We start from the raw sequence: 72089 nt of genomic DNA, 5'->3' as shown, positions 1-72089 counted from the left end.
CCCGTGTGAAGTAGCGGGGAACGTTTTTCAGACAGAGCAGAACGCCAGCTGTTGCGAGAACCGCAGCCGCTGTTTTCCCGGTGCAATATTGAGTTTTCAGCTTCTGGCAACAAATGGCGACAAAGCGATCAAAGGTGAAAGTGACGGTGAACCAGACAGAACAGTCTGTAGCTGAATACCTCAGTACAAGGTTAACACGGCACACAGGGGTGAAGGACAGGAAACTCCAAAAAAAGTAATGGTATCGGATCCAATACAAAATGACCTCGATGATCAGGGTGAGTAGATCGGCCGCTGCCATGGCCACCAGGTAGCGAGTGGTGCAGGTGGAGAGGCCGCACTTTCCCCGGGACAGGATCACAATCGCCACTAAATTCACTGTGGAAAGAGAAGGGGGCGGACACTGGGCATTACTGAACACGGTCTCCGGGGCTGAACACCGGCTCTACTTTTAGCTGAAGATCAGGAGTGTTGGAGTCGGTGCGCGGCTGCAGGTTTAACACCGGCTCCGACTGTGCCCGACCTGCCTGCTTCAGGGGAGAGGAGATAAGGCGACGGGCGGGGTAAAGGGCGGGAAGGGAACGAGCAGCCGCCCGCTACAATAGGGGGAATGGTCCTGTCTACAGTTAACCCCGCTCACAGTCTCTGATGGGGCCGGATTCACAGACTTAACCGTGACCGGCCGCGTTTAACCAGGGCTCTGGGAATTCGGAATCTGATGGGGACGAGGAGGGTTCCAGAGGGAAGGCAGGGACAACTTAGGATCCGGCAGCAGAACGGCTCCGTTAATGGATTCATTCCTCAGTTCGGTAACAACACACGCCGGTAGATCCGCGGCCACTGGTTCAGGAGATCGATCCAGTTATTGACCAACAGGCGGTGGAATCCGACTGTGACAGACTCCGCAGTGAGAGGTGTCCACAGGAGCGGGTGTTCGCTCTGATCAATAACTCAGACACAGTGAACTACACAATGTAAACCCCTCCCAGTCACACCGTCCCGGAGAGCTGCCTGTCCCGAGCACTGGGACAACTCTGGGCAAGGTCCCACTGAAGGCAAGAACAACATTCTAGTGGGTCCCGGCAGTGGGAGAAAGAGAGGGTTAGTTTCGGCTGTCTGAAAATGAGAAAAATCACAGCGTTAATTCAAAGATAGTTCATTTAGAGGATTGATATTATCTACACATTCTTACACAACGATCATCAGTTGGGAATGTTGTAACACGATCAGAACAGGTCAACTACGGTTATCGGACGGAGATATTAAACTTGAATTCTTCTGCTCATTTACCAGGGACTCCAACGGCAGCAATGATCACGTACAAGATTTTCTGCACGTCAAAATATTCCCAAACCTTTTCCCACATTTTCTCTGCCCAACGACGTGAGCTACCGATAATCTCGTGGAATGAAATGTTGGGGCGGAACATTCCCGGAGATTTTATACCATTTTCCGTCTCCACCAGGACAGCGAAGTTTCAACAGATTTTTAAAAATAGAGATTTTGAAATGATTCGCAAACAGATGACATCAGCCAAGTGAAATCCCTGCTGAGACAGGTCGTGATTTATTCAGGGAATTGATTGAGAAACTACAAAGACTGGGAATTGTGGCGATACTGAGGGATAGAAATTGGGAGAGGCATTGTTCCAGCAAAGGGGATATTGTTTCAAACTCCACCAGGTCCAACTCTCCGCCTCATGTTGTTTGTCTGATTTCCTTCAATCCGCTTCACTCACTAAGGCAATCCCAAATTCCAGGGACCCTCTTAGGGCTTCTGGTGCCCAGTTTGAAGGTGGACTGGGTGACATTTGTCCACAGGTTGAGGAATTAGATCAACAGATCACCACGCACTAAAGTGGCCGCTCCACTCTGTTTCACCACTCAATATGATCGCGGCTTAACTGAATGCAACCTCACCCCCACACTCCCGGCGAGGCCGGTAACCATTCACTCCTTGCTCGCCTGCAGTGGGTCTGATTTTGCGCCGGGACAATAACATTCTCTGCCTTCGTCACCTCTGAGCAGGAACGACCCAAAGACTCACGACACTCAGAGAACAGAAATATTGTGGCTTCAGAATTGTCCGAAACCCAAATAACACAGCGAATGATCCGGCACATCTCACTCCTCCCTTTCTCTCTCCATCCATTCTTACTGCTGTCCTCTCTTTGAACTGTGACCCTCTCTCCTGCCCTCTCTATTCTCTCTCTCTGCACCTCTGTCTCTGTGAACCTTTCACCCCTTACCCCTCCCTCCCCTCTCACACTTAACGCATCTCTCCCTCAGTTTCTCCCTTTCTATCTCACCCTTCCCTCTCCCCTTTTGCCAACCCACTCGCTCTGAACTCCCCTCTCTCTTCATCTTCCCACTTTGATAGTTCACTCTCCCTCCAACTCCTCCCCTTTCGTCTTCTCAGCTATCTCCCCCTATCTGTCTCCCTCTCTCTCTCTTTTCCCCAACTCTCCTCCTGCTCGCCCTCACTTCTCTCTCCAACGCCATGCTTGGGAAGTGCGGTTAGAACGGTTAGCCGCCGTGGGATGTAACAGCTGTCCCTGCGCCTCTTCCCTGGGGAGGGGAGAGATTGTTTCCTACACCAGTCTCTGTGACCCCCTCCCCTCCGGCCCCTATACCCCCTCTCCCTGTCTCTGTAACTCCCCTCGTCCTCTCCAAAGCCTCCACATCCTTCCTGTAATGGGGGCGACCAGAACTACACGCAATACTCCAACTGCACCCTGACCAAAGTCCTGGAGAGATGCATCTTGACATCCCGGCTCTTGAACTCGTTGCCCCGGCAGATGAAGGCAAGCGGACCACACGCCCTCTTCACCGCTCTGTCTACTGGTGTTGCCAATTTACGGGGAGTTCTGGAGTTTATCAGGAACAGCTTCTTCCTCTCCACAATCAGACTGCTGCACGGAGATAGTATTTAGTGTCATAGAGTGATGCGGCGTGGAAACAGGCCCTACCTCCCCCCCAATTTGCCCACGCCTACCAACATGCCCCATCTACACTAGACCCACCTGCCTGCGTTTGGCCCAAATTCCTCCAAACCTGTCCTATCCATGTACCTGTCCAAGTATCTCTTAAATGTTGTGATAGTCCCTGCCTCAACTTCCTTCTCCGGCAGTTCGTTCCATACACCCACCACCCTCTGTGTGGTAAAGTTGCCCCTCGGGTTCCTATTAAATCTATCCCCCTCAGCAGCAGCAGCAGCAGCAGCAGCAGCAGCAATCAGCAGCAGCAACAGCAGCAGTAGCAGTAGCAGTAGTAGCAGCCTAGGAAGTATTGTGTGAAGATAGTAAGGAGTAAGACCTGTGTGATCTCCCGGACAAGTTTCGATCGCCTAGCTTGGGGTCGGAGAGGAATTTCCTGGATTTTTTCCCCCAAATTGGCCTGGTTTTTTTTATCCGGTTTTTCGCCTCTCCCAGGAGATCACTCAGTTCTTTTGGGTGGGCGGTTGGAGCGGGTGGAGTAGCGGCCGGGCGGTAGGTTTAGTAACCGAGCACGGGGCTTTGTTTGGGGAGTATGAGTGCCAGGGCAGTTTATTGTTCTGGGTGTCGGATGTGGGGAATCTGGGAGTCTGATAGTATTCCAGACATCCACATCTGCGCCAGGTGCGATGAGATGGGGCTCCTAAGGGACCGTATTAGGAACCTGGAGCGGTAGATTGATGACCTCCGTCTGATCAGGGAGAGTGAGGAGGTTATAGAGAGGAGTTATAAAGAGGTGGTCACTCCAAGACCACGGGAGGTAGACAAGTGGGTCACGGTTAGGGGGGGGGGGGGCAAGGAGCAGAGGCAGGGACGAGAGAGTACCCCAGTGGATGTACCCCTTGGTAATAAATACTCCTGTTTAGGTGTTGTTGGGGAGTATAGCCTACCTGGGGGCAGCGACGGCTCCCGGGCCTCTGGCACGGAGTCCGGCCCTGTTGCTCAGAAGGGTAGGGAAAGGAAGAGGAGAGCGATAGTAATAGGGAGGGGGTCAGATAGGCGATTCTGTGGACGCAGTCGGGAGACCCGGATGGTGGTTTGCCTCCCTGGTGCCGGTGTCCGGGATGTGTCTGAGCGTGTCCAGGATATCCTGAAAGGGGAGGGACAGGAGCCAGAGGTCGTGGTACATATAGGTACCAACAATATATGTAGGATAATGGAAGAGGTCCTGAAAGGAGAATTTAGGGGGCTAGGAAGAGAGATAAAAAAGGACTAGGTAGAGGATTGAAGTGTAGGACATCTAAGGTTGTAATCTGTGGATTACTCCCTGTGCCACGAGCTAGTGAATATAGAAATAGGAGGATAGAGCCGTTTAATGTGTGGCTCAGGATTTGGAGCAGGGGGGAGGGATTCGTTTTTCTGGATAATTGGGCCTGTTTCTGGGAAAGGTGGGAACTGTATAGGCCGGACGGTCTCCACCTTAACCAGAGGGGGACCAATATCTTGGCGGGGAGGTTTGCTAGCACTGTTGGGGTGGGTTTAAACTAATTTGGCAGGGGGTTGGGATACAGCATGGAGCTAGTATAGGGGGTGAGGAGAAGGAAAATATAGAGGAAATAATGGTCAGATTGGGAGGCAGAACAAGAATGCCCTAGCACAATGGGGTAGGGCAAGTCTGAACGGCATTTATTTTAATGCAAGGTGTAGTGGAAGCAAGGGGGATGAATTGAAGGTGTTACTGAAAACATGGGAGTACGACATTGTTGCCATAACGGCAACATGGTTGAAGGGAGGGCAGGACTGGCAGCTCAATATTCCAGGGTATAGAATCTTCAGGAGAGACGGAGAGCAGGGAAAAGGGGGAGGGGGTGTTGCAGTATTAATCAAATAATCTATTTCTGCTGTAAGAAGGGATGACATATTAGCGGGTTCCTCAAATGAGGCTATTTGGGTGGAATTGAGAAATATAAAAGGGGCATGCACCTTACTGGGTGTATACTACAGACCCCCAAACAGTCAGAGGGAAATAGAAGAACATATTTGCAAATCTCGGGGGGTGTGTGAAAACAACATGGTAGTAATAGTAGGGGATTTCAACTTCCCGAATATTGATTGGGATAGACAAAGTGTCAAGGGCCCAGAGGGTGTAGAGTTCCTAAGGGTCACCCAGGAGGGATTTTTGAGCCAATATGTTGAAAGTCCAACAAGGTAGGGGGCGGTATTGGACTTAATCTTGGGAAATGAGGCTGGAAAGGTGGCTGAGGTGTCAGTGGAAGAGCATTTTGGTGACAGTGATCACAATTCAGTGATATTTAAGGTGGTAATGGAAAAGGAAAAAGAGGGACCAGAGGAAAGAGGAAAATTTCTAAATTGGGGCAAGGCCGATTTTAATCTGATAAGGCAGAAGTTGGCCCTGGTGGACTGGGATCAGCTTCTCGTGGGGAGGACCGCATCAGAACAGTGGGAGTCATTCAAATGAATAATTGAAAAAGTACAGAGGAAGCATGTTCCCCAAAGTTTAAGGGTGGGACAAACAAGTGCAAAGACGTACAGGTATGTAGGTTAATTGACTGGGTAAATGTAAAAATTGTCCCAAGTGGGTGTAGGATAGTGTTAATGTGCGGGGATCGCTGGTCGGCGCGGACTTGGTGGGCCGAAAAGGCCTGTTTCCGCGCAGTATATATATGATATGATATGATATGATATGAACCTTGGATGTCGAACGATATAGTAGGATTGATTCGAAAAAAAGGGGGGCTTTTGGAAGGCATAAAGAACTTAAGGCACAGACATCATTAGAGGAATACAGAAGGTGTAGGGCGGTTCTTAAAAAAGAAATTAGGAGAGCAAAAACGGGCCATGAGATAGCACTAGCGGGCAAAATAAAAGAAAATCCCAAAGTGTTCTATAAGTATATCAAGTGTAAGAGGATAACGAGGGAAAGAGTGGGGCCCATCAGGGACTATAGTGGAAAGCTGTGTGTGGAGCCAGAGGATGTAGGAGATGTTTTAAATGCTTTTTTTTGCATCTGTTTTTACGAGGGAGGAAGGCGATGCGGACTTAGAAATGGAGCAGGAGGGTTGTGATGTTCTTGAGCATATTGCTATTGACAGGGAGGCGGTGCTGGAGGCTCTGGCAGGCTTAAAAGTGGATAAGTCTCCGGGCCCTGACGAGATGTATCCCAGGATGCTGAGAGAAGAAAGGGAGGAGATTGCGGGGGCTCTGGCACAAATTTTCAGAGCCTCTCTTGCAACAGGGGATGTACCGGAGGACTGGAGGATAGCTAATGTGGTGCCATTATTTTAAAAAGGGCAGTAGGGATAAACCAGGGAACTACAGGCCGGTGAGTCTGACATCGGTGGTGGGGAAGCTGCTAGAAAAATTCTGAGGGACAGAATCAGTCTTCATTTGGAGGATCGAGGGTTAATTAAGGATAGTCAACATGGCTTTGTTAAGGGAAGGTCGTGTCTGACTAACTTGATTGAATTTTTTGAAGGAGTGACCAAGGAGGTAGATGGGGGTAGTGCAGTGGATGTGGTATACATGGATTTCTGTAAGGCTTTTGACAAGGTCCCACACAGGAGATTAGTCAAGAAGGTAAGAGCCCATGGGATCCAGGGCACCTTGGCAAAATGGATAACAAACTGGCTTAGTGACAGAAGGCAGAGGGTGATGGTAGAAGGGTGCTTCTGTGATTGGAGGCCGGTGTCCAATGGGGTGCCGCAGGGATCGGTGTTCGGTCCCTTACTGTTTGTAATCTACATAAATGATCCGGATGTCAACGTACAGGGCATGATCAGCAAGTTTGCAGCTGACGCAAAGGTAGGGGGTGTGGTGAATAGCGAGGAAGGATCTGCAAGCTGCAGGAAGATATAGATGAGATGGTCAGATGGGCGGAGCAGTGGCAGATGGAATTTAATCCTGAAAAGTGCGAGGTGATGCACTTTGGCAGAAATAACTTGGAGAGGGAGTACATCATGAATGGAAGGACCCTAGGGAAGACAGGGGTACAGAGGGACCTTGGCGTACAGGTACACAAGTGCTTGAAGGCAGCAGGACAGGTGGACAGGGTGGTTAAAAAGGCATATGGGTTACTGGCCTTCATTAGCCGGGGCATCGAATATAAAAGTAGGGGTGTAATGATGGAATTGTACAGAACACTGGTGAGGCCACAGCTGGAGTATTGTGTACAGTTCTGGTCACCACATTATAGAAAGGATGTGATAGCTTTGGAGAGGGTGCAGAGGAGATTCACTTCTTCCCACCCTGCCTCCTGTAAAGACTCTATCCCCAACTCCCAATTCCTCTGCCTACGCCGCATCTGCGCCCAGGATGTGGTTTTCCATATCAGGGCATCGGAGATGTCCTCATTCTTTAGGAAACGGGGTTTACCCTCTTCTGTTATAGACGAGGCTCTCACTAGGGTCTCCTCGATGTCCCGCAGCTCCGCTATTCCTCCCCCTCCCCCTTTCGCAACAAGGACAAAGCTCCCCCTTGCCCTCACCTTCCACCCCATTCAGCCGTCGCATACAACATATAATCTTCCAAAAATGTCGCCACCTCCAACGTGATCCCACTACTGGCCACATCTTCTCATCTCCACCCCTTTCTGCTTTCCACAGAGACCATTCCCTCCGCAACTCCATGGTCAACTCGTCCCTTCCTACCCAAAAGACCCCCATCCAAGGTACCTTCCCCTGCAACCGCAGGAGATGCAACACCCGTCACTTTATCCCCCACCCCCCTCGACTCCATCCAAGGACCCAAACAGCCTTTTCAGGTGGGACATAGGTTCACCTGCATCTCCTGCAACCTCATCTACTGTATCCGATGTCCCAGGTGTCAACGTCTGTCTGTACAACAACGAGACCAAGAGTAGGCTCGACGAACGTTTCGCTGAACACCTCCGCTCAGTCCTCCTTAACCTACCTGATCTCCCGGTTGCTCAGCACTTTAACTCACCCCCCCCCCCCCCCCATTCCCAATCTGAACTTTCTGTCCTTGGCAGCGTCTGTTGTCAGAGTGAGGCCCAGCGAAAATTCGAGGAACAGCACCTCATATTTCGCTTGAGCAGTTTACACACCAGCGGTATGAACATTGACTTCTCTAACTTCAAATAGCCCCTGCTTACCCTCTCTCTCCACCCTCTCCCGCTTCCAGTCTTACTGTCTCCGACTGCATTCTATCTCTGTTCAACCCACTCCCCTGACATCAGTCTGACGAAGAGACTCGACCCGAAACGTCACCCCTTTCTTTCCCTCCAGAAATGCTGCCTGTCCCGTTGAGTTACTCCAGCATTTTGTGTCTACCTTCGATTTAAACCAGCATCTGCAGTTCTTTCCTACACAAAGTACAAGGCACGTCAGGACTTTCGGCCCATAATGTCTGTGCCGTACATGATACGACCAACCTTACCTACCTGCACATAATGCATATCTCTTCATTGCCTGGAAATCTGAACTTGTCTTAAATGTCACTATTGTATCTGCCTCCAACACCAATGGAGTGATTGGTAAGATTTTAGGGTCCATTATACAGGATGAGGTGACAGAGTACTTGTAAGTTCGCCATGAAGTAGGCAGAAGTTTGCATGGCTTTGTCAAGGGGAGGTCGTGCTTGATAAATTTGCTGGAATTGTTTGAAGAGGTAAATAGCAAGACAGCCAAAGGAGAGTCAGTAGATGTTGTTTACTTTGATTTTCAGAAAGCCTTTGAGAAGGTGTCACACGTTGGCTGCTTAGGAAGATGAGAGCCCACGGTATCAAAGGGCAGATACCAGCATGGATAGCAGTTTGGCTGGACGGCAGAAGGGAAAGTGTGGCAATAAAGGGGGCTTTTTTCTAGTTGGCTAGCAGTGAATAGTGGAGATCTGCAAGGGTCAGTGCTGGGTCCGCGACACTTCACGTTTTATATTAATGATTTGGACGAGGGGATTGAAGGCTTTGTGGCAAAGTTTGCGGATGATACGAAAATAGGTGGAATGGCAGGTAGTGTAGAGAAAGCAGGGACTGCAGAAGGACTCGGACATGTTGGGGGAGTTGGCAGAGAAATGACAGATCGAATATAGTGTGACAAAGTGCAGAGTAATACATTTTGCTAGGAGGAATAATGGCATAGACTACTTTCTAAATGGGGACATAATCCATTAATCGGAATGCAAAGGGACTTGGGAGAGCTAGTTCAGGATTCCCAAAAAATTATCTGCAAGTTGAATCGGTAGTAAATAAAGCAAAATCAATGCTGATATTATTTCAAGAGGGCTTGTATACAAAAGCTGGGATTATAATGTTGAGGCGCTGGGAAGGGCGCATTTGGAATATCGTGAGCAATTCTGGGCACCATATCGGAGGAAGTGTGTGCTGGCTCTGGAGAGGGTCCAGAGGAGGTTTACAAGAATGATCCCATGAATGAATAGGTTAACCTATCATGAGCGTTTGTTGACACTGGGCTTGTACTCGCTGGAGTTTAGAAGAATGAGGGTGGACCTCATTGAAACATATAGATATGTGACTGGCTTGCATCGAGTGGTTGTGGAGAGAATGTTTCCACAAGTGGGAGAGTCTAGCACTAGAGGGCATAATTACTTCATAATTAAAGGACATTCCGGTATGAAGAAGACGTGGAGAAAGTTATTCAGTCAGAGGGTGGTGAATCTGTTGAATTCTTTGCCAGAGGATGCTGTGTAGGCCACGACAGTGGATATTTTAAGGCGGAGATAGATAGATTCTTGATATGTACAGGTGTCAGAAGTTATGGCGAGAAGGCAGGAGAATGGGGTTAGGAGGGAAAGAGATCAGCCACGATTGAATGGCGGAGGAGACTTGATTGGCCGAATGGCCTAATTCTACTCCTTTTCCTTTTGACCTAATGACCACCTGCGGCATTGCGTTCAAGGCACTTACTGCCCTTTGTGTAAACAGCTTTCCCCGCACAACTCGCTTAAACTTCATCCCTTTCACCTTAAGGGGGTGGCATCTAATATTTGATATTTCTATCTTGGGAGGACTGTTCAGACTTTTTACCCTATCTGTGCCTCTCATAATTTGATATCGATCTATCAGGTTACTGCCCGATCTCCGGTGTTCCAGCTAAATCAGTCCAACGTCTGGTTGTTCATATGCGCCAGGTGATGTTCTTGTAAACGTATTGAGCAACTTTTCCGAAACGCCCATATCCTTCCTGTGCTAGAACGACCATAACAGCACAAAAAAACTGCAAAGCCGGCCGAAGAAAAGTTCTCCAAATATGAATATTGACTTCCTGAGTCATTAGCAATGCCTCGATCAAATATGGCAATCATTCCACTTGACTTATTTAGAACTCGAAGCGTGCTGCCACGATCTGTGAGTTACGCACTGGAAACTTAATATCCAACTTCAGCAACGCTGATGCTCCGATGTACTGTTATTGTACATACATTGAGGGCAGCTGTATCTCGATGTTGCAGTGTGCATCCACGGGAGGGCGGTGCAACCGTATAAGAAAATAACTGCAGATGCTGGTACAAATCGATTCATTCACAAAATGCTGGAGTAACTCAGCGGTTCAGACAGCATCTCGGGAGAGAAGGAATGGGTGACGTTTCGGGTCGAGACCCTTCTTCGACCCGAAACGTCACCCATTCCTTCTCTCCCGAGATACTGCCTGACCTGCTGAGTTACACCAGCATTTTGTGAATGAAGCGGTGTAACAGTATATTGCTACTGTACATCTTGGTGTCCTAGTGCATCAGTCACTGAAGGGAACCATGTAGGTACAGCAGGCAGAGAAGAAAGCCAAGGAATATTGGCCTTCATAACAAGAGGAGTTGAGTATAGGAGCAAAGAGGTCCTTCTGCAGTTGTATAGGGCCGTAGTGAGATCGCACCTGGAGTACTGTGTGCAGTTTCGGTCTCCAAATTTGAGGAAGGATATTCTTGTTATTGAGGGAAAGCAGCGTAGGTTTCCTAGGTTAATTCATGGAATGGCGAGACTGTTGGATGTTGAAAGACTGGAGCGACTAGGCTTGTATACACTGGAATTTAGAAGAATGAGAGTGGATCTTATCGAAACATAAGATTATTAAGGGGTTGGACACGTTAGAGGCAGGAACCATGTTCCCAATGTTGGGGGAGTCCAGAACCAGGGGCCACAGTTTAAGAATAAGGGGTAGGCCATTTAGAACGGAGATGAGGAAAAACGTTTTCAGTCTGAGAGTTGTGAATCTGTGGAATTCTCTGCCTCAGAAGGCAGTGGAGGCCAATTCTCTGAATGCATTCAAGAGAGAGCTAGATAAAGCTCTTAAGGATAGCGGAGTCAGGGGGTATGGGGAGAAGGCAGGAACGGGGGGATGATTGAGAATGATCAGCCATGATCACATGGAATGGTGGTGCTGGTTCGAAGGGCCGAACGGCCTCCTCCTGCACCTATTGTCTATTGTCTACTGAGGTTCGATGTGTATGGATGCTGCAGTGTGCTGCTGATGTTTATCCACGGGAGGGCGCTGTGACAGTATATTCCTACTGTACATCCACTGAGGCGCGCTGTGTGTGGATGTGGCAGTGCTCTGTTAAACATAACACGAAGTGCATAAGTCATAGCAGCATAGTTAGGGTATTGGGTCCATCGAGTCTACTCCGACATTCAATCATTGCTGACCGATCTTTCCCACTCAATCCCATTCTCCTGCCTTCTCCCCTTAACCATCGACACTCTTAGGAATCACCAACCTGTCTACCTTTGCTTTAAAAATACCCAATGACGGTTTACACAGCCATCTGTGGCAGAATTCCAAAGATTTACTACCTTCTGACGAAATAAATTCCTCATCATCTCATTTTAAAAAGTAGGTCCTTTTATTCTGACGCTAGTCAGAGAATGAATGAATGAATGAATGAATGAATGGATGAATGGATGAATGAATGAATGAATGAATGAATGAATGAATGAATGAATGAATGAATGAATGAATGAATGAATGCATCAATGAATACGTTTATTGGCCAAGTATGTACACATACAAGGAATGGGCCGGTCGCAAGTAACACAGGGTGGTGAATCTGTGGAATTCTGGCACAGACGGATGTGGAGGCCGTCATTAGATAATGTAAAAGCAGGGATAGACAGGCTTGTGATTAGTAAGAGTGTCAAAGTTGGGGTTGGGTTTAAGTGGGAAAGATAGGGCAGCCATGATCGAATGGCGGAACAGACTCGGTGAGCAGAGTGACTTACTCAAATGACGTCAGAACTTATGAACTCATTACTGACTCCGGGATGCCACGGAGTCTGTCGACATAGAAAACATAGAAAATAGGTGCAGGAGGATGCCCTTTGGCCCTTCGAGCCTGCACCGCAATACACTGTGATCATGCCTGATCATCCACAATCAGTAACCTGTGCCTGCTTTCTCCCGAAATCCCTTGATTTCGTGAGCCCCCAGAGCTCTATCTAACATTTGTCGCTATTCAAGGATTAGACAATGGACCTGAACGACGACTTCACAACCTTTACAAATTTCATGAGAAAATGTGCGCAGGAATGCGATTCCCGACGCAGTCTAGCTATCTCGTTACCCAGCTAACTTGCTATCAGCCAAGCTAGCTATCTAGCTATGTGGCTATCTAGCTATCTCGATCTGTATCTAACAATATAGTTATATATCTACCTGACTAGCTATCGAGCTAAGGTAGACACAAAATGCTGAAGTAACTCAGCGGGTCAGGCAGCATCTCTGGAGAAAAGGAATGAGTGCCGTTTCGGATCGAGACCCTTCTTCAGACTGATGTCAGGGGATGGGGCCGGACAGAGATAGGATATAGATAGAGACAGGAAAACTGGTGGGAGAACTGGGAAGGAGCAGGGGATCGGGAGGGAAAGCAGGGACTATCTGAAGTTAGAGAAGTCAATGTTTTTACCGCTGGGGTGTAAACTACCCAAGCGAAATATGAGGTGCTGTTCCTCCAAATCGCGCTGGGCCTTCCTCTGTCAATGGAGGAGGCATAGGACAGAAAGTCAGATTGGGAATGGGAGGGGGAGTTGAAGTGCTGAGCCACCGGGAAATCAGGTTGGTTGAGATGGACTGAGCGGAGGTATTCAGCGAAACTATTGCCGAGCCTGCGCTTGGTCTCGCTGATGTAGAGAAGTTAGCACCTGGAACAGCGAATACAGTTGATGAGGTTGGAGGAGGTGCAGGTGAACCTCTGCCTCACCTGGAAAGACTGTTTGTGTCCTTGGATGGAGTCGAGGGGGGAGAAAAAGGGACACCCCCTTCGACCAATACTTGTCCCTTTACCTCTCCCCAGCTAGCCTTCTAACCGTCTCGCCAAATAGCCATCTACCTTTCTAGCGATCTAGCCATCCAGCCATCTAGGCCAATTATCTGTACATATAGCCATTTAGTTAGCGATGTAACTATCTAGCTGTCTCATTTGCTAGGTACCTATCTATCCAGCTAGATCTAGAGATCTCCCTCTCTCACGAAGCCCACAGAGGATGAGCGAGAGAGAGCACACGCCTCAAAGAGCTGACTATCTAGCGAGATAGCTATCTTACTATCTATATATCCAGCGTTCTAGCTATCTAGCAATGCATGTCGATAGCTACCTAGGTACCTCGCTACCGTGCTATCGAGACAGCTTACATGCTGCTGGCTGCCAATCTAGCTCCCGATATATCTGGATTGATAGCTGCAGAGCTGGATATTTCGGTAGCTGCATAGCTAGGTCGCTAACTTGCCTGATGGCTAGAGAGATAGATATCTAGATAACTAGACTGTAAGCCAACGGCTTTGACGGCCAGATAGCGGGTTAGCTATCTAGATAGCTAGATAACCTGACAGACCGTTGCTAGATGGTTAGTGAACTAGGCATCCAGCCAGGCATACCAGTAGATAGCTCACGAGCCAGATAGCAAGAGAGTTTTATAGCGATTTAGCAGCTATCTAGCTGGATCGAACTAGGTCTCTCTCGATCTCCGTTTCACGCGGCCCCCAGAGAGCGAACGAGCGAGAGCGCACTCCACAAACAGCTGCCTACACAACTAGCTAACTATTTTGCTATGCAGCGATCCAGCACTCTCGCCACCCATCTGTCTATCTGTCTATCAAGCTATGTAGAAATGCAGCTATTTAGCTATCTAGAGAACTAACACGCTATCTGACTGTCTTTCCCGCTGGTAATCAATCTATATAACTTGATATCCAGCTTCCTCGCTGTCATGCTAACTAGCTAAACAGCTATCCACATATGTAGGGAGCCCGCTACCTATAAAATTTGACTATTCATCCAGCTGTCTAGCTCTACAGCTAACAGACCAAATAGCTATCTATCTATTTGTGACTCTATCTCCCTATCTAGCTATCCACCTAGCTATATAGCTATTTAGTCCTAGGAATTTACCAAGCGAGCCATCTTATTATCTAGCTAGCTATATATTTAGCTATCTACCTAGTTATCTATCCTGTTGGCCAGCAATCCACCTATCTAGCTATCCGGCTATCTAGCTAGCAGTCTAACGAGCTATCTAGTGATTGAATTATAGAGCTATCTATCCAATTATCTGTGTAGCAATGAATCTAGCTATTTATTTCTTAAACTGGCTATCTAGCTATCTACCCACCTCCTATTGCTACCTAGCTATTTAGCCATTTAGCCATGTAGGTATCTATCTATCAAGCTAGCTGCTAAGCTATCTAGCTATCTAGCCAGCTGGCCATCAAGCCTTCTAGCCATCTACTCATCAAGCCATCTCGCCATCTGACCACCCAGCCATCTGGCTTTATTCAGCTCGCCATCTACCCAGCGAGCCAGCTTCCCAGCTGATCAATTTCCCGTAGCCAGCTAGCCTTCCAACCGTCTAGCCAGAAAGCCATTTAGCCATTTAGCCATCTGGTCATCCAGCCATCTAGATATATAGCCGGCAAGTTATGCAATGCGGGTAGCTATCTGTTTCTATAAGATCCCCTCTCATGCTTCTAAATTCCAGTGAAGACAAGCCCGATCTTTCCTCATATGACAGTTCTGCCATTCCGGAGATTATCCTCCGAAACCTACCTCAAAAGCAAGGATGTCCTTCCACAAATTAGGAGACCAAAGCTGCACACAATACTTCAGTTGTGGTCTCACCAGGGCCCAATACAACTTCAGAAGGGCCTCTTTACTCCTATACTCAAATCCTCTCGTTATGAAGGCCAACATGCCATTAGCATTAGTGCGTTTTTCTGCTCTCTTGACCAGCTGAGTTCCTCCAAGATTCAAGATTCCAGGTTTAGTATCTTTATTCCCTTTTGATACAAAACATTATTCTGGGTCGGTGGAAAATATTTGTTTTATCCTCTTCCATCACCTGCTGACCACTGGCCTTTGCCACAGTCTAAACTCAGTTTAGAGATACAGCGCGGAAAGAAATCATCCTTAGAACCGATCACAAATCTTCTCACTTTTTTTTGGTGCATTCTATTGACAGTACTGGGTTTATACACTCAACTGCTTCAATTAAGGGCGGTCAATTTTTGGGGCATCACATTAAATAGTAATTTTGGGGAAGGGCCATATATTTGGTGATTATGGGAGAGCACCGGTAAATGTTCAAATAGGGGAGGGCACCAGCAAATGGAGATTTGCGGGTGCACCGTTATTGAAGTATGGCGGGTGGATAAACAACAAATATGAAATTAGCGGAGGGAAACTGTAAATGTGGAAATAGGCGAGTGCGCCTGCAAATGGGAAATCAGGAAAGGCAAACCTATTGACGAATTAGTGCAGGGCCCTGCCTGTTTCCTTGAATGTTCCTACTCCTCTCTGCGAGTTTTCTTGTCTCTATCTCTCTGTAGTTTACCGTCTCTATCTGCTGGAGTTCCTGGCTCTATATGGGCTCCTGATGGTCTCCATGAAAGAACTCCCACGGTGTGTGAGAAGAAACATACACCCAGGTAAATAAACAATACAGTGAGCAAACTGGAGCAAGGAACGTTACACAGCATTGACCTGTTGTACTGTGCCCCATCAGTGAATTATATGTGTTTCCACGCCCAGGCTCGCCTCATCCATCCTGTACGGATACATTTCTAGAAATCTGACCACCGAGCTGTGCTTCTGCTCCCTGCCACCAAACAATAATTGAAGCAGGAGGATCCGATTCAGACAGTTGTAAAAAGCTAGACAACGGACACGGATGACATCTTACGCGACTGCTTTAAGTCAGCAGTCACGGATTCTGCAGCTAACCTGAATGAGTGCGCCTCTGCCGTGACTGACTTCATCAACAAGTGAGTGGAAGACTATGTGCCGCCGAAGTCAATCCGAGTGCTCCCCAACCGGAAACTATGGATTTTCATTCACGGGTGAAGGCCAGGTCCGATGCACACAAGTCAAACGATCCCAAGCGGTCCAAGAAGCCACGATGTGGTCTCCGCAAAGCCATCAAGGATGCCAAGAGGAAATACCGGTTCAAACTTGCGTCCCAGTATAATCTCTGGGTCACACGGAGAATGTGGCACGGTCTGATTCAGATAAATGGATGCAAAGAATGTTCAGCCAATATCATTGGTGATAGTGCAAACCCACCTGATGAAGTGAATACTTTGTATTGTGACTTCTGGCTCTTCAGACTCCAGTGTGGCTCTCCCCAGGTTGACAGTTGCAGAGGTTAGAGCGGCCTTCCTGTGGGTAAATCCACGAAAAGCAACAGGCCCAGACGGAGTTCCTGGCCGTGTCCTTAGTAGCTGCGCGGAAAAGATAGCACATGTATCCGTGGATATCTTTATTCTCTCCCTACTCCGTTCTCAGGTACCCATCTGCTTCTTGAAGACCACCATCATTCCCGTAACGAAGAAACGCAAGACCTCAAATTTAAACGACCACCGAACAGTGGCCTTGACATCCACCATCATGAAATATTTTGGGAAGCTTGTAATGGAACGAATTATATCCAGTCTACCCAGGGGCCTTGACATACTGCAGTTCGCCTACCGCCACAACAGGTCCACGGACGATGCCATCGCCCTAGCCCTACATTCATTCCCAGATCACCTGGACCGTAGTAATTGCCGGGATTCTGAAATACAAGTGTGAAGCAAGATAAACGCAGAAGACTCAGATGACACTTGTGGAGTGAGGAAAACGTATCGAATGTTAGAAGTGGGTGACCTAATAAAAGAACTGATAGTCCAAAACAAATGCATACTTCGCACAACTCAAGCGCACTTGAGTTAGAGTGTAAATTACATCGCCATCGCACCTGAACATTGCTACAAAATCAGTTCAAGCCGAACAATAGAAATAGCCGATCATGCTTACTTATTGCTAAAGCAGATTTGGTAGCTATATTCCAAATGTTGTGGCTGTATAAATGCACCATCTTCAACATGCCTCAACTACCGTTACTGAAAGCTCGTTCTTTATACCCATCACCATCTGAGTGTAAAGGTCTTTCCTTCCAGTTCCTTGTAAATCTTGCCTCTCTTAATCCTCTGACATCTGTTATTTGATTCTCCATTCTGGGTAAATGACAGTACATCGACACTATTTATTCCCCTCACGATTTATATACCTTTGTACGATTACCCCCCACCCCCCAGCCTTCTGCCATCCAAGGAATATAGAACTTAACTCCACCTAGAGCTCGGGCCATAAAGATAATTATGAGCGAAGCCCTGCTTTAACTAACAACGGTGATACCACAAATGGCAAAAAGTACATAGACTGGACCGAGAGCCACGTGTCACACGGCAGAGAAACATCCCAGCAACTATCCTTGTCTACGATTTCCAATTAATAAGTCCCATTTACCAGCACATGCTCCGTAGACTATTAAGCTTTGACGTTATCTAATTTAAAGAGCGCGATACGGATCTTCAACTCGGTGCAGAGATTGAAGTCATGATTTGTCCCTCGGAAAAAAAGTGCCCTTCAAAGGACCAACAGTTGATCAGATGGTCTACCCTGTCACCTTCACGATAGTACGTACGTACGGATAGTACGGTCTGTCATCGCTACTCCATGGCGGATATTTTTCTATGGAACAGATGCGCCACCATAACATATAACATATAACATATAACAACTACAGCATGGAAACAGGCCTGTCCGGCCCTACCAGTCCACGCCGACCATTCTCCCTGACCTAGTCTCATCTACCTGCACTCAGACCATAACCCTCCAATCCCCTCCTATCCATATACCTATCCAATTTACTCTTAAATAATAAAATCGAGCCAGCCTCCACCACTTCCACCGGAAGCCCATTCCATACAGCCACAACCCTCTGAGTAAAGAAGTTCCCCCTCATGTTACCCCTAAACCTTTGTCCCTCAATTCTGAAGCTATGTCCCCTTGTTGGAATCTTCCCCACTCTCAAAGGGAAAAGCCTACCCACGTCAACTCTGTCCGTCCCTCTCAAAATTTAAAAAACCTCTATCAAGTCCCCCCTCAACCTTCTACGCTCCAAAGAATAAAGAACTATGTTCTGCATTCTGTATCTTCCCTTTGCTTTACCTATTGTTCTTGAGTTTGAACTGATAACATCTGTATATCGTATTTAATCCGTTTAGATCGCATGTAAAACAACGTTATTCATGCGCCTCGACACACGTGACAATAATGAACGTGAAGCCTAAATCTCAATCCACATTTCAACAAGTGTGGCTTTAAACTAAGTAGTGGGAGGGGGGGGTTGTAAAACTGGGAATATGAAGTTGAAGTTAAAGGAGAAGCGAATAAAAGAGAAATTGCAAAGGACTCTCGAATGAATGGGAAGGGAAGTTCCAGAAGCGATAAGAGAGTAAGGCCAGGGCCAATTGTGACCGGTGTGAGAGGGGAGGTGAATAACGAAATTAAAGTGTTGTATTTAAATGCGCGAAGTATAAAAAATAAAGTGGATGAGCTTGAGGGGTACACAACATATAGAAAAGACAGACAGGTGGGCGGAGGGGGTGGGGTCGCTCTGTTGGTGAGGAATGATATTCACTCCCTTGCAAGGGGTGACAGAGAATCAGGAGATGTAGAATCAGTATGGATAGAAATGAGGAATTGTAAGTGTAAAAAGACCCTAATGGGAGTACTCTACAGGCACCCAAACATTAGCCTCGATATAGGGTGCATGTTGAATCAGGAGCTAAAATTGGCATGTCGCAAATGTTGCGATGGTTATGGGAGATTGCAAAATGCAGGTAGACTGGGAAAAGCAGGTTGGTAATGGACCCCAGGAAAGAGAGTTTGTGGAGTGTCTCCGAAATGGATTATTAGAACAGCTTGTACTGGAGCCTACTAGGGAGAAGGCAATTCTGGATTTAGTGTTGTGTAATGAACCTGATCTGATAAGGGAACTCAAGGTAAAAGAGCCATTAGGAGGCAGTGATCACAATATGATGTTTTACTCTACAAATTGAGAGGGAGAAGGGAAACCAATGGCAGGTATTCCTGGGAATAATGCAGAAGTTGCAGGATCAATTTATCCCAAAGAGGAGGAAAGATTCTAAGGGGAGTAAGAGCTGGCTGACAAGGGAAGTAAAGGACAGCATGCAAATAAAAGAGAAGAAGTACAACAAAGCAAAGACGAGTGGGAAGCCAGAGGATTGGGGCTCTTTTAAAGAGCAACAGAAGATGACTAAGAAGGCAATACGGGGAGAAATGATGATGTACGAGGGGAAACTAGCCAATAATATAAAGGAGGATAGTAAACGCTTTTTTAGGTATGTAAAGAGGAAAGAAATAATCAAGGGAAATGTGGGTCCCTTGAAGACAGGAGCAGGGGAATTTATTATGGGGAACAAGGAAATGGCAGACGAGTTGAACCGGTACTTTGGATCTGTCTTCACTAAGGAAGGTACAAGCAATCTCCCAGATTTTCTAGTGGCAAGAGATCCTAGGGTGACGGAGGAACTGCAGGAAAGCCACATGAGGCAGGAAATTGTGTTGGGTAGACTGATGGGACTGAAGGCTGATAAATCCCCAGGGCCTGATGGTCTGCATCCCAGAGTACTTAAGGGGGTGACGCTAGAAATTGTGGACGCATTGGTGATCATTTTCCAATGTTCTATAGATTCAGGATCAGTTCCTGTGGATTGGAGGGTAGCTAATTTTGTCCCACTTTTTAAGAAAGGAGGGAGAGAGAAAACGGGAAATTATATAGCAGTTAGTCTTACATCAGTGGTGGGGAAGATGCTGGAGTCAATTATAAAGGACGAAATTGCGGAGCATTTGGATAGTAGTAACAGGATCGTTCCGAGACAGGATGGATTTACGAAGGGGAAATCATGCTTGACTAATATTCTGGAATTCTTTGAGGATGTAACTAGAAAATTGACAAGGGAGAGCCGGTGGATGTGGTGTACCTTGACTTTCAGAAAGCCTTCGACAAGGTTCCACATAAGAGATTAGTGGGCAAAATTAGAGCATATTGGAGGGAGGGTACTGACATGGATAGAAAATTGGTTGACAGACAAAAAGCAAAGAGTGGGGATAAATGGGTCCCTTTCAGAATGGCAGGCAGTAACTAGTGGGGTACCGCAAGGCTCGGTGCTGGGACCGCAGCTCTTTACAATATACATTAATGACTTGGATGAAGGGATTAAAAGTACCATTAGCAAATTTGTAGATGATACAAAGCTGGGTGGTAGTGTGAACTGTGCGAAAGATGCTGTGAGGTTGCAAGTTGACTTGGACAGGTTGTGTGAGTGGGCGGATGCATGGCAGATGCAGTTCAATGTGGATAAGTGTGAGGTTATCCACTTTGTTGGTAACAATAGGAAGGCAGAGTATTATCTGAATGGTGTCAAGTTAGGAAAAGGGGACGGAAATGAGATCTGGGTGTCCTAGTGCATCAGTCACTGAAAGAAAGCATGCAGGTACAGAAGACAGTGAAGAAAATCAATGGAATGTTGGCCTTCATAACAAGAGGAGTTGACTATAGGAGCAAAGAAGTCCTTCTGCAGTTGTACTGGGCCCTAGTGAGACCGCACCTGGAGTACTGTGTGCAGTTTTGGTCTCCAAATTTGAGGAAGGATATTCTTGCTATTGACGGCGTGCAGCCGTAGTGGGTTTAGTGGGTTAATTCCAGGAATGGCGGGACTGTCGTATGTTGAAAGACTGGATCGACTAGGCTTGTATACACTGGAATTTAGAAGGATGAGAGGAGATCTTATCGAAACGTATAAGATTATTGAGTGATTGGACACGTTCGAGGTATGAAACATGTTCCCAATGTTGGGGGAGTCCGGAACAATGGCCGACAGTTGAAGAATAAGGGGTAGGCCATTTAGAACTGGGATGAGGAAAATCGTTTCCAGTCAGAGAGTTGTAAATCTGTGGAATTCCCTGCCTCAGATGGCAGTGGAGGCCAATTCTCTGAATGCATTCAAGAGAGAGCTAGATAGAGCTCTTAACGATAGCGGAGTCAGGGGGTATGGGGAGAAGGCAGGAACGGGGTACTGATTGAGAATGGTGAGCCATGATCACATTGAATGGCGGTGTTGGCTCGAAGCGCCGAATGGCCTCCTCCTGCACCTATTGTTTATAGTCTATTGTAACTTAATTGTTTACGCCTTTACAAACCAAGGAGGCTTCATAGTTAATAGAAGCATTGTATCATTAACCCTTTTACCTATGCAGATCGGCAGAGTTTAATACGAATTTTACATCGGGTTCAAAAAAGGATTGGTGTTCCTGAATTATGCAAGGTGGCTTGAGAAAAGATTGTTAATTATTCCAAATACCCGGACAAGTCAGGGTTTGGTGGAAATTATAAAACTACATGCAGAAAGCTATTCTGTGTCATGAACTATATTCTTCATTCTGTATCTTCCCCTCAACCCGATCTATTGCACGTGTCTTTACACAGATTGTTTTTTGTGTGAACTGAGTGAAAAGCATGTAAAACAAAGCTTTGCACTGCACCTCGTTACATGTGATAATAATACACCTACCCTGACTAAATGACCTGAGATAAATAACAACTCTGATCAGAGCGAGAATGGTCGATCTCCGATGCTGACTAAGATTGGACACGAGACACAGGCAGTGTTGATATAAAACAGAAGGTGATGAGTGGCCGTTAACCAGAAATGGATTGTTGGACAATTGCGAGGAGAAGGTGAAGTGTGGGGACGGGAGTAAGAAAACAAAATACACGCTGATACCGGATTGCGGGCCGTAGTAATTCTCCGGCATCTAAAATACAAGAGGAGGTCAGGATATACTCAGATGACAGAAGACATCCGCGGAAAGAAGGAATATATGTTATGTCAGAAGTTAATGATCTCATCAAAACTCCGATATTGACGAACAACATGCAGTGTGGTATCAATTTTCAAACCAAAAGCACGCCAACATCGGTGCTGCTCGTCGGCGCACCTGGACATTGTTGCAGAATCAGTTCCTTCTCAACATTTGTTGCACAACAGCTACCTAATTATTTCTTGCTACTGTCTCATTGGCATCTGTATTTCCAAACGCTCTGGCTGTAGAACACTTCACCACTAACTCCTTCGACTGCTTGTCCCATGTACCCACCACCGTTGGAGTGTAAATTCCTTCCTCAGTTTCTTTTAAATCTTGCCACTCTGACGTGGAGCAATCACATTGAAGCGACACCCTAGAAGGCACACAAACGAAAACAAAAAGACAATTGTTATGTCCCCTGTTACCCTTGTCAAAATACGGTAACAGAATAAAGGGGAGGCCATTTAAAACTGAGGTGAGAAGAAACTTATTCACCCAGAGAGTTGTAAATTTGTGGATTTCTTTGACACAGAAGGCAGTGGCGGTCAATTCACTTTGTTGAATTTGAAAGAGAGTTAGATAGAGCTCTAGGGGCTAGTGGAATCAAGGGATATGGGGAGAAGGCAGGCATAGGTTACTGCTTGTGGATGATGAGCCATGATCACAATGAACAGCGGTGCTGGTTCGAAGGTCCAAATGTCCTCCTCCTGCACCTATTTTCAATGTTTCTACAGGCATATTGTCACATTTCATAGCAGATTGGTTTGGGAATAACTCTGCAAGGACCGCGAGAAATTGTGCAGGGTTGTAAATATATCCCAGTCTATTAGAAACCGCAGACCAATCATAATATCCATCTACATTCCACGCTGCATAACATTACCCAAACACCCAACATAATCCGGCAAATGGGAGCGATGCTTGAAAGCGCGCATCACCAGACTTACGAATAGCTTCATTTCCTCCGTTATTGGGCTTATAAACGGTCCCTCCATAGGCTAGGATATTAATTCAATTCCATCTACCCCATCATGGACATTGAACTTCGTCTGGGGTACAGATGTACAACCATGCGCTGCAGTGCTGATACATGGATTCTTCACGCTGTAACTTCCACTTTGCTCTATCTATTGTCATGTGTCATACACCGCAGGGACAGGTCCTTCCACCCAGCCTGCCAACGCCGATCAATGTAACCCATCTACAACGTCCCAACTGCAGCCGTTGCCGTGAATCACTCTCAACTCTTCCTAGATGTCATTGTCCAAATGTATTTTAAATTATGTTATAGTTTCTATTTCAACTACCTCCTTTTGCAGCTCATTCTATATGTCTGCTACCCGCTGTGCGCATCCATACAGTTACCACGCTCTGAGTGGATCCACATACACAAGTGCCCTTTGTCCTCGAGCTTGAACCGATAGTGTCATTTCATAAGAAATGTAATTTCTTTGGATAGCATGCAGAACAAAGTTGTTTGCTGTACCTCGGTACATGTAACAATATTAAACCTAAGACTGAAGCTAAAACCTAAAGCGCCTGTCACCTTCAGTGTTTACAACAACACGAAACCAGCAGGATATTTCATCGGTCAGACAAGCATTGCTTCATCCGTCGTTCGAGCTGTGCACGTCGGCACAGTAAGTCATATTTTTGCAGGAATTCTTTGATTTCTGTTTTCACAGATCTCGAGTTCTCCAATTGCACTTGTCCAGTTCTATGGAGAACAGAATTAGGCAATGTGACCATATTCAGCATGACATTCTATGTAATGAACCATTTTCTGCATTCTGTATCTTCCTCGCTCCATCTACGGACTTTAACTGATTGTAGTTGATGGCGTATCTAAACCGAGCGGATAGCATGCAAACCCACGATTTTCACTGCACCTCGGAACATGTGATGATAATAGACGTAGTCTAACCTCACCTAACCGAATGATCTGACATAAGTAACAACTATGATCAGAGCTGAACATTCGTACTAAGATGACTATTAAGATTGTCCATGTAACACAAACAGTGTTGATGTACAAGACAAGGTACTGAGTGGGGGTTAACCACAAATGAACTGTTGGACAAATGCGAAGACATGGTGAGGAGTCGGCACAGGAGGAAGATCACAGTAAAACACCTGATACCATATCGCGGACCGTATTAATGACCGTGCATGTGCATTACTGGAGTATAGCCAATAGACAATAGACAATAGGTGCAGGAGGAGGCCATTCGGCTCCTCGAGCCAGAACCGCCATTCAATGTGATCATGGCTGATCATTCTCAATCAGTACCCCCTTCCTGCCTTCTCCCCATACCCCCTGATCCCACTATCCTTCGGAGCTCTATCTAGCTCTCTCTTGAAATCGTCCATAGAATTGGCCTCCACTGCCTTCTGAGGGAAATAATTCCACAGATTTACAACTCTCTGAGTGAAAAACGTTTTCCTCATCTCCATTCCAAATGCCCTACCTCTTATTTTTAAACTGTAGCCCCTAGTTCTGGACTCCCCCAACATTGGGAACATGTTTCCTGCCCCCAGCGTGTCCAATCCCTTAATAATCTTCTATGATCGGGGACATGTCTGTCTAGACTGCGAGAAATTGCAGGGAGTTATAAATGGAGCCCAATCCATCACACAGACCAAACGATCCACCATTGACTCCATCTACACATCACGTTGGCTCGAAAAGAAATCAGCCAACGTAATCAAATTTTTTTTAGGTCTCTTCCTCGGGGCGAGGAAGCGCCAGGTACGGCTCGGCCGCGGGACCTTCCATCGCCCGGTACAGCTCGGCCGCGGGACCTTCCATCGCCCGGTGCGGCTCGGCCGCGGGGCCTTCCATCGCCCGGTGCGGCTCGGCCGCGGGACATTCCATCTCCTTGCGGGCCTGTGCGGGTCGGTCGCCTCGGTAGGGCTCGAGATGTCTGTCCGTGGGAGGGGCATGGGGGAAGAGAGAGGAAGTTTTTTTGCCTCCATCACAGTGAGGGGGAGTTTGGAGTCACTGTGATGGATGTTTGTGTTGGGGTTGTGTGTCTTGTGTTTTTTATTTTTTTGCTCTGTGACTGCTGGCAAATTAATTTCGGTCGGTAAAACGAATGACAATAAAGCTATCCTGTTCTGTTCTGTTCAAAGGGGAGAGAGATACAGAGAGGGAGAGGGCAGAGAGAGGGAAAGAGAAAGTAGAGAGGGCGAGAAAGAGGGGAGCGGGAGAGAGGGGAGAGAGAGGAGGAGGTTGTATAAAATATTAGTTTAGTTTAATTTATTATTGTAAATGTATTCCTAAAAGAGGAGGGGGAGAGAAAGAGGGGAAAGTGAGGGTGAAGGAAGGGGAGGGAGACAGAGTGGATAACAAATATTAGTTTAATTTATTGTTGATACTAAAACTCTCGTTTGTTTGTTTGTTTGTTTGTTCCTGAACTACATCCAAAACGGTACAGGATGCGCGACAATTTTAGGCCCACCTTGCTCACTGTTATCCCTTTGGTGCTAATGGAAGGTTTCATTGAAATTGGTGTTATATTTTTAAAGTAATTCTCATTTTAAAGTTTAAATCTATCTACTAGGGATGGAGAGGGAAGGGACGGCGGGAGGGGAGGAGGGGGTGAGAGGGGGAGGTGAGGGGGAGGGGAGAGGGAAAGGGAAGGGGAGAGGATTGGGGTTGAGGTGAGAGGAAGGGGAAGGAGAGGGTGCTGCACCAATGCAGGAGAGGTTTGGGCCCAACGGTTCCACTTGTTTGTTACTTATTGGAGTGGGAGAGAGAGTATCAAATATTAGTTTACTTTATTCTTGTAAAATAATTATAATAAATTGGAGGGGGGAGAGGGAGAGGGGGAGGGTGGAGAAAGGGGAGAGAACAAAAAGGCCGTATCCTCCCCGTATCTACGAAACATCAGCACCCCCTCCCTCCTCCCCCCTTTTTTATCCAGAGTCCACGTGATGGTCAACATCAACACTGGATTGGTGGTGGTGTTTCGGAACAGAGCGAGGGAGGGGGAGAGAGGGGAGGGAGAGGTTTGAGAGAAGGGAAGACAGAGGGGAGAGAGAGAGAGAGAGATAGGGGGAGGAAGAGAGGGGTGAATGGAAGAGAGAGAGATGGGAGAGAGAAAGGGGAGAGAGAAAGGGGAGCGAGTGTATGAGAAACATAGGGGGAGAGGGTGGATCAAATATTAATTTGATTTATTATTGTAAGTGTGTCAAAAAGTGGGGGGCGAGAAAGAGTGGGGAAAGAAAGAGGGGAGAGAGAGAGAGGTCAGAGATGGGGAGTGAGATGAGAATGAAAGAGGGGGTAGAGGGGGGGACGGGGGGAGAGAGTTGAGGGGGAGAGACCTGGGGTAGAAAGAGGTGCGAGGGAGAGAGGAGGGGAGACAGGGGATAAGGAGGCAGAGAGAAGGGGAGAGTACAGAGAGAGAGATGGAGAAAGGGCAGAGAGAGGGGGGAGTGAGAGGGGGCTGATAGTGAAGGGGGAGAGAGACTGGGGAGAGAAAGATGAAGGAGAGAAGGGGGAGAGAGGTGGGAGAGAGAGTGGGGGCAAGAGACTGGGAGGGAGAGAGATAGGAGAGGGAGAGAGGGCAGAGATAGAGAGAGGGGAGAGAGAGGGAGACCGAGGGGTGGCTGGGAGTGAGAGGACGGGCCGAGGGGAGGGGGGAATAGTGAAGGGACGGTCTGATGGGGAGGGGGGCTAGTAGTAAAGGGATGGGCCGAGGGGGAGGGAGGGTTAGTAGTGAAGGGATGGGCCGAGGGGGAGGGAGGGTTAGTAGTAAAGGGATGGGCCGAGGGGGAGGGGGGCTAGTAGTAAAGGGATGGGCCGAGGGGGAGGGAGGGTTAGTAGTGAAGGGATGGGCCGAGGGGGAGGGAGGGTTAGTAGTAAAGGGATGGGCCGAGGGGGAGGGGGGCTAGTAGTAAAGGGATGGGCCGAGGGGGAGGGAGGGTTAGTAGTAAAGGGATGGGCCGAGGGGGAGGGGGGCTAGTAGTAAAGGGATGGGCGGAGGGGGAGGGAGGGTTAGTAGTGAGGGGACGGGCCGAGGGGGAGGGGTAGTAGTGAGGGGACGGGCCGAGGGGCGGCTGGGATGTGGGAATGGGCCGAGGGGAGGGGGTAGTAGTGAAGGGATGGGCCGAGGGGAGGGGGTAGTAGTGAAGGGACGGGCCAAGGGGGGGGAGATAGTGGTGAGGGGACGGGCCGAGGGGGATAGTAGCGAGGGGACTGGCCGAGGGGGATAGTAGCGAGGGGACTGGTCGGGGGGGGCTAGTAGCGAGGGGACTGGCCGAGAGGGCGGGCCGGGGCGCGGCTGGGAGTGAGGGGACCAGTAGCGGGTGGGGGCTAGTAGCGAGGGGACGGGCCGGGGGGCCGGGAGTGAGGGGACGGGGAGCGGGGCTAGTAGTGAGGGGACGGGCCGGGCGGCCGGGGCGCGGCTGGTAGTGAGGGGAGGGGGGCTAGTAGTGAGGGGACGGGCCGAGAGGTTGGGAGTGAGGATGCGCGGCCGCACCGGGCGCACTGGGCCCCGTTGCCCCGGAGACGCGGCGGAGTCTTCAACAAACTTTATTGTTCCCCCGCACCCGCGCGGCGACCGTGTGGACAAGATGGCGGCGAGGAGAGGAGGGGTGAGAGAGGGGGGGGGCAGAGAGAGAGGGGGGGGGCAGAGAGAGAGGGGGGGGCAGAGAGAGAGGGGGGGCAGAGAGAGAGGGGGGGCAGAGAGAGAGGGGGGCAGAGAGAGAGGGGGGGGCAGAGAGAGAGGGGGGCAGAGAGAGAGGGGGGGGCAGAGAGAGGGGGGGGCAGAGAGAGAGGGGGGGCAGAGAGAGAGGGGGGGCAGAGAGAGAGGGGGGGGCAGAGAGAGAGGGGGGGCAGAGAGAGAGCGGGGGGCAGAGAGAGGGGGGGGCAGAGAGAGAGGGGGGGGCAGAGAGAGAGGGAGGGGGAGAGAGAGAGGGGGGGCAGAGAGAGAGGGGGGGGCAGAGAGAGAGGGGGGGGCAGAGAGAGAGGGGGGGGCAGAGAGAGAGCGGGGGGCAGAGGGGGGCAGCGTGGGAGGGGGAGAGAGAGAGGGAGGGAGAGGAGGTGAGAGAGAGAAAGAGAGGGAGAGGGAGAGGGAGAGGGAGAGGGAGAGGAGGTGAGAGAGAGAGGGAGAGGGAGAGGGAGAGGGAGAGGGAGAGGGAGAGGGAGAGGGAGAGGGAGAGGGAGAGGGAGAGGAGGTGAGAGGAGGGAGGGAGAGGAGGTGAGAGAGAGAAAGAGAGGGAGAGGGAGAGGGAGAGGGAGAGGGAGAGGAGGGAGGGAAGGTGAGGCTGAGGCTGAGGGTGAGAGGGGAGATCACATATAGTGGGGGGAGAGGGACGGGAGGGGGGGAGAAGGAAATAGGGAGAGGAAGGGGAGAGGAGGCACACACGCACACACAGAGGAGAGAGAGTGAGGGACTTGGGGGAGGAGAGAGAGTGGGAGCTGGAGAGAGGAGTGAGAGGGAGTGGGAGCAGGGGAGAGGAGAGAGAGCCAGTGGGGAGAGAGAAGGAGCATGGCTGGGAGGAAGGGGGTGAGGGAGTGTGGAGGGAAGGGGAGAAGGAGGGAGAGAGGGTGACGGGAGAAGTTTGGGAGGTTGGTGGAGGAGAAGGGACGGATGGGGGATAGGGGTGGGGGTTGAGAAAGGGGTGGGGATGGGAGAAATGGGAGGGAAAAAGCACGGGGTGGGAGGGAAAGTGCGTTAAGTAGAGAGGGGGTGTGGTGGGGAAGGTGGGGGGGGGGGACGAGGGGTAGGTGGGAGAGATGCAGTGAAGGAGTAGGGAAAGTGGAGGGAGGGCAGGGTGAGGGGGCGGGTGGGATGGATGGAATGGAGGTGGATGGTGAGTGGAGGGATGGGGGGGAGGAGGATGGATGGAGGGGTGGGATGGGTTGTGGCAAGAGATGGATGGAGAAGTGAGACAAGGGATTTGGAGGGCTGGTGGTGGTGAGGAGGGGAGAGAGCAGACACTGGGTGGGGGTGTGGACTGGGGGCTGACGTGACCACGTTCCTTTCAGAAGCGCAGGTGTTATTGGGAGGCCGAGCCCGAGACTAAGGGCGATGCAGGAGGAGGAGGAGGAGGGGGCATGGTGGCGAAGCAGGGGGCCCGGGGAAGGGCTGCTGCTCAAAGACGTCCCGGCACCCAGAACCCCGGTGGTCGCGGCAGGGGGTCGCTGTCGGGGGTGAGTACCGACGCCTCGGGCACTGAGGCAATGGGGGTGGGGGAACAGGGGACGGGAGAGAACCGTGGAGTGGGGGGGGGGTTGGAGGAGTGGTGGAAAACGGGATGAGGGGAGGGGGCGCAGGGGAGGAAACTGGGGGTACAGAGATTGAACTGTAGAGGGAAACACAAGAGAATGCAGGTCAGAAGTGATCGGAGTAGAATTAGGCCATTCGGCCCTTCAAGTCCACCCCGCCATTCAATCGTGGCTGATCTATCTCTCCCTCCTAACTCCATTCCCCTGCCTTCTCCCCATAACCTCTGATACCTCTAAGATGGTATCTTGAGCTAAACGCGAAGTGCTGGAGAAACTCAGCGGCCAGGCAGCATCTGTGGAGGGAATGGACAGACAACGTTTTGGTTCGAGATCCATCTGGAGACCGATGGCATTGTGGTGGTGGTGGGGGGGGGGGTGGGGGGGTGGGGGGGGGGGGGTGGGGGGAAGGAAAACTGGAAAAGAGAGTTGCGACCAAACCTGGCGAGTGATGTGTGGAAGAAAGACACAGAGTGCTGGAGTAACTCAGCGGGTCAGCCAGCATCTCGGGAGAAGAAGGATGGGTGAGGTTTTTGGGTCGGGACCTGTCTTCAGACCTGACCAGAAACGTCATCCATCCTTTTACTCCAGAGATGCTGCCTGACCCGCTGTGTTACTCCAGCACTCTGTGAAACGTCACCTATCCATGTTCTCCACAGATGCTGCCTGACCCACTGAGTTACTCCAACACTCTGTGAAACGTCACCGATCCATGTTCTCCACAGATGCTGCCCGACCCGCTGAGTTACTCCGGCACTCTGTGAAAAGTCACTGATCCATGTTCTCCACAGATGCTGCCCGACCCGCTGAGTTACTCCAGCACTCTGTGAAACGTCATTTATCCATGTTCTCCACAGATGCTGCCTGACCCGCTGAGTTACTCCAGCACTCTGTGCCGACCTTCAGTATATACCAGCGTCTGCAGTTCCTTTTGGCATTATCTCTAAACGTAGCTTAAATAAAATAAACAAAACAAGTGATAGAAACATAGAAAATAGGTGTAGGAGTAGGCCATTCGGCCCTTCGAGCCTGCACCGCCATTCAATATGATCATGTCTGATCATCCAACTCAGTATCCCGTACCTGCCTTCTCTCCATACCCCCTAATCCCTTTAGCCACAAGGGCCACATCTAACTCCCTCTTAAATATAGCCAATGAACTGGCCTCAACTACCTTCTGTGGCAGAGAATTCCACAGATTCACCACTCTCTGTGTGGAAAAAAAAACGTTCTCGTCTCGGTCCTAAAAGACTTCCCCCTCATCCTTAAACTGTGACCCCTTGTTCTGGACTTCCCCAACATCGGGAACAATCTTCCTGCATCTAGCCTGTCCAACCCCTGAAGAATTTTGTAAGTTTCTATAAGATCCCCCCTCAATCTTCTAAATTCCAGCGAGTACAAGCCGTGGGTGGATACAGGTGAGTGGAGTGAGTGACGAATAAGTCTGGAGGTGAAGTGGGAACAAAAGGGCGTCAGATGAGGAGAGAAGGAGGGGGGGGGGGGTCTTTTGTAGGTGCTCCTACCTGCATATTCAGGGAGCAACTGTTATTCCACTTACAGGCCCGTCAAACAAGTGGAGCAAGGTCCTTGGTTATCCAGCTAAAATAGTTTCCTTGCTATTTATAGCTGCTGGATACCTTGAAATGGATAGTCGGCAGTTTAGTCGTGCTGGAGTAACTCAGTGGGCCACGTAGCATCTCCAGAGAAAAGGACTAGGTGACGTTTTGGGTTGAAACACCTCTTCAGACTGAGAGTCAGAGAGAAGGAAACTAGAAGCATGAATAGGTTCAGAACAAATTAGACCCAGCACTGATGACCGGGGGCGCTGTGCTGCCGGAGCTCACCAGAGCATCACTCCGGCACCTCTGTAAAAAAAAACAGCCAAAATAAACAGCGGGGAACTTAACAGTGGGCAGTGGAACTTAACCAGTGCCAGCTCTGGCACCTGAAAAGTTAGCACTGCAACACTGCCGATGACTAAGGAAAGGTGACGCCCACGATGGTCCATTTTTGGATATGGAAAAGCTGATAACGAAGGGGTAATATGGATACAAATAGTGGGACTGGTAGAACGACTAGAATGGGGAGGCAACTTGAAATTAGAGAAATCAAAATCACCATTGGGTTGTAAGCTGCCCGAGCTAAATATGAAGTGCCACTTAAAAGGATTAATTTGTCTCACAGTAAATCGGACAAACAATGTATTGGCATAAAAATATTAATAAAGAATACTTTTGCCAAATAGATTATATAATAAAAGTAACATAGAAACATAGAAAATAGGTGCAGGAGTAGGCCATTCGGCCCTTTGAGCCTGCACCGCCATTCAATATGATCATAGCTGATCATCCAGCGTCCAACTCAGTATCCCGTACCTGCCTTCTCTCCATACCCCCTGATCCCTTTAGCCACAAGGGCCACATCTAACTCCCTCTTAAATATAGCCAATGAACTAAGGTTAATTTTAAATACAAGCAGTACAAATTAGTTTAGGAACGCGCAAAAGGTTTTGCGAACATCTGTTATTTTGTTATATAATTATCATATGTATTGTGATACAGTGAAAAACTGTTTCCGTGCTATCCAAGCAATTCATGCTGTACTAGAGTAAAATCAACCCATACAAGGTAAAGTTCAGGTTAAAAAAAGTGCAAAGTCCACTATAAAGTGTGTTGCAAGTTTGGGACTACTCTTAGTTTATGACTGGACCATTCAGTAGCCTGATAGCAACTGGGAAGAAGCTGTTCCTATATCTGAGTCAAAATAGAAACATAAAATTCATAAAGGATTGGACAGGCTAGATGCAGGGAAAAAAATTCCGATGTTGGGGGAGTCCAGAATCAGACGTCACAGTTTAAGAATAAGGGGTCGGCCATTTAGGACTGAGACGAGGAAAAACCTATTCACCCAGAGAGTTGTGAATCTGTGGAATTTTCTGCCACAGAAGGCAGTAGAGGCCAATTCACTGGATGTTTTCAAGAGAGAGTTCGATTTAGCACTTCGGGCTAAAGGAATCAAGGGATATGGGGAAAAAGCAAGAATGGGTACTGATTTTAGATGATCAGCCATGATCATATTGAATGGCGGTGATGGCTCGAAGGTCCAAATGGCCTACTCCTGCACCTATTTTTCTATGTTTCTAAAATGGAAAGCCGGAGGGGGGGAGGGAGGGGGTGTGGGTGGAAGGGGTCGGGGAGGGGTGGGGCCATTTCTAGCACTATCCCGCCTCTCGGTGAGGGGGGGGGGCGGTAGGTACGGTGGGGAATCCCCGGCCCTTCCGGACATCTCTGTTGACCCCGTGCTCTCTCCCCATAGAAGTTGGACCCCTTCTCCCGACCGACCCCTCTCCCACAGGGACTGCTGCAGAAGTACAAACGAGGACGGGACGTCCCGGCGGTGAGTGGTGTCGGGGGGGGGGTGGTGACGGGGAGGGAGACACAAGGGGGTAGCGGGGGTGGGTCGAGTGTGGGGAGGGGGGCATCAGTGGAGCACGGTGAGGTTTCCTTAGATCCCACTACCCCTTCTCCCCCCTCCCCTTCTCTTCTCCCCCTTCTACCCCCCTCCCCCTTCTACCCCCCTCTCTTCTTTCCCTCCCCCTTAATATACAAGAGACAATAGGTGCAGCAGGAGGCCATTCGGCCCTTCGAGCCAGCACCGCCATTCAGTGTGATCATGGCTGATCATTCTCACTCAGTACCCCGTTCCTGCCTTCTCCCCATATCCCCTGACTCCGCTATCCTTAAGAGCTCTATCTAGCTCTCTCTTGAATGCATTCAGAGAATTGGCCTCCACTGCCTTCTGAGGCAGAGAATTCCACAGATTCACAACTCTCTGACTGAAAAAGTTTTTCCTCATCTCCGTTCTAAATGGCCTACCCCTTATTCTTAATCTGTGGCCCCTTGTTCTGGACTCCCTCAACATTGGGAACATGTTTCCTGCCTCTAACGTGTCCAACCCCTTAATAATCCTGTACGTTTCGATAAGATCCCCTCTCATCCTTCTAAATTCCAGTGTACACAAGCCCAGTCGCTCCAGTCTTTCAACATATGACAGTCCCGCCATTCCGGGAATTAACCTAGTAAACCTACGCTGCATGCCCTCAATAGCAAGAATATCCTTCCTCAAATTTGGAGACCAAAACTGCACACAGTACTCCAGGTGCGGTCTCACTGGGGACCTGTACAACTGCAGAAGGACCTCTTTGCTCCTATACTCAACTCCTCTTGTTATGAAGGCTAACATTCCATTGGCTTTCTCAAGTCAAGTCAAGTCAAGTCAAATTTATTTGTCACATACACATACTCGATGTGCAGTGAAATGAAAGTGGCAATGCCTGCGGGTTGTGCACAAAAGGAATTACAGTTACAGCATATAAATAAAGTTAATAAGTTACTAAACATAGCACAAAAAGTGTCGACAAAAATTTAGTCTCTGGGGTTATCAAAGTTGACAGTCCTGATGGCCTGTGGGAAGAAGCTCCGTCTCATCCTCTCCGTTTTCACAGCGTGACAGCGGAGGCGTTTGCCTGACCGTAGCATCTGGAACAGTCCGTTACTGGGGTGGCAGGGGTCCCTCATGATCTTGCTTGCTCTGGATCTGCACCTCCTGATGTATAGGTCCTTCAGGGGGACGAGTGTAGTTCCCATGGTGCGTTCTGCCGAACGCACTACTCTCTGCAGGGCCATCCTGTCCTGGGCAGAGCTGTTCCCAAACCAGACTGTAATGTTGCCGGACAGGATGCTCTCTACAGCCCCAGAGTAGAAGCAATGAAGGATCCTCAGCGACACTCTGAATTTCCTCAGTTGTCTAAGGTGGTAAAGGCGCTGCTTAGCCTTACCCACCAGTGCGGCAATGTGCGTTGCCCATGTCAGATCCTCTGCGATGCGGACTCCCAAGTATTTGAAACTGCTCACCCTATCCACAATAGACCCATTTATCTCCAGTGGCGTGTACGTCCTTGGATGTTTAGCCCTTCTGAAGTCCACAATCAGCTCCTTTGTTTTAGTGACATTCAAGAGGAGGCTATTGTCCTGACACCAGAGTGCCAGATCAGCCACCTCCTCCCGGTAGGCCTTCTCATCGTTGTTGGAGATCCGGCCCACCACCACAGTGTCATCAGCAAACTTGATGATGGAGTTTGAGCTGAACCTGGCCCTACAGTCATGTGTGTACAGGGAGTACAGTAGGGGGCTAAGGACGCAGCCCTGGGGGGATCCTATGTTCAGGGTGAGGGAGCTAGATGTGTGTTCCCCCATCCTGACCACTTGGGGCCTGGCAGTGAGAAAGTCCAGGACCCAGGCACACAGAGGGGTGCTAAGCCCCAGTTCCAGCAGCTTCTCAACCAGTCTGCTGGGGACTATTGTGTTGAATGCTGAACTAAAGTCAATGAACAGCATCCTCACATAGCCCCCCTGGCTGTCCAGATGAGAGAGAGCGGTGTGTAGAACCTGGGAGACCGCATTATCCGTGGACCTGTTCGGACGGTATGCGAACTGTAGTGGGTCCATGTTGCGAGGAAGGAGGGCGCAGATGTGCTTCTTGACTAGCCTCTCCAAGCATTTCATGACAACCGAGGTGAGGGCCACCGGTCGGTAGTCATTTAAACACGCTGGAGAGGCATTCTTTGGCACCGGTACAATGATGGATCTTTTGAAGCAAGCAGGGACCACGGACTTTGCCAAGGAGAGGTTGAATATTGTGGTGAGCACTGGAGCAAGCTGAGTAGCACAAGACTTTAGTACTCGCCCAGATATACCATCTGGGCCTCCAGCTTTCCTCGTGTTCAAACGCGTCAGAGCCCACCTCACCTCATGCTCGGACACCGAGAATGTGTGCACATCCCCGGCGGTGGATCCCCCTCCAGCCTCGCTAGCCAGCGCCCCTTTAGTGCTGTTTTTAGACGGCGAGCTGGTGGTGTTACCCGTCTCAAACCGTGCGTAAAAAGAGTTCAGGTCATCAGCTAAGGAGGAGCCGGCACTTCCGGTTGAGGGGGTGCTGGACCTGTAGCTAGTTATAGTCCGTAGCCCCTGCCAAAGGCGCCTGGTGTCCTGCTGCTCCATCTGTGACTCCATCTTGTCCCGGTACCTCTTTTTTGCATCCTTCACTGCCCTTCGCAGTCGGTCGGACTCTCCCTTGTAGTCGTCCATGTTGCCGGATGCCAGGCCGGAGTTGTAAGCAGCGGTGCGAGCATTCAAGGCCACGCGAATAGACCTGTCCACCCAGGGTTTTTGGTTAGGGAAGATACTGACCCTTACCGCGGGGATGATGGTATCGGCTATTGTGGCAATGAAGTCCGTAACCGCTTCCGCAAACTCATTTACATCTCTGGAACTTTCTTGGAACATGTTCCAGTCGACTTCGCTCAGTGCATCTTGCAGCATGGCCTCTGAATGGTCAGCCCACCGCTTTACGTCCCTCGTCACTGTCACTTCCCGTACTATCCGTTGTTTGTACTCCGGCAGCAGGAAAATGGCAGCATGGTCAGATTTCCCAAAAGGAGGGAGAGAAACGGCCTTGTAGCCTTTCCTGAATGGCGTGTAGCAGTGGTCCAAAGTTTTTTCCCCCTGGTGACACACGTGATGTGTTGGTAGAAGTTGGGCATGACCTTTTTGAGATTTCCCCTATTGAAGTCTCCAGCCACCAGCACACCCGCATCAGGGTTCTTGTTTTGGTGTTGACACAACACATCGTGTAGGGTGGACAGTGCCACGTCGGTGTCCGAATGCGGTGGGATATAGACGGCTGTGATGATCACCGAGCTGAACTCCCGGGGTAGGTAGAATGGTCGGCATAGGATAGTTAGATGTTCCAGGTCCGGCGAGCAGGAACGAGAAAGCGTCTTAATATTCCCAGGATTACACCAGTTATTATTGGTCAAGAAGCAGACTCCTCCGCCCTTGGATTTCCCGGATTCTTCCGTTCTGTCCGCCCGGAAAGCAGTGAAGGACTCGGATGGGCAGATCACCTGGTCAGGCACCAGCGGGGTCAGCCATGTTTCGGTCAGACAAAGGATGTTACATTTCTTTATGTCCCTCTGGAATCTGATCCTTGCCCTGAGGTCATCCAGCTTGTTCTCCAGGGACTGGACGTTGGCCAGAAGTATGCTGGGCAGAGGTGGACGTAAGGCTTGGGTTCTCAGCCTGTTCCGAATCCCCCCTCGCTTCCCTCGGAGTTTTTTCCGACTTTCCCACTGACCAGCGCTCCCACTGCTGCTGCCGCGGTGCGCTCCTTTGATGATCTCTATCGGTATATCGGTGAGTAGATTTCTGTTTAATAGTGCTCCTGTAGCGCTCGAGTTTAATTTTACGAGCGTTTCCCGGTCGTACATTGGTTAATGCTAAGTGCTAGCACACGCTAGAGCACTTAGGGATAATTTTAAAGTAAACATACCAGTTTAAAACGCACAGTTCCCGCAGAGCTACCACGACGGCGACTGGACTGGACCGCGCCATCGCGTCTTCACTGCCTGCTGTACCTGCATGCTTCCTTTCAGTGACTGATGCACAAGGACACCCAGATCTCGTTATACGTCCCCTTTTCCTAACTTGACACCATTCAGATAATACTCTGCCTTCCTATTCTTACCACCAAAGTGGATAACCTCAGACTTATCACCTTCCCCTCCCCCTTCTCTCCCTCTCCCTTCTCTCCCTCCCCTTCCCCCTCTCTCAAATCCCTCTCAAAGCCCCTTTTCCCTCTCCCCGCTCCCCCTTCCCCCCCTCCCCTTCTGCCCCTCCCCTTCTCCCCCTCTCAAATATCCCTGCCACCCTCAAATCCCTCTTCCCGACCCCCCCTCTAAAATCCCCCTCCCCCTTCTCCCTCTTCCCTATCTCCCCCTCCCCCTTCTCCCCTTTCAAATCTCATATTCCCTGATTTCCCTCCGGCCTGCATCCCTGCACTTCCCTCCCCCCCATTCTCCTCCACCCCTCATTTCCCTTCCGCCCACCTCCACTTCCTTCCCCCTTCCGCACTTCTCTGGCAGACGAGTTAAACCGTTACTTTGGATCTGTCTTCACTGAGGAAGATACACACAATCTCCCAAATGTTCTAGGGGCTGGAGAACCTAGGGTGATGGAGGAACTGAAGGAAATCCACATTAGGCAGGAAATGGTTTTGGGTAGACTGATGGGACTGAAGGCTGATAAATCCCCAGGGCCTGATGGTCTGCATCCCAGAGTACTTAAGGAGGTGGCTCTAGAAATAGTGGAAGCATTGGAGATCATTTTTCAATGTTCTATAGATTCAGGATCAGTTCCTGTGGATTGGAGAATAGCAAATGTTATCCCACTTTTTAAGAAAGGAGGGAGAGAGAAAACGGGTAATTATAGACCAGTTAGTCTGACATCAGTGGTGGGGAAAATGCTGGAGTCAATTATAAAAGACGAAATTGCTGAGCATTTGGATAGCAGTAACGGGATCGTTCCGAGTCAGCATGGATTTACGAAGGGGAAATCATGCTTGACAAATCTACTGGAATTTTTTGAGGATGTAACTAGGAAAATTGACAAGGGAGAGTCAGTGGATGTGGTGTACCTCGACTTTCAGAAAGCCTTCGACAAGGTCCCACATAGGAGATTAGTGGGCAAAATTAGGGCACATGGTATTGGGGGTAGGGTACTGACATGGATAGAAAATTGGTTAACAGACAGAAAGCAAAGAGTGGGGATAAATGGGTCCCTTTCGGAATGGCAGGCAGTGACCAGTGGGGTACCGCAAGGTTCGGTGCTGGGACCCCAGCTATTTACGATATACATTAATGACTTAGACGAAGGGATTAAAAGTACCATTAGCAAATTTGCAGATGATACTAAGTTGGGGGGTAGTGTGAATTGTGAGGAAGATGCAATAAGGCTGCAGGGTGACCTGGACAGGTTGTGTGAGTGGGCGGATACATGGCAGATGCAGTTTAATGTAGATAAGTGTGAGGTTATTCACTTTGGAAGTAAGAATAGAAAGGCAGATTATTATCTGAATGGTGTCAAGTTAGGAGGAGGGGGGGTTCAACGAGATCTGGGTGTCCTAGTGCATCAGTCAATGAAAGGAAGCATGCAGGTACAGCAGGCAGTGAAGAAAGCCAATGGAATGTTGGCCTTCGTAACAAGAGGAGTTGAGTATAGGAGCAAAGAGGTCCTTCTACAGTTGTACCGGGCCCTGGTGAGACCGCACCTGGAGTACTGTGTGCAGTTTTGGTCTCCAAATTTGAGGAAGGATATTCTTGCTATGGAGGGCGTGCAGCGTAGGTTCACTAGATTAATTCCCGGAATGGCGGGACTGTCGTATGTTGAAAGGCTGGAGCGATTGGGCTTGTATACACTGGAATTTAGAAGGATGAGGGGGGATCTTATTGAAACATATAAGATAATTAGGGGATTGGACACATTAGAGGCAGATAACATGTTCCCAATGTTGGGGGAGTCCAGAACAAGGGGCCACAGTTTGAGAATAAGGGGTAGGCCATTTAGAACGGAGATGAGGAAGAACTTTTTCAGTCAGAGGGTGGTGAAGGTGTGGAATTCTCTGCCTCAGAAGGCAGTGGAGGCCAGTTCGTTGGATGCTTTCAAGAGAGAGCTGGATAGAGCTCTTAAGGATAGCGGAGTGAGGGGGTATGGGGAGAAGGCAGGAACGGGGTACTGATTGATAGTGATCAGCCATGATCGCATTGAATGGCGGTGCTGGCTCGAAGGGCTGAATGGCCTACTCCTGCACCTATTGTCTATTGTCTATTGTCCCCCCCCTCTTCCTCTACCCCCCCATCAACATCCTCTGCCCTCACCTCAGCTATTTGTACATCGTCGTCTCCCTGTAACCCACACCACAGACCGATCGTTCAGTGAGTGGATATTTCGCCTGTTAGCGTAGAGTCGTAGAGCTGAACAGCATGGAAACAGGCCCTTCGGCCCAGCTTGTCCGTGCCGACCAACTTCAGTGAAAAGCTTTTGGTGCGTGCTAACTAGGTGGAAAATACATGATTACAATCGAGCACCACACTGCACTTGCAGTGTATATTAGTACATTTACAGTACAGCAGAGGTCGATAGATTCTTGATTAGTACAGGCGTCGGGGGTTACGGGGAGAAGGCAGGAGAATGAGGTTAGGAGGGAGAGATAGATCAGCCGTGATTGAATGGCGGAGTAGACTTGATGGGCCGAATGGCCTAATTCTGCTCCCATCACTTACGATCTCATGAGCACAAGGGAATGACGTTTAGCGCAAGGTAAAGCCAGCCAAGTCCGGGGAGGTGCTGGCATCATGGGCTAGTTTAAATCATTAGGCACAAAGAGGTAAACTCAGAGGGACAGGCAGCATCTCTGGAGAGAAGAAACGGGTGACGTTTCAGTTGAGATTCTTCAGACTGAGAGGGTCTGAAGGCATCACTCAGTCTGAAGAAGGGTCTCGACCCGAAACATCACCCATTCCTTCACTCCAGAGATGCTGCCAGGCCTGCTGAGTTACTCCGGCATTTTGTGTCCATCATCAGTTTAAATCAGCATCTGCAATTCCTTCCTACAATACATATCTAAACCCACACGGGAAAAAAGCACATTTGCAGATTCAGGGACAAAGATATAGAAACATGGAGCTAAATAGGTGCAGGATTATGCAATTCGGCCCTTCAGGTCGAGACCTTTCTTCAGACGATCCCTTATCAATCTTGTATTTATTCACAAAATGCTGGAGTAACTCAGCAGGTCAGGCAGCATCTCAGGAGAGAAGGAATGGGTGACGTTTCGGGTCAGACTGAAGAAGGGTCTCGACCCGAAACGTCACCCATTCCTTCTCTCCTGAGATGCTGCCTGACCTGCTGAGTTACTCCAGCATTTTGTGAATAAATACCTTCGATTTGTACCAGCATCTGCAGTTATTTTCTTACTCTTTCTTACCTTATTAATCTTGCCTTTCCAAATGCACATAAATTCCATCAGATGCATTTCCACAACTGATTGATGTGTAGTTCCTTGGCTTGCCTTTGTCGCCCTTCCTAAATAATCGCCCCACATTAGCTACACTCCAATCATCTCGTACTGCACCATCGGTGAGGAAGATACCAACATTTCTGCCAAGGCCACGTTGCTTTCAATCTTCATGATCATACTGTTTCAGATAACTATTCTGGAATCAATGAAGAAATTTCCTGCTTTACTGACAGGGCCACTAAATCTGGAATCCATTTATATTTCTTAATTCTAACTTTAATCTCCACTCTCTGCTAATATGTGCTTGATAAGTTTTATTCGCCAAGCATACCTCTAATCCTTGTTGTTCTTGGCATTCATTTACCACCATTTTTCTTCTGTGGATGGGCAGGGGAGGAGTTTAGCTGTCTGGATGAGGCGGTGGGGCGCTGCCGTGGAGGGGGGGGGGTGTGGGGGGGGGGGGTAGGGGCCGTGTCGGCTGTAACCGGGCCTGACTGCTGGTTGCTTCCCCCGGCAGAGCGAGCTGGAGGGCCGCAGGGTGAAGAGCCGGCTGCAGCAGGGGGCCAAGCTGAGCAAACACGCACAGAGGCTGGCAGCGCGATCTGACCTGCTACTGCCAGAGGAGGCAGGGTAAGATCACGCACGCACGTACGCACACGCACGCACACACGCACAGAGGCTGGCAGTGCGATCTGTCCTGCTACTGCCAGAGGAGGCAGGGTAAGATCACGTACGCACACGCACGCACACACACACACACGCACAGAGGCTGGCAGTGCGATCTGACCTGCTACTGCCAGAGGAGGCAGGGTAAGATCACGCACTCATGCACACGCGCACACACACGCACAGAGGCTGGCAGCGTGATCTGACCAGCTACTGTACACACACACACACACGAACACACACACACACGAACACACACACACACACACGAACACACACACACACACACAGGCTGGCAGCGCGATCTGACCAGCTACTGTACACACGCACACACGAACACACACACGCACATGCACAGTGGCTGGCAGCGCGATCTGTCCAGCTACTGTACACATGCACGCACACACACGAACACACACACACACACACACACACAGGCTGGCAGCGCGATCTGACCAGCTGCTGTACACACGCACACACGGACACACACACACACACACACACACACACACACACAGGCTGGCAGCGCGATCTGACCTACTGCCAGAGGAGGCAGGGTAAGATCACTCACACTCACGCACGCACACACTCACACTCACCAGCTCACCCCTTCTCTCTGCTCCCCGCCCATCTCCAGGTTCCTGGAAGCGGATGAGGGTGAGGACACGTGTACGATCCTACAGCAGGACATCGCCAGTGTGGTCGACATCACCAGCAGCGCCAAGGTGGGTTGCTATTGAGGGCGTGCAGCGTAGGTTGACTAGGTTAATTCCCGGGATGGTGGGACTGTCATATGTTGAAAGACTGGAGCGACTAGGCTTGTATACACTGGAATTTAGAAGGATGAGAGGAGATCTTATCGAAACGTATAAGATTATTAAGGGGTTGGACACGTTAGAGGCAGGAAACATGTTCCCAATGTTGGGGGAGTCCAGAACAAGGGGCCACAGTTTAAGAATAAGGGGTAGGCCATTTAGAACTGAGATGAGGAAAAACGTTTTCAGTCAGAGAGTTGTGAATCTGTGGAATTCTCTGCCTCAGAAGGCAGTGGAGGCCAATTCTCTGAATGCATTCAAGAGAGAGCTGGATAGAGCTCTTAAGGACAGCGGAGTCAGGGGGTATGGGGAGAAGGCAGGAACGGGGTACTGATTGAGAATGATCAGCCATGATCACATTGAATGGCGGTGCTGGCTCGAAGGGCTGAATGGCCTCCTCCTGCACCTATTGTCTATTGTCTCACACCCTTCCCCGCGTGCGTGTGTGTGTGTGCCTCTCACACCGTGCTCATGTCCTGCCTTTGCCCGCAGTACTTCAACCTGGACCTGACTCAGTTCGGACCGTACAGAATAAACTACACGCGGAACGGAAGGTGAGTGGACGGGGGGGGGGGGGGGGCTGGGTGTTGGGGGAAGGGCGGAGAGTGGGGCCAGCGGTTACTGCCGGGTAATTCCCCAAAGCCTGAATCTCGATAGGCAATAGGTGCAGGAGGAGGCCATTCGGCCCTTCGAGCCAGCACCGCCATTCAATGAGATCATAGAAACATAGAAAATAGGTGCAGGAGTAGGCCATTCGGCCCTTCGAGACGCTACGCACCGCCATTCAATATGATCATGGCTGATCATCCAACTCAGTATCCCGTACCTGCCTTCTCTCCATACCCCCTGATCCCTTTAGCCACAAGGGCCACATCTAACTCCCTCTTAAATATAGCCAATGAAATGGCCTCAACTACCTTCTGTGGCAGAGAATTCCACAGATTCACCGCTCTCTGTGTGAAAAAAAACTTTCTCATCTCGGTCCTAAAAGACTTCCCCCTTATCCTTAAACTGTGACCCTTGTTCTGGACTTCCCCAACATCGGGAACAATCTTCCTGCATCTAGCCTGTCCAACCCCTTAAGAAGTAAGTTTCTATAAGATACCCCCTCAATCTTCTAAATTCCAGTGAGTGCAAGCCGAGTCTATCCAGTCTTTCTTCCTATGAAAGTCCTGCCATCCCAGGGATCAATCTGGTGAACCTTCTCTGGTCATTCTCAATTCTGGCTGTTCATTCTCAATCTCCCGAATAAGGGCGTGCTGGCCCTGGAGAGGGACCGGAGGAGGTTTACGAGAACGATCCCAGGAATACGAGTGGGGGTTAACGTACGATCAGCGTTTGGCGGCACTGGGCCTGTGCCCGCTGGGGTTCGGAAATGGCCTCCTTGGAACTTTACCGAACGGCGGAAGGCCTGGATAGAGTGGATGTGGAGAGGATGTTTCCACTGGTGGGAGAGTCTAGGACCAGAGGGCACAGCCTCAGTTTAAAAGGTTGCACCTTTGGGAAGATGTGGAGGAATTTCTTTAGTCGGAGGGCGGTGAATCTGTGGGATTCTTTGCCACAGACGGCTGTGGAGGCCACAAGTCAGCGGATATCTTTAAGGCAGCGATTCTTGATTAGTGCGGAGTCTCCATATCTCCCTCTCTCTCTCTCTCTCTCTCTCTCTCTCTCTCTCTCTCTCTCTCTCTCTCTCTCTCTCTCTCTCTCTCTCCCCTTCCCTCTCTCCCCAGGCACCTGTTGTTGGCTGGGCGTCGTGGGCATGTGGCGGCGTTAGACTGGCACACAAAACGGCTGCTGTGTGAGATGAACGTCATGGAACGGGTGAATGACATTCGGTATGTTCCCTCCCAACAACCCTCCCTCCCTCCTTCACTCTCCCTCCCTCCCTCACTCTCTCTCCCTCCCTCCCATTTTCCCTCCTATTCTCCCCCCCCCCCCCCTTAGTCCCTGCCAATTGGTCCAAAACGCCGCAGCGAGACTCCTGACGGGTGCCCGTAAAAGGGACCACATCACCCCGATTCTAGCCTCTCTCCACTGGCTCCCTGTACGGTACAGAATCAACTTCAAGCTCCTCCTATTCACATACAAAGCCCTAAACGGGCTTGCCCCCCCCCCCCCCCCCCCCCCTCCTATATCAAAAATCTTCTAACCCACCACTCTATCTCCAGGTCCCTCAGGTCGGCAGACTTGGGGCTACTGACTATCCCGCGGTCTAGGCTTAAGCTCAGGGGTGCCGCGCTTTTGCGGTTGCAGCTCCGAGACTGTGGAACAGCATCCCTCTCCCCATCAGAACTGCCCCCCCCCCCCTCCATCGACTCCTTTAATTCCAGGCTCAAAACCTACTTCTACACCCTAGCGTTTGAGGCCCTCTGAGGGGGCGCTGTGAACTGTTTATGTATGTGCTGTTATGTTTGTGTGCCATTGTATGTTCGTTCTTAGTACCTGAACTGATGCACAGCACTTTGGTCAACGTGGGTTGTTTTCAAATGTGCTATACAAATAAAATTGACGTTACTTGACTTGACTCACCCTCCCTCTCTCACTCCAGCCCTCCCTCCCTCCCCCTCTCCCTTCCATTCCTCCCTCATTCCTTCCCTCCATTCCTCCCATCCATTCCCCCCTCCCTCCGTCCCTATCTGTCGTACTCAGACTATACCACTGTGGTACACTGCATCAGACTGTACTCCGTGGGCAGACTGCCTGGCTGTGCCCCTGCCCTGGGAGCTGGGTGCGTGCGTGCGTGCCTGACCCGCCTCATGTTGTGTGTTGTGTTGTGCTGTGTGGCAGGTGGCTTCACACGGAGACCATGTTTGCTGTGGCACAGAAGAAGTGGCTGTTCATCTACGACAACCAGGGCATCGAGCTGCACTGCCTGAAGACGTTCAACGATGTTCTACGCATGGAGTTTCTCCCCTACCACTTCCTGCTGGCAACCTGCGTGAGTTCCTGCAGCCCTCCATGCCCCTTACCCACCCACACACTCACCCACCCACCCACCCACCCACCCACTCACTCACCCACCCACTCACCCACTCACCCACCCACTCACCCACTCACCCACCCACTCACCCACCCACCCACTCACCCACTCACTCACCCACCCACCCACCTACTCACCCACCCACCCACTCACTCACCCACCCACCCACCCACCCACCTACTCACCCACTCGCCCACTCACCCACCCACTCACCCACACACCCACTCACTCACCCACCCACCCACTCTCACTCACCCACCCACTCACCCACCCTCCCACTCACCCGCCTACTCACCCACCCACCGACCCTCAAACCCACCCACCCACTCGCCCACACACCCGCCCACCCACTCACCCACCCACTCGAGGAAACAGTCCCTTCGGCCCATCAAGTCCGCGCCGACCAACGATCCCCGCACACTGACACCATGCGACACACACTAGGGACAATTTACACAGACACCAAGCCAATTAACCCACAAACCTGCACGCCTTTGGAGTGTGGGAGGGAACCGAAGATCTCGGAGAAAACCCACGCAGGTCACGGGGAGAACGTACAAACTCCGTACAGACAGCGCCCGCGGTCAGGATGGAACCCGGGTCTCCGGCGCTGTGAGGCAGCAACTCTACCGCTGCGCCACCGTGCCGCCCGTGATCGTGTTTAGTTTTTGTCGCCCTCCCACAGTCTGAGCATGGTGCGTTTCCACCAAGCGACAAATATTGATAGAACCATGTGTACAAATGGATGGACTGGAGGTATATAAATAATTTTAAAGGGTCGGCACAGTGGCGCAGCGGTAGAGTTGCTGCCGGTTTCGATCCCGACCGCAAGTGCTGTCTGCGCAGTTTGCACGCTCTCCCCGTGACCCCGTCGGTTTTCCCCGGGTGCTCCGGTTTCCTCCCACACTCCAAAGACGTGCAGGTTTGCCGGTTAAATACTTTGGTAATAATTGTAAAAACATTTGTCCCTAGTGTGTAGGATAGTGTCAGTGGGCTTGAGTTAACATCACCCATTCCTTCTCTGCCTGTCCCGCTAAGTTACTCCAAAATTTTGTGCCTACCTTCAAAAAACAGTAACGTCCCTCCTGGTCATTTAACGTTCTGTGTGTGTGTGTGTGTGTCTTTCTCTCTCCCCCACCCCCATCCCATCCATGTGTGTGTGTTCTGTGCTACCTGCCCATGATCCTCCCCCATCTGTGTGTGTGCGTGCGTCCGTGTGTGTGTATGTGGTGTGTGGGGTGTGTGCGTGCGTGTGTGTGCGCGCGCTGCGCCACATGTCCATGTTCTTCCCCTTCCCCATGTGCTGGTTGTTTGCTCTGTGTGCGTGTCTGCCTGGTGTGTTCTCACATCCGTGTTCCCTGCTTGTGATGCGTGTTCCTCTCCACATCTGAACTCCGTGTTTGTGATCGTCCGTCCGTGTGTGTGCGTGTTTGTGTGTTGTGCCTGTTTGTGTGTGTGTGCGCGTTTGTGTGTTGTGCCTTTTTGTGCCTGTTTGTGTGTATGTGTGTGCGTGTTTGTGTGTATGCGTGTGTGTTTGTGTGTTGTGCCTGTTTGTGTGTATGCGTGTGTGTTTGCGTTTGTGTGTTGTGCCTGTTTGTGTGTGTTTGTGTGTGTGTGTGCGTGTGCGTCTGTCTCTCCCCTGCCCGTTCTCCCTGCCCCCCCCCTTGTCTCCCTGTCTGTGCCCTGTGTCCGTGACCCCCTCTCTGCTCCCCCCACTCCCACGTTCCCTCTGTCCATGCCGCCCCGTGTGTGCTGCGTGTCCCCTGCGTGTGCTCCGTTCCCCATGTGTGTCTCATGTCCATGTGTCTCGCCCGTGTGCTCCATGCTCCCTATGTGCCCCCTCCTGTCCCGCTGCCCTCCCCCCTGTAACCCCCCCCCCCCCCCCGTGTTCCCCCCCCCGTGTAACCCCCCCGTGTACCCCCTCCCCCCCCCCCGTGTACCCCCCCGTGTTGGTGCAGAGTGCGCCGGGGTTCCTGCAGTACTTGGACATCTCGGTGGGCAAGGAGGTGGCTGCCATCTGCACCAAGGCCGGGCGACTGGACGTCATGACCCACAACCCTCACAACGGCATCGTCCACCTGGGGCACCCGCAGGGTAAGGGGGAGGTGGGCACCGGTCACTCCGGAGGGTGGTCAGAGAGGGCACCGTTCACTCTGGACAGTGGGCACCGGTCACTCTGGACAGTGGGCACCGGTCACTCCGTAGGGTGGTCAGAGAGGGCACTGGGTCACTCCGGACGGTGGGCAGAGAGGGCACTGGTCACTATGGACAGCGGTCAGCACGGGCACCGGTCACTCTGAACAGCGACAGCATGGGCCAATGGTTACTGTGGGCACTGGGTCACTCCGGAGTGTTGTCAGCGCGGGCATCGGTCACTCCGTACAGCGGTCAGTGTGGGCACCCTGGACAGTGGTCAGCGTGGGCCTGTGGTTAGTGCAGGCACCAGTCACTCCGGACTGTGGGCACCACTAACACCAGTGTGGGCAACACTCACTCCAGACAGTGGGCACCGGTCACTCCGGCCAGCGGTCAGTGTGGACACCGGTCACTCCAGTCAGTGGGCACTGATCACACCGGCCAGCGGTCAGAGCGGGCACCAGTCACTCCCGACAGTGGTCACTTATCACTCCGGCTAGTGTGGGCACCGGTCACTCCAGCCATGGTCAGTGTGGGCACCGGTCACTCCGGCCGGCGGTCAGTGTGGGCACCGGTCAATGTCACTCCAGCCAGCAGTCAGTGTGGGCACCGGTCACTCCGGCCAGCGGTCAGTGTGGGCACCGGTCAATGTCACTCCAGCCAGCGGTCAGTGTGGGCACTCCACCCCCCCACCCGTAACCTCCACAAGCGTCCGCCCAAATGCCACCCCCACTCTCCTCTCTCCCCTCACTGACCCCCGAATGTCACCCCTCTATTCCCTTCCCCCATTGCCTCTGCCCCACGACTTGTCCCCACTCTCCTCTGTCCACCTCCACAGTGAATGGTCGGCCTCTGGGGAGTTTAGTTTAGTTTAGAGATACAGCGCGGAAACAGGCCCTTTCGGCCCACCGGGTGGGTCCGCGCCGACCAGCGATCCCTGCACACTATCCTATACCCAGTGGGGACAACTTTTACATTTACCAAGCCAATTAACCTACATACCTGCACGTCTTTGGAGTGTGGGAGGAAACTGAAGATCTAGGAGAAAACCCACGCAGGTCACGTGGAGAAGGTACAAATTCTGTACAGACGGCGCCCGTAGTCGGGATGGAACCCGGGTCTCCGGCGCTGCATTCGCTGTAAGGCGGCAACTCTACCTCTGCGCCTCCGTGCCGCCCTTTAATTTTTTTTTAAACGTTATTTTATTTTATTTATTAAATATACAAGAAACAAGGAGTGTTGTAGAGCGTAGGGATCTAGGAGTACAGGTGCATGATTCCTTGAAGGTCGAGTCGCAGATAGATCAGGTGGTCAAAAAGGCTTTTGGCGCATTGGCCATCATCAGTCAGAGTACTGAGTATAGAAATTGGGAGGTCATGTTGCAGTTGTATAAGACGTTGGTGAGACCGCATTTGTGTCCAGTTCGGGGCACCATGTTATAGGAAAGATATTGTCAAGCTTGAAAGGGTTCAGAAAAGATTTACAAGGATTCACAATAAATGGCGGTGCTGGCTCGAAGTGCCGAATGGCCTCCTCCTGCACCTATTTTCTATGTTTCTATGATGTTGCCAGGACCAGAGGGTGTGAGCTATTGGGAGAGGTTGAGTAGGCTGGGTCTCTATTCCATGGAGCGCAGGATACAAACAGAAAATAGGTGCAGGAGGAGGCCACTTGGCCCTTCGAGCCAGCACCAACATTCATTGTGATCATGGCTGATCATCCACAATCATCAACCTGTGCTTGCCTTCTCCCCATATCCCTTGATTCCGCTAGCCCCTAGAGGATGAGTGGTCTTGTAGAGGTGTATAAAATCACGAGAGGAATAGATTGGGTAGATGCACAGAGTCTCTTGCCCAGAGTAGGGGAATCAAGGGCCAGAGGACATAGGTTCAAGGTGAAGGGGAAAAGATTTAATAGGAATCTGAGGGCTAACATTTTTACACATGGGGTGGTGGGTGTATGGAACAAGCTGCCAGAGGAGGTAGTTGAGACAGGGACTATCCCATCGTTTAAGAAACAGTCAGACAGGTACATGGACAGGTCAGGTTTGGAGGGATATGGACCAAGCGCAGGCAGGTGGGACTAGTGTTGCTGGGACATGTTGGCCGGTGTGGGCAAGTTGGGCCGAAGGGCCTGTTTCCACACTGTATCACTCGATGACTCTATGACCCCCTACTCCTCTCCCCCTCCGCTCAGTAACCCCCGACTCTCCCCTTCTCTCTCCCCGTTCCCACTCCCATGTGACCCTAGATTGCCCCCTCCTCTCCGATTCCCCACTCTTTCCCCCCCCCCCCCTGCCCCCCCCCCCCCCCCCCCACACACAGTGTTGCCCCTTCACGGCGTTTAGTTTAGATTAGTTTGGAGATACAGCGCGGAAACAGGCCCTTCGGGCCCACCGGGTCCGCTCCGACCAGCGATCCCTGCACACTATCACTATCCTACACACACTAGGGACAATCTTTACATTTACACCGAGCCAATTAACCTACAAACGCGCACGTCTTTTGAGCGTGGGAGGAAACCGGAGCACCCGGAGAAAACCCACGCAGGTCACAGGGAGAACGTGCGAACTCCGTACAGACAGCGCCCGTCATTGGGATGGAACCCGGGTCTCTGGCTCTACCGCTGCCCCACTGTGCTGAGCATCACCCCCTCACGGTTACCCCCTCTCTCCCCCCTCGTGCCCAGTTACGGTGACGCTGTGGAGTCCCAACGTGAAGGAGCCGCTGGTGAAGATGCTTTGCCACAAAGGGGGGGTCTGGGCCGTCGCTGTGGACAAGAGTGGCTTGTGAGTGGGGGATGGGGAGGAGGGGGGGGGGGCTGGGGAGAGGGGGGAGTGATATGACCTTGGCCGATCATTGAAAATCTGAACCCCGTTCCTGCTTTCTCCCCGTATCCCTTGATTCCTTTCGCCCGAAGAGCTCAATCTAACTCCCTCTTGAAAACATCCAGTGAATCGGCCTCCGCTGCCCTCTGTGGCAGAGAATACCACAGTTTCACAACTCTCTGGGTGAAATGGGGGGAACGGAGGGTGGGGAGGGGGAAAGGGGGGAGGGAGAGTAGAGGGGGAGAGGGTTGGGGAGGGAGGGGGCAAGTGGGAAGGGGAGAGTGCAGAGTGGGGAGGGAGGGAGGGAGGGAGAGGGGAGTGGAGAGAGGGGTGGTGGCCGGGACACAGTGGGGTGGGAGAGGAGTGGGGTTGTGTGGGTGATATAGTTCAGTGGCCCCAATTCCTCCCCTCCCACACCTCCCTCTCTGAATTCCTCACCGACCTCTCTCCCTCACTGACTGGAATTTAGAAGGATGAGAGGGGATCTTATCAAAAAGTATAAGATTATTAAGGGTTTGGACACGTTAGAGGCAGGAAACATGTTCCCAATGTTGGGGGAGTCCAGAACCAGGGGCCACAGTTTAAGAATAAGGGGTCGGCCATTTAGAACGGAGATGAGGAAAAACTTTTTCTGTCAGAGAGTTGTGAATCTGTGGAGTTCTCTGCCTCAGAAGGCTGTGGAGGCCAATTCTCTGAATACATTCAAGAGAGAGCTGGATAGAGCTCTTAAGGATAGCGGAGTCAGGGGGTATGGTAAGAAGGCAGGAACGGGGTACTGATTGAGAATGATCAGCCATGATCACATTGAATGGCAGTGCTGGCTCGAAGGGCCGAATGGCCTCCTCCTGCACCTATTGTCTATTGACCTCCCTCTGTGTGCGTGTGTGTGTGTGTGGGGCAGGTACATGGCCACATCGGGCTTGGATCACAAGCTGAACATCTTTGACGTGCGGACCTACAAGCCCCTGCACTCCTACCTGCTGCCAGCAGGGGCCGCACATCTCACCTTCAGCCAGCGAGACCTGCTGGGGGTCGCCTGTGGGAACACAGTGCATGTAAGCTGCTCCTCACCTCTCTCTCCCACCCTCTCCCTCTTTCACTCTCTCTCATTCCCTCTCTCTCCTCCCTCCCTCTCTCTCCTCCCTCTCTCTCTCTCTCTCTCTCTCTCTCTCTCTCTCTCTCTCTCATCCTCTCTCCTTCTCCCCCTCTCTCTCCTCCCTCTCTCTCCCCTCCCTCTCCCTCTCTCTCGCTCGCTCCCTCTCTCCCTCTCCCTCTTTCACCCTCTCTCTCTCCCTCTCCCTCCTCTCCCCTCCCTCTCTCTCCTACTCCCTCTCTCTCCTCCCTCTCTCCTCCTCTCTCCCTCTCTCCCCCTCTCGCTTGCTCCCTCACTCTCTCCCTCTTCCTCCTTCTCCCTCCTTCCCTCTCCTCCCTCCTCTCGCTCGCTCCCTCTCCACTCTCTCCCCTCTCGCTCACTCCTTCACCCCCTCTCCCTCTCTCTTCTCCTCCCTCTCTCCCTCTCCTCCTCCCTCTCACCCTCTCTCCCTCGCCTTTCACCCTCTCCCTCTCTATCCTCCCTCTCTCCCTCTCTCACCCTCTCTCAACCTCTCTCCCTCACTCTCCCCTCTCTATCTCCCACCCACTCCCTCTCTCACCCTCTCCCTCTCCCCCCCCTCCCTCACTCTCTCCCTCCGGCAGGTTTACAAAGACGTGCGCAGCGCGACGGTGCGGAGCCCGTACCTGACCCACGCTGTGCGTCAGGGCGTGCACGGGCTCCAGTTCTGCCCCTACGAGGATATGCTGGGAGTGGGTCACGGGCTGGGCTTCACCAGCATGCTGGTGCCAGGTGAGTGGGCACAACGGTGGCACAGCGGGTAGAGCCGCTACCTCGCAGCGCCAGGGACCCGGCTTCGATCCCCACTACGGGTGATGTCTGTACGGTGTTTGTACGTTCTCCCCGTGACCTACGTGGGTTTTCTCCGGGTGCTCCGGTTTCCTCCCACACTCCAAAGACGTGCGTGTTTGTAGGTTAATTGCCCAGATTACTCTTGGATGAGTGGTGATCTTACAGAGGTGTATAAAATCACGAGAGGAATAGACCGCACAGAGTCTTTTACCCAGAGTAGGGGAATCGAGGACCAGAGGGCGTAGGGTCAAGGTGAAGGGGAAAGGATTTAATAGGGATCCGAGGGGTAACTATTTCACACAAAGGGTGAGTGTGTGTGGAACAAGCTGCCGGAGGAGGTAGTTGAGGCTGGGACTATCCCAACGTTTAAGAAACAATTAGACAGTTACATGGATAGGGCAGGTTTATATAACCATATAACCATATAACAATTACAGCACGGAAACAGGCCAGTTTGGCCCTTCTAGTCCATGCCAAACACTTTTTCCGACCTAGCCCCATCTACCTGCTCTCAGACCATAACCCTCCAATCCCTTCCCATCCATATACCTATCTAATTTACTCTTAAATAATAAAATCGAGCCTGCCTCCACCACTTCCACCGGAAGCTCATTCCATACAGCCACCACCCTCTGAGTAAAAAAGTTGCCCCTCATGTTACCCCTAAACTTTTGTCCCTTAATTCTGAAGTTATGTCCCCTTGTTTGAATCTTCCCCACTCTCAAAGGGAAAAGCTTACCCACGTCAACTCTGTCCGTCCCTCTTAAAATTTTAAAAACCTCTATCAAGTCCCCCCCTTAACCTTCTGCGCTCCAAAGAATAAAGACCCCACCTGTTCAATCTCTCTCTGTAGCTTAAGTGCTGAAACCCAGGCAACATTCTAGTAAATCTCCTCTGTACTCTCTCTATTTTGTTGAAGTCCTTCCTATAATTTGACGACCAGAACTGCACACCATATTCCAGATTCGGCCTCACCAATGCCTTGTACAATTTTAACATTACGTCCCAACTTCTATATTCGATGCTCTGATTTATAAAGGCAAACATACCAAACGCCTTCTTCACCACCCTATCCACTTGAGATTCCACCTTCAGGGAACAATGCACAGTTATTCCCAGATCCCTCTGTTCCACTGCATTCCTCAATTCCCTACCATTTACCCTGTACGTCCTATTTTGATTTGTCCTACCAAAATGCAGCACATCACACTTATCAGCATTAAACTCCATCTGCCATCTTTCAGCCCACCCTTCCAAAAGGCCCAAGTCTCTCTGTAGACTTTGAAAATCTACTTCATTATTAACTACACCACCTATCTTCGTATCATCTGCATACTTATTAATCCAATTTGCCACACCATCATCCAGATCATTGATGTAAATGACAAACAACAGCGGACCCAACACAGATCCTTGGGGTACTCCACTAGACACTGGCCTCCAACCTGACATACAGTTGTCAACCATTACCCTCTGGTATCTCCCATTCAGCCATTGTTGAATCCATCTTGCAACTTCACTATTAATACCCAACGATTTAACCTTCTTAATCAACCTTCCATGTGGAACTTTGTCAAATGCCTTACTGAAGTCCATATAGACAACATCCACAGCCTTGCCCTCATCAATTTCCCTGGTAACCTCTTCAAAAAATTCAAGAAGATTAGTCAAACATGACCTTCCAGGCGCAAATCCATGTTGACTGTTCCTAATCAGGCCTTGTTTATCCATATGTTTATATATATTGTCCCTAAGTATCTTTTCCATTAATTTTCCCACCACAGACATCAAACTAACAGGTCTATAATTGCTAGGTTTACTTTTAGAACCTTTTTTAAACAAGGGCACAACATGCGCAATGCGCCAATCTTCCGGCACCATCCCCGTTTCTAATGACGTTTGAAATATTTCTGTCATAGCCCCTGCTATTTCTGCACTAACTTCCCTCAGTGTCCTAGGGAATATCCTGTCAGGACCTGGAGACTTATCCACTTTTATATATTTTTAAAGTGTCCGTAACTCCTCTTCTTTGATCCTCATGGTTTCCATCACTACTCTACTTGTTTTGCTTACGTCGCATAATTCAATATCCTTCTCCTTGGTGAATACCGAAGAAAAGAAATTGTTTAATATCACCCCCATTTCTTCCGGCTCAGCACATAGCTGTCCACTCTGACTCTCTAATGGACCAATTTTGTCCCTCGCTATCCTTTTGCTATTGACATATCTGTAGAAACCCTTGGGGTTTACTTTTACATCACTTGCCAAAGCAGCCTCATATCTTTTTTTTGCTTTTCTAATTTCCTTCTTAAGATTCCTTTTACATTCTTTATATTCATCAAGAACCTTATTTACTCCCTGCCGCTCATATTTATTGTATATCTCCCTCTTTTTCCGAACCAAGTGTCCAATTTCCCTACAAAACCATGGCTCTTTCAACTTATTATTCTTTCCTTTCCACCGAACAGGGACATAAAGACTCTGTACTCTCAAAATTTCACCTTTAAATGTCCTCCATTTCTCTATTATATCCTTTTCATAAAACAAAATGTCCCATTTCACTCCTTTTAAATCCTTTCTCATCTCCTCATAGTTAGCCTTTCTCCAATCCAAAATCTCAACCCTTGGTCCAGTTCTGACCTTCTCCATAATTATATTGAAACTAATGGCATTGTGATCACTGGACCCAAAGTGTTCCTCAACACATACCTCCGTCACCTGACCCGTCTCATTTCAATAGACAATAGACAATAGACAATAGGTGCAGGAGTAGGCCATTCAGCCCTTCGAGCCAGCACCGCCATTCAATGCGATCATGGCTGATCACTATCAATCAGTACCCCGTTCCTGCCTTCTCCCCATACCCCCTCACTCCGCTATCCTTAAGAGCTCTATCCAGCTCTCTCTTGAAAGCATCCAACGAACTGGCCTCCACTGCCTTCTGAGGCAGAGAATTCCACACCTTCACCACCCTCTGACTGAAAAAGTTCTTCCTCATCTCCGTTCTAAATGGCCTACCCCTTATTCTCAAACTGTGGCCCCTTGTTCTGGACTCCCCCAACATTGGGAACATGTTATCTGCCTCTAATGTGTCCAATCCCCTAATTATCTTATATGTTTCAATAAGATCCCCCCTCATCCTTCTAAATTCCAGTGTATACAAGCCCAATCGCTCCAGCCTTTCAACATACGACAGTCCCGCCATTCCGGGAATTAATCTAGTGAACCTACGCTGCACGCCCTCCATAGCAAGAACATCCTTCCTCAAATTTGGAGACCAAAACTGCACACAGTACTCCAGGTGCGGTCTCACCAGGGCCCGGTACAACTGTAGAAGGACCTCTTTGCTCCTATACTCAACTCCTCTTGTTACGAAGGCCAACATTCCATTGGCTTTCTTCACTTTCCTAACTGGAGGTCCAACACTGCCCCTTCTCTGGTAGGTACTTCTACGTATTGCTGCAAAAAACTATCCTGCACACATTTTACAAACTCCAAACCATCCAGCCCTTTAACAGAATGTGAGTCCCAATCTATGTGCGGAAAATTGAAATCACCCATAATCACTACTCTGTGCTTACTACTAATATCTGCTATCTCCTTACATATTTGCTCTTCCAATTCTCGTTCCCCATTTGGCGGTCTATAATACACCCCAATAAGTGTTGCTAAGCCTTTCTCATTTCTGAGTTCCACCCAAACAGCCTCCCTAGTCGAGCCTTCAAATCTATCCTGCCAGAGCACTGCTGTGATATCTTCCCTGACAAGCAATGCAACACCTCCACCTCTTGCCCCTCCGATTCTATCACATCTGAAGCAATGAAATCCTGGAATATTTAATTGCCAATCGCAACCATCCTGCAGCCACGTTTCACTGATCGCCACAACATCATACTTCCAGATGTCAATCCAGGCTCTAAGCTCATCCACCTTTCTTACAATGCTCCTAGCATTAAAATATACACATTTAAGGGACCCATCACCTCTTATTCTCAGTTTATTTATTTTCACTTCTTTCTCTCCTACATGTTGGGCCTGAGTGTTTCCCTTCTCTGCCTCCTGCCTCACACCCTGCCTATTAGCTATCTGTATTTGAGTCCCTCCCCCCAACCGTACTAGTTTAAAGTCTCCGCAGTTGCCTTAGGGATATGGACCAAGCGCAGGCAGGTGGAACTAGTGTAGCTGGGACATGTTGGCCGGTATGGGCAAGTTGGGCCGAAGGGCCTGTATCCACACTGTGTCACTGTGTGACTATGACTGTAATTGCCTTTGGTAAAAATGTTAAACTGTCCCTGGTGTGTGTAGGATAGCTGGACACAAAAAGCTGGAGTAACTCAGCGGGACAGGCAGCATCTCTGGAGAGAAGGAATGGGTGACGTTTCGGGTCGAGACCCTCCTTCAGACTCAGGATAGGATAGTGTGCGGGATAGTGCCAGCGTGCGGGGATCGCTGGTCGGAGTGGACTCAGCGTGAGTTAGCAGCTCTACCCGCTGCACCACCGTGCCGCCCATTGTAGTTTAATGGTGTCAATGTACAATGTTGTTTTACAAATTAAACCCGAAAGAAGAAACCGCACAATGGCGGCGCGGCGGTAGAGTTGCTGCCTCGCAGCGCCAGGGACCCGGGTTCCATCCTTACCACGTGCGCTGTCTGTACGGAGTTTGTACCTTCTCCCCATAACCTGCGTGGGTTAGACAATAGACAATATCGGCCATTCGGCCCTTCGAGCCAGCACAGCCATTCAATGTGATCATGGCTGATCATTCTCAATCAGTACCCCGTTCCTGCCTTCTCCCCCATACCCCCCGACTCCGCTATCCTTAAGAGCTCTATCTAGCTCTCTCTTGAATGCATTCAGAGAATTGGCCTCCACTGCCTTCTGAGGCAGAGAATTCCACAGATTTACAACTCTCTGACTGAAAAAGATTTTCCTCATCTCAGTTCTAAATGGCTTACCTCTTATTCTTAAACTGTGGCCCCTGGTTCTGGACTCCCCCAACATTGGGAACATGTTTCCTGCCTCTAACGTGTCCAACCCCTTAATAATCTTATACATTTCAATAAAATCTCCTCTCATCCTTCTAAATTCCAGTGTATACAAGCCTAGTCGCTCCAGTCTTTCAACATATGAAAGTCCTGCCATTCCGGGAATTAACCTAGTAATCCTACGCTGCACGCCCTCAATATCAAGAATATTCTTCCTCAAATTTGGAGAACAAAACTGCACACAGTACTCCAGGTGCGGTCTCACCAGGGCCCTGTACAACTGCAGAAGGACCTCTTTGCTCCTACACTCAACTCCTCTTGTTATGAAGGCCAACATTCCAATGGCTTTCTTCACTGCCTGCTGTACCTGCATGCTTCCTTTCAGTGACTGATGCACTAGGACACCCAGATCTCGTTGTACGTCCCCTGTTCCTAACTTGACACCATTCAGATAATACTCTGCCTTCCTATTCTTACCACCAAAGTGGATAACCTCACACTTATCCACATTAAACTGCATCTGCCATGCATCCGCCCACTCACACAACCTGTCCAAGTACAGGTTTTCTCCGGGAGCTCCGGTTTCCTCTCACACTCCACAGACGGACGTCCATGGGCGGCACGGTGCCAGAGACACGGATTCCCCCCTGACTCTGCCTGCAATCCGTGCGGAGTTTGCACGCTCTCCCTCCCCGTGACCGCCAGGCCCCAGTGCGCACTCCATTTTACGCTCTCGACTTTTGTCAGGCTTTGGAGATGCAGCGCGGAAACTGGCCCTTCCCCACCGCGCCCGTGCCGACCGGCTATCACCCCGCACACTAGTCTAGTTTAGAGATACAGCGCGGAAACTGGCCCTTACCCACCGCGCCCGCGCCGACCGGCGATCACCACGTACACTAGTCTAGTTTAGAGATACAGCGCGGAAACTGGCTGGTCTGGGGAGGGGTGGGGTGGGGTGGGTGCGGTGGGTAGTGTGGTCCGGGGCAGGGGTGTAGGGTGGTCGGGGGAGGGGAGGGGTGTAGGGTGGTCGGGGGAGGGGAGGGGTGTTCGGGGGAGGGGAGGGGTGTAGGGTGGTCGGGGGGGGAGAGGGATAGGTGGTCGGGTGAGGGGAGGATGGGAGGGTCGGGTAGGGTGGTCCGGGGGGAGGGGAGGGGGAGGTATGGTGGTCTGGGGGAGGAGGTAGGGTGGTCGGTGATGGGGAAGGGGTATATGGTGGTCGGGGGAGGGGAGGAGGGCAGGGGGGGGTAGGGTGGTCCGGGGAGGGGGGGAGTGGGGGGTGGGTGGTCAGGGGGAGGGGATGAGAGGAGAGGTTGGGTCCGGTGGTCCGGGGGCGGGGGGATTAGGGTGGTTGGGGGATGGGAGGAGGGGAGGGGGGGGATAGGGTGGCCCGGGGGTGTGGGGGGTACGGTGGTCTGGGGGGGAGGGGTGTAGGATGGTCCGGGGAGGGAGTGACCGGTGCTCTTGTCCACTGCAGGGGTCGGAGAGGCAAACTTTGACGGGCTGGTGTGTAACCCGTACCGCAGTAAGAAGCAGCGGCAGGAATGGGAGGTGAAGGCCCTGTTGGAGAAGGTGGGTGTGAGAGGGGAGGTTGGGGAGAAGGTGGGTGTGAGAGGGGGGGGAGTGGGGGGCGGGGGGGGGGAGGAGGGGAGGAGGGAAGGCATTGGGAGCACAGAGCAGTGCAGGGCAGTCACGGTGGCGCAGCGGTAGAGTTGCTGAGACCCGGGTTCCATCCCGACTACGGGCGCTGTCTGTACGGAGTTTGCACGTTCTCCCCGTGACCTGTGTGCGTTATCTCCGGGTGCTCCATTTTCTTCCCGCACTCCAAAGACGTGCAGGTTTGTCGGTTAATTGTCTCGGTGTAAATGTAAAGATGGTCCCCAGCAAATGCAAAAAGTGTTCCTTCCAGTCTGCTCGCTGGTGGACTCTTCGCAAGTGAAGAGCACAAGATACAAGAGAGGGGTAAGGGGTGGGAGGGGGTGAAATGCTGGGGGTCGCGGAAGGGGGAGTGTAGGGGGGGAGACCATGAATGTGGGGTGTGGGGGGGATTGGTTGGAACAGGGACAGGTGGGGTGGGGGGGTGTGTGGGTGGAAGGGAGGTGAACTGGGGAGGGGTGTGTGTTTGCGTGAGGGTGGGGGGGGTGAAGAAAGGGGTAAACGTTGCAACCGGTGGATGAGGTGCGGGGGGGGAGTATTTCTGTGTGTGGGGGGGGTGTGTGTGTGTGTGTGTAGGGGGGGGTCTGTGTGTGTGGGGTCTCTGTGTGTGTGTGTGTAGGGGGGGTCTGTGTGTGTGTGTAGGGGGGGTCTGTGTGTGTGTATGGGGGGGTGTGTGTGTGGGGTCTCTGTGTGTAGGGTCTGAGTGTGTGTCTGTGTGGGGGTGTCTGTGTGTGGGGAGGGTCTGAGTGTGTGTGGGGGGGGTAGGGGGCTGTGGGTGGGGGGGGTCTGTTTATTTTGGGGGGGAGTCTGTGTGTGTGTGGGGGGAGTTGCCCCCCCCCTGTGGGGGTGAGAGAGGAGTGGGGGGGTTCCCCATGTGAGGGTGGGGGTCTCTCTGCGTGTCGCTGACCCTGCCTGTGTTACAGCTGCAGCCGGAGCTGATCTCACTGGAGCCGGAGCTCCTGGGGCAGATCGACCCCCTCTCCCTGGAACAGAGGCACCGCGACAGGGTGCAGCGCCTGGTGAGTGTAGACCCACCCCCTGAACCCCCGAACCCCCCACTCTCTCCCCTCCCCACGAACCCCGACCCGCTCCGATCCCACCTCCCCGAGCAGAGGCATCGCGACAGGGTGCAGCGCCCGGTGAGTGTTAAGGTCCCCTCCCCCTGAACCCTCTCACTGTACCCCCCCACCCTCTCCCTCTATCTCCCCCCCCCCCACGACCCTCTTCCCCTCCGACCCACTGCCCTGGGCAGAGGCAACGCGACAGGGTGCAGCGCCTGGTGTTAGTCCCACCCCCCCGAAACCCTCTCCCCGTCCCCCTTCCCCCCACCTCTCATGACCCCCCTGCCCCCCCCCCCCCCCCGCAGGGCTACGACCCCACGGACACGAACAAGTTTGAGCCCAGGCGGCGGATGAAGGGCCGACAGCTCCAGCGGGAACCTGGAGCGCAGGAAGAAGCTGGTGGCCAGCGGCAACCGGAGGGTGAGGGGGGGAGAGGGTGAGGGAGGGGGAGGGGAGAGGGAGTGGGGAGGGGAGAGGGTGAGGGGGAGGGAGAGGGGGAGGGGAGAGGGAGTGGGGAGAGGGAGAGGGTGGGTGGGTGGGGGAGAAAGTGAGGGAGGAGGAGGGGGAGGGAGGGAGAGGGGAGTGGGTGAGGGAGGGGGAGTGGGTGAGGGAGGGTGAGGGAGTTGGTGGGCAAAGGGGGAGGTGTGAGGGGAGGGCGGTCACCGTCTCCCCCTCCCCCGGGAGTCTGGGGTTGCCGTCTAACGGGCCGCTCTGCCCACAGGACCGGGTGCGGAGGAGCGTGGAGCAGAAAGTGAAGGCGCAGAAGCAGCAGAAGATGGCGGCTCCCACCCCCTCCCTCCCTCCCTCAGCCCTCACCCGCTTCCACACGTAACCCCGTCCGCAGCTCCCCTCCTCCCCCCCACCCCCTGCCCTGTACCCAGGACCCCCGGTCGCGGTCAGCTGCCCCACACCGGGGGCGGCGCAGCGGGTAGAGCTGCTGCCTCAAAGCGCCAGAGACCCGGGTTCCATCCCGACCTCGGGTGCTGTCTGTACAGAGCTTGTACGTTCTCCCCGTGACCGCGTGGGGTTTCTCCGGGTGCTCCCCCCCCCCCCACACACACCCCAGAGACGTGTGGATTAATCGGCCCTCTGTAAATGTCCCCCCCTATTAGGAGAGGATGAGAGTGTGGGATATCACAGAACGAGTGTGTGAACGGGTGATCGATGGTCGGCGTGGACACGATGGGCCGAAGGGCCTGTTTCCATGTTGTATCTCCAAACCTAAACCAGGGTCGGCGCAGTGGCAAAGACCCAGGTTCAATCCTGACTACGGGTGCTGTCAGTACGGAGTATGTACCTGTGACCCAGTGGGGTTTCTCCGGGTGCTCCGGTTTCCAACCTGCAGGTTTGTAGGTTAATTTGTTTCCGTAAAATTGCAAATTGTCCCAAGTGCGTAGGATAGAATTATTGTACAGGGTGATCGCTGGTCGGCACGGACACGGTGGGCCGAATGGCCTGTTTCTGTGCTGTGTCTCTATAACCAAATACTATAAACGAAAGACACAAGGACACAAACTGCTGGAGTAGCTCAGCGGCTCAGGCACCAACTCCGGAGAACATGGATAACTATGTTCTCCACAGATGCTGCCTGACCCACTGAGTTACTCCACCACTCTGTGAAACGTCACCTATCCATGTTCTCCACAGATGCTGCCTGGCCCACTGAGTTACTCCACCACTCTGTGAAACGTCACCTATCCATGTTCACCACGGATGCTGAGTGACCCGCTGAGTTATCTAGCACTCTGCCAAAAATCACCTATCCATGTTCTCCACAGATGCTGCCTGACCCGCTGAGTTACTCCAACACTCTGTGCTTCTTTTTCCTTTTGTAAACCTTGTGTCTGCTGTTTGAAGAGATCTCTGTACCGTGACGCGGAGACGCGGAGAGAACTCAAACATGGGTTATTTTTTAAAGACTTTATTAAACGTCAAGTTAAAGGTGAAGAGTTACAAACGTGAGCGGAGCCACAGCGGGTGATGTGCGCGCCAGCGGGTCGCAGACTGGAGCCTGCGATGTTGTAATGAGGTGTTGCATTTTGTGACGTGGAACAAGGGCAGGACCCACACGATGAACGGTAGTCCTCTGGGGAGTGTTGTAGAGTAGAGGGATCTAGGAATTCAGGGGCATGGTTCCTTGAAGGCCGAGTCGCAGGTGGATAAGGCGGTCAAAAAGGCTTTTGGCACATTGGCCTTCATCAGTCAGAGTATTGAGGATGGAAGTTGGGAGGTCGTGTTGCAGTTTGGGGATTAAATGGGAGCCGTTCAGCGCCGACCTGTTGTCCACCGGGTTTCTGCCCCACAGCCCCTGAGTCCCGCTCCTGACACCGGTCCCGGGACCCGACCCTTTTACACACCCGGAGCGGAAACGGAACAGATTATCAGCCACTGGTTTACATCCCAAGTCCAGAAGAAAGGATAAAGTTTCTCCGTGAATTTATTCCCAGTGAAGGTGTGGAGATGGGACTTGGTGGCCGCGTCGTAAAATGAAACTGTCCCGGACTTGTAACTGAGATAAACTCCCACCCTCCCGGGGATGGGACGGGCGGGGAGAGGGGATGGAGGGGAGGTGGCTGCAACAAACTGGTCACCCTCCCGCCAGATGCTCCAGACTCCAGTCTCAGGGGTCAGTGTGACCCGTCCCTTCCTCCCCACAGACTCTGCGGCGACTCCCAGACTCCAGCCCCGACACCCCGCCACCTCCACCTCCCAGTAATGTCTCCCCGATGTGAATCCCTCCGATCCCAGCACACACGCACTGCCTGTAAACCTCTTCCCGGTGTCAGGGAGACTCCTCCGGGTCCCGGTCCCTCTCACCCTCTTCCGATCCTCGGACACCTCGAGCTGCGGATGCGCTGTTTCCACATCCAGGGTGACGGAAACTAGGGGGAGAAGCAGAGAGTCCCCGGGGGTCGGGGGGAGACTCGGGCAGCGCGACCCCTGGACCGGGGGAGAGGCCGCTCGGCCTCGGGCACGGGCGGGCGGGCAACAGAGAGATTTCCCGGGGTTACACCCCAGGTACGCCGGGTGGGCAGGAGAAACCTTTCCCAAAGTGGCGTACTTGCACTTGTACAGAGGTGAGAGAAGAAGATGCGGACATCCAGATGAGGAGACGACTTCCGATGGAGGATATGGAGCCGTGTTAGGCGGGTAACATGAAGCGAACTGACGTGGGGAGGAAAGGAGGGGACCGTGTGGGACTGGATGTGCAGGAAGAGGAGTTGCAGTTTAGTTTATTGTCGCATGTACCGAGGTACAGCGACAAGATTTTGTTGAGTGCTAACCAGTCAGTAGAAAGACAATACATGATTACAATCAATATGTTTACAGATACATGATGTAAGAATAATGTTTAGTGCAGGGTAAAGCCAGCAAGGTGCGATCAAGGATCGTCCGAGGTTCACCAACGTGGAAAATAGCATTTCAGCACTGCTCTCTGGTTGTGGTAGGATGATTCAGTTCCCTGATAACAGCTGGGGAGAAACTGACCCTGAATCTGGAGGTGTGCGTTTTTACACTTCTGTACCTCTTGCCTGATGGGAGAGGGGAGAAGAGAGAGTGGCCAGGGTGCGACTAATCCTTGATTATGCTGCTGGCCTTGCCGATGCAGTGGGAGGTATAAATGGAGTCAATGGCAGAAGTTTCGGGATTGCGGGAGAGCAGGGAGGAGAGTCTGGAACGGGAATGATGGACTGCGCTTCCTGCAAATTGGCATCAGGACCGCGCGCAACTCCACCAACATCCAACAGAAGGGACAACACGCTGAACATAACTTAGATGCCAGCATACTACAGGAAACACGCGACTGCTTGGTCTTTGAGCATAATCTGGAAATGGAGAACTTGCTTCCTGAGCTTTTCGGGAACAAGCAAGACCGGTTAGAGAATACAATTTACCGATTTCCTTTCACCAGACATGTTCTGTGGTTGGACTTCCCGCGGCGCGTACAACTCGACGACGGAGTGTTCACTGTATTAACAACGTTCATCCAACAGCCTATATGTTGTTTGTACTGTGGTTGTGTTCAGGGAACTGACATCTCCAGCGGTATGAATATTGACTTCCCAAACTTCAAGTAACCCTTGCTCTCCCTCTCTCTCTCTCATCCTCCCCCATCCTAGTTATCCGACCAGTCTGACAGTCCTGATTAAATTGTGCACTATATACCTCGCTGTCATCTACGCCAAGCTAACAATGATCTATTCTACATTTTCCTTAATCGACAACCTGATCTCTCGTTTTCAAATCTTATCCTTCCATCTATATCGTTTCCCTCTCCCTTGACTCTCAATCTGAAGGAGGGTGTCGACCCGAAACGTCACCCATCTCTTCTCTCCAGAGATGCTGCCTGTCCAACTGAGTCATTCCAGCATTTTTTGTCCATCTTCGGTTCAAACCAGCGTCTGTAGTTCCTTCCCATACAATGAAGAATACATGGCGAATCGGATTTGAAGATAATTCCAAGGCATGTTATATAGACATTAAGTGCAAGAGGGTATCAGTGAAACAGAAATATAGAAACAGAAAATAGGTGCAGGATTAGGCCATTCGGCCTTCCGTGCCAGCCAATTCCAGCCAATCTGACACCATTCAGATAATAATCTCCCACATTGTTCTTGACGCCTAACTGTCAACCTCACATTTATCCACATTATACTGCATCTGCCATTCACCTGCTCCCTCACCCAACCAATCCAAGTCACCCTGCAGCCTCGTAGCTTCCTCCTCGCAGCTCACACTGCCACCCTGCTTTGTGTCATCCGCAAACTTGGATATGTTACATTTAATTCCTTCGTGTAAATCGTTGATATATATTGTAAATAACGGCTCCCAGCACCGAGCCTTGCGGCACCCCACTAGTCACTGCCTGCCATTCTCAAAAGGACCCGTGAAGTGAGGGGGACCCCTGTTGGACAAAGGAAGTAATTCATGCGTGGAACCAGAGGCAGTTGAAGAGCCCAGTCCAGTATTAAATATACACTGTACAAGTAATTAATACTTAAAGAACACTAACGGTCAAAAAAAATCTTTTTACCTCTCTTAATTCCATCGAGCACCTCGCGGAACACTGTGTTCAACAAAAATGGGTGATCGAAATTTCCAACGTCCAGGGCACCGTCTGCTACTGATAGCGTCTTGATATCATCACTTATCCTGCATGAATTAAACACCCGGTTATAAGAAACGCATCAACAATTTCTGGGTTACTTTCCAAAACAGTGCAGAGAGTCTCACCTCCTCTTCTGACGAGTTTCCTCCTGAAATATAAAAACATCAGAAAGATCAATTAATTTACACTGAGCGTCCACATCGTGAGAGCAGGAATATCAGTCAAATTGAAACAATTTTCCGACAGATCCCAGCACTTAATGCTGGCGCAGCGCCCCATCAGTGCAGTATTATGTATTAATTCATGTAAAGGGTATATTTAATACTGGACCGATGGGGCGATTCAACCTCCTCTGGTTCCAGTCGTGAATTACCTCATTTGTCCAACAGGGGTCACCCTCTCTTCACTGTTACCCTCTTGCGTTTAATGTCTGTGTAACATGCCTTGGAATTTTCTTCTATCCTATTCGCCAAAGATCCTGCATTGCCACTTCAAGCGCCCCTGATTCGTCTTGCACCCTGTGGGTCAGCAAGAGGGGACGCATAGCGTCTACCAACCTGTCTCCACAGACATCATGTTGCCAGCTTGTGACTAGATGTTCATGTAAGTCTAAGAGAAGACCTGGCTTGAACAACGTGGAAAATATGACTGGGTCAATGTGATAAGTACAACTTCTTTTCCCGATAAAGAAGCAGCTCGCCCTGCGATCGAATGGGGTGTGCTAATGTGAGTGAGGCAGTAATATGGCCCCAGAACAAATAAACCATTTATTTGGAGACAGAAGGTGCTGCATAGAGTGGAATCATAACCAGACCAGCCAGCTTGTGAGGAGGGAAATGTACACATGACGCTTCTGGACAGGAGGCTCTTTCAATCTTCTGGAATAGATGGGAGAGAGCTGGTAAAGAGATTGGAGAGGAAGGAACTGGGACAATAAATGGCAAGGGATAGGTGAATTTGTGTGAGGAGGGACATATGACAGACTGATGGACATCCCTGCGACTGTTGGCGAAGAGGAGAATTTTTTTAACTGAATTGGAATCTGGTCAGGGAGATAAATGGGGAATGCAATGGAAGGGATGGGGTGGAAATCAACAGGAGATCATGTGCTGGGTTCCCAGTAGGATGGGTTGGCGGATCTGCGGTTGGAAAAGGGGAAGCAACGTGGTGACGGGGATTGGGAATTAAAAGAAATACAAGTGGGGAACAGTTGAAGGAACAGGGAGGCCTGAAGGGGATAAGGTTTACCTGTAACAGGAGAATACAAAGTCAGCATGGATTTACCAAAGGCAAATCATGTCTGACGAATCTTATAGAATTTTTCGAGGATGTAACTAGTAGAGTGGATAAAGGAAAACCAGTCGATGTGTTATATCTGGACTTTCAGAAGGCCTTCGACAATGTCCCACATAGGAGATTGGTGTACAAACTTAAGGCACACGGTATTGAGGGTACAGTGTTGAGGTGGATAGAAAATTGGTTAGCGAACAGGAAGCAAAGAATAGGAATAAACGGGTCCTTTTCGGAATGGCAGGCAGTGACTAGTGGGGTACCGCAAGGCTCAGTGCTGGGACCCCAGTTATTTACAGTGTATATTAATGATTTGGACGAGGGAATTGAATGCAACATCTCTAAGTTTGCGGATGACACGAAGCTGGGTGGCAGTGTTAGCTGCGAGGAGGGTGCTAGGAGGCTGCAGAGTGACTTGGATAGATTAGGCGAGTTGGCAAATGCATGGCAGATGCAATATAATGTGGATAAATGTGAGGTTATCCACTTTGGCGGAAAGAACAGGAAAGCAGAGTATTACCTGAATGGTGACCGATTGGGAGAAGGGGAGATGCAACGTGACCTGGGTGTCGTGGTGCACCAGTCATTGAAAGCAAGCATGCAGGTGCAGCAGGCAGTGAAGAAAGCGAATGGTATGTTGGCATTCATAGCAAGAGGATTTGAGTTTAGGAGCAGGGAGGTTCTGCTGCAGTTGTACAGGTCCTTGGTGAGACCGCACCTGGAGTATTGTGTGCAGTTTTGGTCTCCTAACCTGAGGAAATACGTTCTTGCCTTAGAGGGAGATACAGAGAAGATTCACCAGATTGATCCCTGGGATGGCGGGACTTTCATATGAGGAAAGACTGGATAGACTGGGCTTGTACTCGCTGGAATTTAGAAGACTGAGGGGGGATCTTATAGAAACATATAAAATTCTTAAGGGGTTGGAGAGGCTAGATGCGGGAAGATTGTTCCCGATGTTGGGGGAGTCCAGAACCAGGGGTCACAGCTTAAGGATAAGGGGGAAGTCTTTTAGGACCGAGATGAGAAAACATTTCTTCACACAGAGAGTGGTGAGTATGTGGAATTCTCTGCCACAGAAGGTAGCTGAGGCCAGTTCATTTGCTATATTTAAGAGGGATTTAGATGTGGCCCTTTTTGCTAAAGGGATCAGTGGGTATGGAGAGAAGGCAGGTACAGGCTACTGAGCTGGATGATCAGCCATGATCATATTGAATGGCGGTGCAGGCTCGAAGGGCCGAATGGCCTACTCCTGCACCTATTTTCTATGTTTCTAATACAATGTAGATGTCGATGGGTTGTAGTCTGCTCAAAATATGAGGTGTTCGTCTTCCCTACCGACTGGTTTGTTTCAATCAGCCCTGAATTATTGAGAAACTGTTACCCACTATTTTGTCATTGAATCAAATTGAATTTGTAACCCCTTACTTTCAGGAAAATTAAACTGTCCGTTTGATTCATACGCTCCTGCAGCTTTAAGAGTTTCTTTTGAATATAGTTTATCTCCTCTTGAATCGCTCGTAGATTATTCTCCATTGGATTTAGAACGCTCTCCCCTTCTTCCCGGAGATCCTTGAGAAAGAGCCGCTCTTTCTCGTTGAGAATCTGGCGCAGTTCAGCAAATACCGATGTGATGTAGGTCAACAGGTTATGTGACTGTTCCTGTCAAATGAAAGGTGAAGGTCAATATTATCGAGCCTGGAATCTAAGACAATAGCACAAGATCAGAGAATGGAAACTGGAAACCTTACCCGGACTCCAGAAAGCTTCTCTTTCTGTTGCTGCTCCATTTCCTCCATCGCTGATTTATTTTTTGTGAGAATCTCCAAGGAAGTTATAATCTGCTCCTGGGATTGAGATTCAGATTCAGACAGTGAAAGAATTAGACCAGACTGAACCAATAAACTGCAGGCACGGAACTGCACATGAAAGTTTACAAAAAGACACGAACTGCTGGAGAACTCATTGGGTCGGGAAGCGTATCAGCAGAGAGCCGCGGGCTGTCTCACCTGGAAGGACTGCTGGGGTCCCTGCATGGACGTGAGGGGGAAGGTGCAGGGACAGGTGTTTCATCTGCAGCGGTGGCTGGGGCAAGTACCTGGGGAAGGGTGGGAGGCTGGGTGAACCGAACAGTCGCCGAGGGAGCGCGGTCCGCAAAAGGCAGAGGGGAAATAACATTAGCTAATTAAATTCTGTTCGCTTTTACCTTGTAGCTTTCAACAGCTTCCTGAATCGGCATGAAACTATGAGACTTGTGTTCCCGCGCGTCTCGGCAGATCAGGCAGACCAGTTTTTTGTCGGTTTCACAAAACAGCTTCAGTTCTTCCTGACATTCCTCGCAGTGAAGTTTCCTTTCCTTCCTTCCCGTGTTCAGGCTCAGTGCGCGAGCTGTCTCAGTGATACTCGCCAAGGCCCGATTTACTTTGAGGGCGCGGTCTGCAATATCCTCTCTACATTCCGGGCAGGAGTTTCTCCCCTCCCTGTCCCAATTCTGTGTGATACAGGAGCGGCAGAAGTTGTGCCCGCACTCCAGTATAACCGGATCGCAGAAGAAATCCATGCAAATGGGACAAATCGCATCTTCAGTTAAACTCTGGATCTGGTGTTGCGACGCCATTTTAATTCCGAGCACTTCCTCGTTCAAAATGCCTCCGCCTTTAGGGAGCGGCAGACCCGTACAGAACCGCAGGTGTCAAAGACACGCCCTGCAGTGCGCAGGGAATTGATTCTGTGCTGAATAATGTTGTTTTCTTGCGGGTGTTCAGGATGAAGCGCCTCTGGCAATCTGCCACTGATTATACACCAGCAAGCGGTTGGCAACACGTTAAACGAGTCTGAACGTGGCAGGAACCGGGCGGACGAGCGACGGGCAGTTTAAGGAAGGGCAGAAACGAAATGGGAGATGTATTAAGTTATCTCTAAGTAGAGCGCGAAACGGTGGTTAAACATCAACTGAGAGCGACTGCTGGTAAAATAAAGTCTGCAATAAAATCGGAGACCTGGAGAGAATGTTGTGTTGTGAGGTGACAGACGCGCGACAATCGCTGAGATTTGGTTGCATAAAAAGCAGGAAAGAGAATACTCTGTTACTGCGTGCAACACATTCATCTTCTCGGTGAAAGTCGTCTTGATTTCCACTGGCCTCCCTATGCAGAAGGTCCCTGACATTAACCCTGCGCGGCCCAGCTCTGATGTAAGATCCAGCTGTTCCTTATTGTGGACGGGTTCCACAATGGAAACGGTTTCCGTCTGTCCGCCCTGTTAACCACTACAGCACCAGAGAGCAGCAGAGTCAGCCAGACCCCTCCACACGCAGACCAGCCTGACGTTGATCACCAGGGGAACGCGAGGAACCGCAGAAGCTGCTTTACAGAAAATGGACACAAAGCGATGTGGTAACTCCACGGGCCAAGCAGCATCTCTGCGGAATTTTGGTAGACGAGGTTTCAGGTCAAGACCCTCTCCAGAATGATTGTAGAAGGAAGTGTTGTGTTTGATAGATCACCGGATTCTGACAACATCGTTTTATGTGCCAAGGTATTTTATTACACTACCAATTAATGCACACAGAGCCATGTATCCGTGTACACACTGGCGTACCCCGAGTACACAGCAACGTGCGCCGCCGTGTAGTGACCTGTTGTCGATCTCCTGGCACCGTATCCGACACGGTCCGAGGCCGGGGTTCTCTGCTGCTCTGGGAGGGCGCCCGTCACGGTCCTTTATGGTTCATTCAGACCGTGAGGCAATCGTCAGCCCGTTAGGCGCACCGTTTCTGCACTACTCGCGGCAGGGGGGCGCAGGTGGTCCGCCCAGCTATTGCATTGTTTTGCTCAGCAAACCCAGACGTAACCTGAAGTGTTTGGAAACATGTTCGAACATCTTCGCCCTGTTTGGAAACGTCTTCGAAACCATCGACTTGTTTCAGAAGGGATCGGAATGCTGTGCTGCGAAATGTGGCTGAAAACAGCAGTTTAGCTGACATGGTCTGTTTGATCCTTACACTGGAGGAGGGGTTAAAACACAGCTGGAAGGGAGGTGGTGCCCAGGAAAAAAACATGCAAGTGATAGTTGGATACAGGTGAAGAGGGGTGGTGGTGGTGGTTGGGGGGGGGGGGGGGGGGGGTTGATTATCAGATAGGTGGACAAAGTCCAGAAATGTGAAGAAGGTTTACAAAAAAATGCTCGTGAGATCAGCAGTGAATGTGCGCGTAATGTGACGCCAGAGGAAAGGGTTATGTTGAAGGGGACAGGTTTGGGATTGTTAAGCAGCAAAGTGGGAGAAATGGGGCGCATCGGTGGGGCATAAGGAAAATGGGGGGGGGGTGAGAAAGGAAGTGAAATCGTTGTTAATTAAATTACACTTTATGAATTCAACCCTCATACCGTTGGGTGTTGAGGTACCCAGGCGGAATATGAGGTGTTTTAGTTTAGAGATACAGCGCGGAAACAAGCCCTTCGGCCCACCGATCCCTGCATATTAACACTATCATACACACGTTAGGGACGATTTACATTCATAATCGGTTCCACCCATGGTTCCACTCATATATTGTTCCGAAAATGTCAAGACAAAGAATACCCCTTGAGTCTGCGAGAGCGGGCGCAAGAAGACTCGTCGACAGACCACACGGCAACAGAGCTAGGAACGGAATCGACTATGAATCAGACAACCAGCACAGCAATTGACAGAGCAGCAGCTCCGGCAGGACACAAGCTACGAAGCTGCATCTGTGGCTGGGAAAAGATAACATCAGAAAAGGGTCTCAAGATCCACCAGGGCAGGAAAAGGTGCCTGAGAGAGCATTGACCATTACTTTCTAAGATGTACGTCAAATCAGTCGAGTGAAGTTCAGTGGCAGGATAATCACCACAGTCCACAGGGTATCAGCACCCCAGGCGAAGCTCAACCAAGTACAGTCCCACCAACGGACACGAGTCCAGAGCCCAACCAGCCACAGTCAGCGGTAGAGAGGAAGATGAAAGGGAAAAAGCCTCAAATCCTGTGGCCTAAATCCTGCTAGAGGAAAGAGTGGGAGAACATTAACACTGACCTCGTCCATCTTCTGGAAGGATTGAAGGGATGTGTAGAAAGAAAACTGGAGAAGATGGGAGACATCGTATACAACTATGGGGCGGAGAGATTTGGGGGAAGGTCAAGAAACAGAGGACGCAGAAGGAACTATCACTCCAGTACAATTCCAGGAGGCAGCAGGAGATTAAAAGACTGGTGAAGGAAAGGAGGCAGCTGAGAAAACAATGGAGGGAGGCCACAGAGGCAGAAAGGGAAGGATTCGAGGCACTGCAGGCAGAAGTAAAGCAGCGCCTGGCAATCCTGCGAAGAGCAGAATGCCTGAGAAAGCCACACAAGAAGAAAGAACGGGCGAGGACAGGCTTTTACAGAGATCCATATACGTTTGTCAAAAGCCTCTTCGCCAAGGAGAAAAGCGGGCTCCTGAAAGTACCTGTAAGGGAACTGGAGGAGCACCTGAGGAAGACGTACCCCGACAACCTGAGGCATGAGCCAGTCACCATTCCAGACGACAAGCCACCTATTCACCCACCTGAGCACCAGATGGACACAAGACCTCCTACATGGAAGGAGGTGCAGAACACAGTTAAACGGGCAAGAACAGCATTAGCCCCAGGGCCAAATGGCATTCCATACAGGCTCTATAAGAACACCCCTGATATACTGAATTGCCTCTGGAAGTTAATGAAAGTGGCGTGGGGGAAAGTAATCATACCTAAAGCAAGGCGAAAGGCAGGAGAGATCCTAATTCCCAAAGAAAAGAACTCCTCAACCATTAGCCAATTCCGCCAGATCAGCCTTCCGAATGTGGAAGGAAAGATCTTCTTTGGTGTTGTGGCCCAAAGACTCTCAGCGTTTTGCAGAGCAACGACTACATTGGCACGTCAGTGCAGAAAGCAGGGGTACGTGGTTTCTCAGGATGTCTGGAACATGCAAATGTCATCTGGCACCAGATACAAACTGCCAAGAAAGAAAAGAGAGATCTGCATGTGGTTTTCTTAGATCTTGCCAATGCCTTTGGTTCGGTGCCCCATGAGACTCTTTGGGCAGATTTTAACTTCTTCCAGGTCCCAGAAGTCACCACAAAGCTGGTAAAAGCTTACTTCCAGGACCTCCAGTTCTGCATCACAACACAGGACAACACCACCTGTGCAGCACCTAGAGATAGGCATTATGGCGGGCTGTACCATCTCTCCTCTGATGTTTACCATGGCAATGGAGCTAATCATTCGAGCATCACGATGGGTAGTTGGAGGGGACCGCTTGAAGAGTGGGCTGCGTCTTCCTCCAATCAGGGCGTACATGGATGACATGACCACTATAAGAACAACAAAAGCATGCACCAAACGCCTGATGGATAAA

At 50.8% G+C, this 72089-nt stretch overlaps 1 pseudogene across 1 annotated transcript; it reads left to right on the top strand.

Annotated features, from left to right (window-relative positions):
* The first annotated feature begins 27592 nt into the window (after positions 1–27592).
* On the top strand, positions 27593–60199 carry LOC144611219 (WD repeat-containing protein 46-like; annotated as a pseudogene). Its single transcript, XR_013549495.1, has 16 exons — positions 27593–27721; positions 29118–29282; positions 32670–32750; positions 40786–40898; positions 41572–41659; positions 42242–42303; positions 43480–43584; positions 44537–44687; positions 46688–46823; positions 49554–49653; positions 50594–50747; positions 51388–51535; positions 58056–58150; positions 59158–59253; positions 59601–59715; positions 60017–60199. The product of XR_013549495.1 is annotated as a WD repeat-containing protein 46-like (transcript).
* The last annotated feature ends 11890 nt before the right edge of the window (positions 60200–72089 follow it).

This window comes from Rhinoraja longicauda, chromosome 39, assembly GCF_053455715.1.
Source record: "Rhinoraja longicauda isolate Sanriku21f chromosome 39, sRhiLon1.1, whole genome shotgun sequence".
NCBI lineage: Eukaryota > Metazoa > Chordata > Chondrichthyes > Rajiformes > Arhynchobatidae > Rhinoraja > Rhinoraja longicauda.
The sequence above is the reverse complement of the archived record's forward strand: the minus strand, read 5'-3'. Positions and strand labels throughout refer to the sequence as shown.